Source organism: Nansenia antarctica, assembly GCF_963989245.1.
Source record: "Nansenia antarctica genome assembly, chromosome: 6".
NCBI lineage: Eukaryota > Metazoa > Chordata > Actinopteri > Argentiniformes > Microstomatidae > Nansenia > Nansenia antarctica.
This window is the reverse complement of record NC_137676.1, coordinates 44,351,839-44,423,927: the sequence shown is the minus strand read 5'-3', so window position 1 is coordinate 44,423,927 and position 72,089 is coordinate 44,351,839. Positions and strand designations below refer to the sequence as shown.

The window sequence follows — 72,089 nt, the reverse complement described above, 5'->3', positions numbered from 1 at the left end:
AGCCCCCCCCCCCTCTCTCTCACAAGCTCCCTCTTCTTCACTCTCTCCCTCCTTCCCCCTCTGTCCTCCTCTTCGTCTCTCTGGTGAACAGGGTAGAAAGCAGACCTTGTGTGGTGCCTGGATATGGAGATGCTGCTGCTGAGCCGACGCCCACCCACTCTCATAGAATGATGGGATAGCTCAGCGGGGGTAGAAATAGGTCACTGCCAGCTTTTGGATGAGCCAGTCCACCACGTGACACTGTCATATTTTTGTGCCGTATAAGGGTCGACAATATGTGTGTGCTTTGGTGTGCACATAACACACTGAGGGATGCAAAAGCACAGGTACTCCCCCTAATGGACATCATGGGAAGTGCCGCTCTCTTTGTTCTTGTTCCCATGTTGAAAGGTAACACAATGGAAGACAAATTTAGTAGGTTTTTCTGAGTATTCCAATAGAAGATTGGTATTACACCAGCCAATATGAAATATTGATGACTTTTTAAAGTAATTAAGCCGTTATCACATGTTTGTAGGGAATTGTATCAAATGGTTGACAATTTATGAGTCTTTATTTTCTAAATCGTATCATAAGTTATTTGTAGAAGTAACATTGAAAATTAAGCCTCTTTCTATATATTTAGACCTGACATTTACTGTCAGGTCTAAATACCTAATTATGATAATTAATGTAGCCAATAGGATTTGTAAATGTCCAACTCCTTGCAGTATTTAAATTAATTGACAGTCTCCCTTCTTCCTCCTCTATCAATCTACATTAGTGGCTTCACTATTTACATTTACCATTTACATTATCCGTTGTCCACATCTTTTAAATAAAACAATTACCATCAGAACAAAGAGCCCTGACCTAATGAATGGGCCTATATATCTTTTGAGTGCCAAAAATATTAAATACTCTATCCAACAGTCAGCAGCATGGTTTGATGGTGAGGGATTACGGTGTGCATCTGAATTATCTCCACTAGATGGCACTCCAAAACATATGCCAATGTCTATCTATCGTATCAATGTCTATCGTGTTTGCGCCACTACAAGCAATCATGTGCTAGATCCCACGAAATGTTTAGCTTTTCGTCTTTGGTAAGTCACAAACCATTTCAAAATGTGGTAAAAAAAAAAAAAAAATGCATTCTGAGAATGAGCCCCGTTCTGTTCATGCGCTAGTATTACTTGCATACCTATCGCACTGACAAAGGCGACTTATGAGTACCAAGCTCAATTCTGACGAACATCTTAGCTTTTATATGGGCACGCACAAGTCGTATATCTGCACTACGCAGTGCACTTTCTGCCATGTGTCCGGGGACTTTCCCCTAGGCGGATTCGAGAAACAGCATTCTCCGTTAGTAGCCTAGTGTACAAGCCTTCTGAATGCCCGGATGTATACGACGGGGGGAGTGTATATTAAGGGTAGGGAAGTAATAATGATTTCATTCACGGTGTGACACAAAAAACATTTGGGTGGGCCACGTAACTTTCCGAAAATACTATTATACTATTATTATAAGACTTTCTATTTAACCCGATTTTGAACCACCTGACCTTCTAAATAATAGGATTTCTTCGCAAAACCACGGCAAAAATGTTAAGGGTGATTATGGGAAAATTTAAAGAAACAGCGTCAATTTCTTAAGATGGTTGCGGTCGATGCATAATGGTATGGTAGTGTGTAAGCATTTTCTTTCGGTGTCATCCAAAATATTTTAAATGGGCACAGAACTGCAGCAACTGCATAATGTTGCTGTGCTCAGTCCGTTCCCAATGGGTTACCTATATTGATTATTATATATTGATGAATACCTATTGATTCTTGTTAAGGCATACAATTCATTTATATTCATATTATCTTCATTGATGATTAAGTGAATATGATTGATGATTACATATAATACTGATTCCAATTAGACATCAACTTAGAGGTAAATTTGCTTCTCTTTATTCCATCCTATTCTACCACAGGGCCGTCCAGGCCCTGAACACAGCAAAGACCTAAGTTCTGGGCCCTGGACAGTCTGGACGGATTGTATGGCAGCTGCTGGACTGAAAAAATCAGGTGTAGTGCTGAGGCACAAACATGTACATTTCAAGCCTGCAAACTGTGACACTTTAAATAACGTGAAACAATACTATTGTGCAATATGACAACCCTAGTCGTCTATCTGTACAGTATAGTACAGTGGATTGTGTACATAGCCTTTATTTATGTAAACCAGCTCATTCCCTTCTTGTGATTTTTTTTTTAAAGTTTTTTTTTTTTTTCCTTTCCTAACACCAGGGGAGCCACCCCTCCTAAATTTCGTTGTTTGGTACCTGTGAGCAATGACAATAAAGTCCATTCATTCATTCATTCCTGCCCTTATGCCCTAGCATTGGCGCGGCTATATGACGTCATCAGTGGTCAACAAAGCTCAGATCCACATTGATGATTAAGTGAATATGATTGATGATTATAATACTGATTCCAATTAGACATCAACTTAGAGGTAAATTTGCTTCTCTTTATTCCATCCTATTCCTGCCCTTATGCCCTAGTATTGGCGCGGCTATATGACGTCATCAGTGGTCAACAAAGCTCAGATCCACAGGCTATCCACATCATAGCAGGAGATTTCAATCATGTCGACCTGAAGGCAGTACTAACCAAGTTCTATCAGCATGTGAAATGTGCAACAAGAGGAGAAAAAACACTGGACAAGGTATACACCAACATCAAACGTGCTTACAAGGCTAGTCCGCTAGCTCATCTAGGCATGTCTGACCATGTGTCAATCCTCCTGATCCCTGCATACACTACCATGGGGAAAAGTGCTCCCATCACCACTAAGACTGTCAGAACCTGGCCAGAAGGGTCCGCTTCACTGCAGATCTGCCTAAATGACACCCCATGGCAGGAATATGAGCATGAGGACCTGGAACAGTACACGTCGTCGGTTCTGAACCACATAGTGAACTGCACCAACTCAGTCACCGTGGACAAACGGGTCCGGGTCTACCCCAACACGAAGCCATGGATGACTGGGAAGGTCCAAAAACTGATCAACGAGAGGGACAACGCCTTCTTCGCAGGGAAGAGCACACCGCTGTACAGCACCACCAGGGCTAACCTAAAGCGCGGAATCAAAGCGGCCAAGGCAGACCACAGAGAGAAGATTGAGGAATGCCTCCTGAGCAACGACTCCAGGCGGATGTGGCAGGGGGTTCAGCAGATGACAAACTTCAGAGCCAACAGGCTCACAGCCGCAGAGGACGACCCCCTGCTGGCGGGAAAGCTGAACACCTTCTACGCCCGGTTCGACGAGGGACGAACGGAGGTAACCACAACACAAACACCACTCTCTCCAGCTCTCAGCAGCCTCACCCTCACAGAGCATGAAGTGAGACGCGTACTGAAGGCGGTGGACCCCAGGAAAGCCTCGGGGCCGGATGGCGTCCTGGGACGGGTGCTGAGGGACTGCGCCGACCAGCTGGCCGGGGTTTTCACCAACATCTTCAACCAGTCCCTGTCCCAGGCCACCATCCCACCCTGCCTGAAAACCTCAACTATCATCCCAGTCCCGAAGAAAAGCACGGTGAGCTGCCTAAACGACTACCGCCCGGTGGCACTCACACCAAACATCATGAAGTGCTTCGAGAAACTAGTCCGGGCCCACATACTCACACGCCTCCCGCCCAACCTGGATCCATACCAGTTCGCCTACAGAGCCCACAGGTCCACAGAGGACGCCATCGCGACGACTCTCCACGCCACTCTATCCCACCTGGAGAGGGGAAACAGCTACTTCAGCTCCGCCTTCAACACCATCCTTCCAGACAGGCTAGTGACCAAACTACTAGACCTGGGTCTACCACACTCTATATGTGCGTGGATCAAGGACTTCCTGACCGACCGCCCCCAGAGGGTGCGGGTGGGCCCCCACACCTCCACAGCCCTCAGACTCAGCACTGGGTCCCCCCAGGGCTGCGTGCTAAGCCCCATCCTCTACAACCTCTACACCTACGACTTCACCCCCGTCCACCCCAGCAACTCCATCGTCAAGTTTGCAGACGACACCACCGTGGTGGGATGCATCTCGGGGGGGGACGAAGCGGCGTACAGGGATGAGGTAGAGCAACTGAGCAAGCTGTGCAAGGTTAACAACCTGCTGCTGAACAAGTCAAAGACCCAGGAAATCATCGTAGACTTCAGGAGGAAAAAGTCCGAGATCCAGCCCCTGCTCATCGACGGAGAGAGCGTGGAGAGAGTCTCGACCCTCCGATTCCTGGGGATGCACATGCGGGATGACCTGACCTGGAAGGACAACACAAAAGACACCATCAAGAGGGCACAACAGCGGCTATACACCCTGAGAGTCCTCAGGAAGGAACACAGCAAGCAGGAGATACTGGTGACCTTCTACCGCGGCGCAGTGGAGAGCATCCTCACCTACGGCATCTGCAACTGGTTCTCCAGCTGCACAACAGCGGAGATAAATGCGCTACAGAGAGTCGTGAGAACAGCACAGAAGATCACCGGCGCCCCCCTCCCCTCTCTGGAAGAGCTGTACAACACACGCTGTCTCAGGAAGGCCTCCAAGATCTCCAGGGACCCGACCCACCCTGGGTACGAACACTTTACCAGGCTGCCCTCGAAAAGGCGGTTCAGGACCCTGGCCGCAAGGACAAACAGACTGAAGAACAGCTTCTACCACAGGGCCGTCCAGGCCCTGAACACAGCAAAGACCTAAGTTCTGGGCCCTGGACAGTCTGGACGGATTGATGGCAGCTGCTGGACTGAAAAAAAAAAAAAACAGGTGTAGTGCTGAGGCACAAACATGTACATTTCAAGCCTGCAAACTGCGACACTTTAAATAAATGTGGAATAATACTATTGTGCAATATGACAACCCTAGTCGTCTGTCTGTACAGTATAGTGGATAGTGTACATAGCCTTTATTTATGTAAACCAGCTCCTTCCCTTCTTGTGATTTTTTTTCTAAAAGTGTTTTTTTCCCCCTTTCCTAACACCAGGGGAGCCACCCCTCCTAAATTTCGTTGTTTGGTACCTGTACTGTAGCAATGACAATAAAGTCCATTCATTCATCATTCATTCATTCTTTGTCTCCTCCATCTCCATTCCATAGTCATCTCTCTTTTCCCTCTTCTCATTCTCCTCATCCATCTTCTGTTTCTCTAAATCTTCATCTCCTATCCTCCTTTCTCAATTGGTTTGACCCCGCTACCTCTTGTTACCTCTGTCTCTGCACCCTGTTCTTTTTAACTCTCCTTTTCCTTCACTTCTTCTATCTCCCCTTTCTACCTCTCTCAGTCTCATCCCTTGCATCCCTGCAATCCTCATCTCTTTCAGATTTCTCTCATTCAGCTCATTCCTCTCATTCTTTCTTCCCAATGCATCACATTTGTCTTTCTCTTTCCCTTGTCCTTCTACCTGGATGCATTACTGTGTATTTTTATTACTGTGTTTTTATTCTCTCCTTCATCCCCATTGTCATTGTTTGTGTCTTTTCCTCCTCCATGTCTTTCTCTCACTCCTTCCACTCCGTTTTTTTGGCTCTTTTCACCCAACTCTTGCATGACTTCTTTCACTATCTTTCTATTTTTCCACACTGTCACTTCCTCTTTCGCCCCTTTTTTCACCACCCAATAGTTCTGTTCCTTTTCTCATCCTCTGTCTCTAACTTCTCCATCCATCTGTTTCTTTTTGTCTTGGTCTGTCTTTCTCATTTTGTCCCTCTTCTCTCAATCTCTGCTTCTTCACCTGCACCTCCACTTGCCTCCTCTCCTCCTCCATTAGATTGTCTTCTTGTCTTTCTTCTCTCCTCTTCTGCTGTTCTCTGTAAGTCACAAACCATTTCAAAATGTGGTAAAAAAAAAAATGCATTCTGAGAATGAGCCCCGTTCTGTTCATGCGCTAGTATTACTTGCATACCTATCGCACTGACAAAGGCGACTTATGAGTACCAAGCTCAATTCTGACGAACATCTTAGCTTTTATATGGGCACGCACAAGTCGTATATCTGCACTACGCAGTGCACTTTCTGCCATGTGTCCGGGGACTTTCCCCTAGGCGGATTCGAGAAACAGCGTTCTCCGTTAGTAGCCTAGTGTACAAGCCTTCTGAATGCCCGGATGTATACGACGGGGGAAGTGTATATTAAGGGTAGGGAAGTAATAATGATTTCAGTCACGGTGTGACACAAAAAACATTTGTGTGGGCCACGTAACTTTCCGAAAATACTATTATACTATTATTATAAGACTTTCTATTTAACCCGATTTTGAACCACCTGACCTTCTAAATAATAGGATTTCTTCGCAAAACCACGGCAAAAATGTTAAGGGTGATTATGGGAAAATTTAAAGAAACAGCGTCAATTTCTTAAGATGGTTGCGGTCGTTGCATAATGGTATGGTAGTGTGTAAGCATTTTCTTTCGGTGTCATCCAAAATATTTTAAATGGGCACAGAACTGCAGCAACTGCATAATGTTGCTGTGCTCAGTCCGTTCCCAATGGGTTACCTATATTGATTATTATATATTGATGAATATATTCAAGCCTGCAAACTGCGACACTTTAAATGAATGTGCAATAACACTATGTGCAATATGACAACCTTAGTCGTCTTATCTGTACAGTATAGTATAGTGGATAGTGTACATAGCCTTTATTTATGTAAACCAGCTCCTTTCCCTTCTTTTTTTTCTTCTTTTTTTTTCTTCTTTCCTAGCACCAGGGGAGCCACCCCTCCCAAATGTCGTTGTTTGGTACCTGTACTATAGCAATGACATTCATTCATTCATTCATACCTATTGATTCTTGTTAAGGCATACAATTCATTTATATTCATATTATCTTCATTGATGATTAAGTGAATATGATTGATGATTACATATAATACTGATTCCAATTAGACATCAACTTAGAGGTAAATTTGCTTCTCTTTATTCCATCCTATTCCTGCCCTTCTTTGTCTCCTCCATCTCCATTCCATAGTCATCTCTCTTTTCCCTCTTCTCATTCTCCTCATCCATCTTCTGTTTCTCTAAATCTTCATCTCCTATCCTCCTTTCTCAATTGGTTTGACCCCGCTACCTCTTGTTACCTCTGTCTCTGCATCCTGCTCTTTCTTACTCTCCTTTTCCTTCACTTCTTCTATCTCCCCTTTCTACCTCTCTCAGTCTCATCCTTTGCATCCCTGCAATCCTCATCCTTTCAGATTTCTCTCATTCAGCTCATTCCCTCTCATTCTTTCTTCCCAATGCATCACATTTGTGATGACCTGACCTGGAAGGACAACACAGCAGCCACCATCAAGAAGGCACAACAGCGGCTCTACTTCCTGAGAGTCCTCAGGAAGGAACACAACAAGCAGGAGATACTGGTGACCTTCTACCGCGGCGCAGTGGAGAGCATCCTCACCTACTGCATCTGCAACTGGTTCTCCAGCTGCACAGCCGCAGAGAGGAATGCGCTACAGAGAGTCGTGAGAACAGCCCAGAAGATCACCGGCGCCCCCCTCCCCTTTCTGGAAGAGTTGTACAACACACGCTGCCTCAGGAAGGCCTCCAAGATCTCCAGAGACCCAACCCACCCTGGGTACGAACACTTTGCCCGGCTGCCCTCGAAAAGGCGGTACAGGACCATGGCCGCAAGGACAAACAGACTGAAGCTCAGCTTCTACCCCAGGGCCATCCAGGCCCTGAACACAGCATAGAACTAGGTTCTGGGCCCTGGACAGTCTGGACGGATTGATGGCAGCTGCTGGATTGAAAAAATCAGGTGTAGTGCTGAGGCACAAATGTGTACATTTCAAGCCTGCAAACTGCGACACTTTAAATGAATGTGCAATAACACTATGTGCAATATGACAACCCTAGTCGTTTTATCTGTACAGTACAGTATAGTATAGTGGATAGTGTACGGTACATAGCCTTTATTTATGTAAACCAGCTCCTTTCCCTTCTTTTTTTTTTTTTTTTTTTTTTTTTTCTTTCCTAGCACCAGGGGAGCCACCTCCCAAATGTCGTTGTTTGGTACCTGTACTATAGCAATGACAATAAAGACAATAAAGACCATTCATTCATTCATTCATTCATTCATTCATTCATTCATTCATTCATTCATTCATTCATTCATTCATTCATTCATTCATTCATACTTCTCCATCCATCTGTTTCTTTTTGTCTTGGTCTGTCTTTCTCATTTTGTCCCTCTTCTCTCAATCTCTGCTCCTTCACCTGTGTAGCCGTACAGGATATACTAGGACCCTTGAGTACACAACAAGAGGAGGCGATATACAGTATATTGCAACCATAAGTTTATTATCAATTCATAAAAAACACCTGCACCAGGATCAGGACGAGTAATATTAAAAGAATAAAATCAATCTCTACGGCAGAGTGGTCAGGCGGCACCAGTCACAGCCACTATGCTTTGGGACAACGATACAGTTGGGCCCAGTTTGGCTCCCCCTGATGGAGAGTCTGAGTAATGCTGCTCTAAAATAACACTGCACACAGTAAACCACAACAAAACCGTATCACTGCAAATACACTGCAAAACGTATCACTGCAAATACACTGTTAAATAACGTATGGGGTAGGCTGTACCCAATAAGGCATGCGAAACACTGCACACTGCAGCTGACTACACTGGTCCTACCTGAACTATACTGTTACCTCCAAGCGGGCAGCCGAGACTAGGCTTCTAACCGGAACTCTGCTAAAAAAATACTAGTATACCTAAAACTACTAAACCTGATGGTGAGGATAGTTCGAATGGATAGCGCCGCCCACTCAAAGCCCAACCCACAGTCTCGTCTAATCGGGAGAGGGGTGAGGGGGAATCCCAGCACTTCAGTGTCAGTGATGTCGCTCAGTCTTGCGACTCTCGGTGGAAGTCCAGGGAGCGGGTCGTTCGCGATAGGCGCCCGTGGATAGGTGTTGATCGTTCCCGCAATCCTCACTCGTCGCCCGGCGTTCGGCGCTGGTCCGGTCCGGTGCGCGACACAGGCAAGGGTAGTACGACTTCCCTTTACTGTGATGAATTGAGGGCGTTGTATAAAGTCTCTCGTGTGGCGTGGAATCGTAGGTCCGTTCCCGTCGTTCGAGCCCTCGATTTCGCCGGTGCGTGGAAGGAAGGTCGGGGCTCTCGTAGAACGGAAGCACCGGCCTTTATACTCACAATCATGGGAGTGATTGTGATTTGGAACACCTGTGGAGAAGCAGATGACGTACACACAAACACTCATTCGCACCACTACACCCTGACACGCCCACTCATTCATACCTGTCATTCCACCCCGCTTCATTCGCCCCCCCTTTACACGTGGTCGTCCCGAGCACGACTCTAGTCAGTCTGTTTCGACCCTTAAGGTGAAAACCGTGATGGAGGGTTGCCACGATTGGGGCGGAGTGAATACCGCCGTGAATCGCCTTGGTCTGCCCCGAGTTGGTGCTCTGGGGCCTCCTGAGGCTGGGCAATTGGGGCAGTCGGAGCCGGTGCCATTGCTGGAGGGAAGGGTGGTCCTTGGATTGGACTTGGTGGTCCAGATGTACGGCCGTGTCGAGGCGGAGCGGGTGGCTGTGGCTGGACCATCCACCTGCATGGCCAAACGGGCTGCGGTTGTCCATGTTGAGCACGATCTGGATTGCTTGCTGGAAGATTCATACCCTGGTCGTCCCTCATCGCCGAGTCTCCTGGGCATGGCCTCAAGTTGTTGCGGTGGATGGTTCGGATGGGGCCGTCTTTCCCTTCTGGTCGTATGGCGAAGACTGGCTGATCCGATAGCTGGGAAACCACCACAAAAGGTGTTGGGAGCCACCGGGGGGCTAGCTTCCCTTGTGCTTGGCGGCGAAAGTTCCTCATCAACACCCTCTCTCCTGGTAGCAGTGGTAAGCTCCGTGCGTTCCGGTTGTAGTTCTCCTCGTTCCAGTTGTTGCGCCGCTCTACGTTGTTGCGAACCGTGACATAGGCTTGCAGAAGGGCTTGATGATGTCTTTTGACCCACCCGTCCAGGTCGCCTCTCTGTTGGGGCGGTGCGACTTCATGGAGCATGTCCACTGGAAGCCTGGCGTGGCGGCCGAAGACGACGTAGTGGGGCGTCATGCCTGTGCTTGCATGGGTGGTGTTGTTGAAGGCTTGTAGAAGTGCAGGGAGCTGGGCTGGCCACTGGGCTTGGTGCTTGGCTTCAATCGTACTCAGTAGCGAGAGGAGTGTGCGGTTGAGCCTTTCGCAGGCCCCGTTGCCTTGTGGATGGTAGGGGGTTGTTCTCACCTTCTGGCAGCCATACATTGCACAGAGTTGCTGCATCAGGGCCGACTCAAATGCTCCCCCTCGGTCCGTAAGAATGCGTTCTGGACAGCCGAAGGGAAGGATGAGCGCAGTCCAGAGGGCTTTCACTGTAGTAGCAGCCGTCTGGTCCTTGGTGGGGACTGCCAGCGCATAGCGAGAGAACAGATCTGTGATGACAAGAATGTATTGGTAAGTGTCAGCAGGCCGTCCGAGGGTCAAATAATCTATGGCTACAGTCTCGAAGGGATAGCTGGATAGAATGGAACACAGAGGTGCCTTTGGCTGTGCACCCGCTTTTCCTACCACACAAGTGATGCACTCTGCTGACCAAGCCCGGGCATTTCTGCTCATACCCGTCCAGTAGAATCTCCTCCTTAGCAATGACATCATTCGGTCACCGTTTGGATGTCCTGCCGCCTTGTGGTAATCCTCCCACAGGGCACGAGCTTGGGATTCCGGGACAACGATCTGTTTCACTGGAGCGCCCGTGTCTGGCTCAGTCACATGTCTCACCAGGATCCCCTCACAGAGCTCTAGGTGCGCCCATTCGCGGAGCAGGCAGCGGAGCTGGGGGGACAAAACTGAACGATCAATAGATGCAGGGGGCTCACCTTTGGTTATCCAGGCCTGGAGCAGTCGAAAGTCGGGGTCTCCCATCTGTCGTTCCCTCCATAGCTCCAGCTCGGAGGATTGGCTCGTAGCCCCGGGTGAGGTGGATATGGTGGCCCCTACGATGGCGCCCGTCGCCTCCCCGGGTAGTCGTGACAAGATGTCAGCGTTCTGATTCTTCGCCCCAGGTCGGTACCGGATCTCATACGAGTAGTTGGCAAGTTGGGCTGCCCATCGCTGCTCAGTTGCTCCAAGCCTCGCCGTTTCGAGATGGACCAACGGGTTGTTGTCGGTGAATATGGTGACCTGCGCGCCCCACAGGTAATCCTTGAATTTTTCCGTGACGGCCCACTTCAGTGCCAACAGCTCTAACTTAAAGGAGCTGTAGTTCTGGTCGTTGCGTTCGGCGGGGTGGAGACTACGACTTGCATATGCAATGACCCTCTCTTTCCCCTCTTGGACCTGGGACAGGACAGCCCCGAGACCATCCAGGCTAGCGTCTGTGTACAGTCGGAATGGGAGATGGAAGTCTGCGTAGGCCAGGATGGGGGCGCTGAGGAGGGCCTGCTTCAACTTGTCGAAGGCCACCTGACAAGCGGTCGTCCATTGGATGGGGGCTGCGGGCCTATTGGCTTGGCCTTGGAGGAGCTGGTGGAGTGGGGCTGCTATCTTGGAGAACCCCTGGATGAATCGCCGGTAGTAGCCTGCAAAGCCAAGAAAGGACCGCACCTGCTTGACTGTAATAGGTGGTGCCCAGTCGCGGACAACAGCGGCCTTGTCGGGATCTGTCGCCACCCCCTGGCCACTGACTATATGTCCAAGGTAAGTCACCTTCTTCTGGAACAAGTGGCACTTGCGTGGCTGAAGCTTTAAGCCGTGGTCGTTGAGACGAGCGAATACTTGTTCTAAGTGTTGCAGGTGGGCAGTGAAGTTGGGGGAGTAGACGATTACGTCATCGAGGTAGATGAGAAGATGGTCGTAGACCTGGGCCCCCAAGCAGCGCTGCATGAGCCTCTGAAACGTGGCCGGGGCATTGCAGAGGCCGAAGGGCATCCTGTCAAATTGGTAGAGGCCGAAGGGCGTGGTGAAGGCCGTTTTCTCCTGATCTTCTGTCGCCACCTCCACCTGCCAATATCCGCTAGCCAAATCGAGGGTTGAATACCATTCTGACTTGGACAGGCTTGTGAGTGACTCTTCGATTCGTGGCAGTGGGAAGGAGTCTTTGTGGGTCACTGCGTTTAATTTGCGGTAATCCACACAGAATCTCCAAGACCCATCCTTCTTCTTGACGAGGACCACTGGGGCAGCCCAAGGGCTCGAGCTCTCCCTCACGACTCCACTGTCCAGCATACCCTGCAGCAGTGACCGGAGCTCTGGGTAGAGATTTGGGGGGACGGGGCGGTAGCGTTCCCGTATCGGGGGAGCTGTGCCAGTCGGAATCTGGTGAGTGATGATGGCTGTCCTCCCAAAATCTTCGTTGTGTGTGGCAAATACGTGCGACCACTTCCGTAGCAGGACTTCCAGTTGGGCTTGTTGATCCCTATCCAGGCTGTCGCCCTTTAGAGCCAGGGCTGGGTGGTCCTCACTTGCAGTCTGTGCAGTGTGCTGGACGTCCACCTCAATCGCCTGGGGGCCAGCGCTGCGCAGCGTCAGGGTCGTCTTCCCCCTAATCTCGTGCTGGTCGACTTGGGTAACGGTGGCTAGGGGGCACCGTTGGGGCAGTTCAAGGGGGAAAGGGTTCGGGTTGCAGATGCGTAGGGGGACTCTCCCCCCTCGGGTCCAGGCCAGCGACCTAGCCACCCGCCATTTCCGACCGTAGCCGTCCAGATCCTCCAGCAGGACAGGGCAATCTGCCAGGCCAGCAGCTTGTGGTACCTGGGCCCAGATAATTGTCTCTGTTGAGGGAGGCAGCACCACGGGGGGCTGTCGCTGTAGTCTGGCCACCCCCTGTAGTTCCACTCGAGTGGTTGAGGCCTCAGCCCTCTGGCAGGCCGCAAAGGCCACGTCCCACAACTTCTCTGCAGAGGGGGAGAAGACCGATTTAAAGGCTGCAGCCCCAGGGTGCCCACCCTGAACAATACTGGCCCAGCAATCCGTTACTACATTCATTCCTAGCAACCCATACTCAGTATTGATACAGTCGTCACGAACAATAACCACCCCCTTTTTCTTCACCTCTATACCCCCAATGTTGAAATCGAGTACGGCGTAACCCACGTAAGGGATGTTAAGTCCATTGGCTGCTTTCAAGGCCAGCCATGATATGCGGTCGGGGTCACTTATGCATTCCTCTCCGAAGTGCCGCTGAAATAATGTTTGGCTCATGAGTGTGACTTGTGAACCAGTGTCAAGGATGCATGGAATGGTCTTACCCTGGACAGTCACTTCAATTTCTGGGCACCTTCCTACCATGGCGGGCCTTTGTGGGGGCGTAGTTGGGGGCCCCTCCCGGTTCACTTGCCCTGTTGTGACCGGGGTTGCCGAAAATCCTGTTGTGGCTGTCGGCGAGGGCAGAACCGTTGGATGTGTCCGGCGTCCCCGCAGTCACGGCAGATTGCACGGCCTTGGCCGTCCCACTGGTAGTGTGATAGCCCCGGAGGCGCCGACTCCAGGCGCTGACGTTGGGGGTTGTTCGGTTGCGGGCGCCAGAGTGGTTGAGAGGCTGCAGCAGCTGTTGGGGGTGTGGCAATTTGTGCTGTGCTCAGGCGTTCCTGCAGCTCGTCTACCACAGACTTACTCAGGAGGGCCAGCTGTTCTTTAAGCTCTTGGCGCAGCTCCTGGCGCAGCTCTGTCCGCAAGTCTTCTTTGATCTGCTGCCAATCAGGAGTTGTTGGTGGGGCTCTCCTAGATGCAGGGACAAACACAGGGTAGGCTTGAGCTTCTTCAGACCCTGCTAACTCTCGTTCCAGTGCTCGTGCCTCCCGACAAGTTTCTGTGAAGGTGGTCGTCGAGTTCCTCCTGAGCTGCCGCTGTAGCTCTTGTTTCATGGGTACGGGTCTCAGACCCATGACGAATTGAGTCCGTAGTAGCTCGTCGTCCGACCCCTCGTGGGGGTCTTGAGTTCTCCAACTGTGGTGCAGTTCCCGCAGTCGGAGGGTGAATGCCTTCACTTCTTCTCCAGGTTCTTGTTTGCAGTTAAAGAACTTTACTCGCAGCTGTGCTACTGACTTCTGTCCCCCATATAGTTTCTCTAGCTCCTCTAAGATCTTAGCGTCAGTGTTACGCTCCCCTGCAACTAACAGCGCCACTTCTCTTTTGGCATCTCCATCTAATGCGCTCAGCACAAAATCGACCCTTTGCTGTGCATTTAACCCCTGGGCTCGAATACATGCCGAAATCTGAGTTTTCCACTCTGAAAACTTTGATGACTCTCCTCCATCGAACCGGGGCACCCCAGGCCCACCCATAAACCAAGGCATAACTACTGCTCCCTGTGGCTGCCCGCCAGCATCGTCAACGTCAACCATCTTGCTATGTAGGTCAAGGATCCTGCCGACAACGCCAAAATTGTAGCCGTACAGGATATACTAGGACCCTTGAGTACACAACAAGAGGAGGCGATATACAGTATATTGCAACCATAAGTTTATTATCAATTCATAAAAAACACCTGCACCAGGATCAGGACGAGTAATATTAAAAGTATAAAATCAATCTCTACGGCAGAGTGGTCAGGCGGCACCAGTCACAGCCACTATGCTTTGGGACAACGATACAGTTGGGCCCAGTTTGGCTCCCCCTGATGGAGAGTCTGAGTAATGCTGCTCTAAAATAACACTGCACACAGTAAACCACAACAAAACCGTATCACTGCAAATACACTGCAAAACGTATCACTGCAAATACACTGTTAAATAACGTATGGGGTAGGCTGTACCCAATAAGGCATGCGAAACACTGCACACTGCAGCTGACTACACTGGTCCTACCTGAACTATACTGTTACCTCCAAGCGGGCAGCCGAGACTAGGCTTCTAACCGGAACTCTGCTAAAAAAATACTAGTATACCTAAAACTACTAAACCTGATGGTGAGGATAGTTCGAATGGATAGCGCCGCCCACTCAAAGCCCAACCCACAGTCTCGTCTAATCGGGAGAGGGGTGAGGGGGAATCCCAGCACTTCAGTGTCAGTGATGTCGCTCAGTCTTGCGACTCTCGGTGGAAGTCCAGGGAGCGGGTCGTTCGCGATAGGCGCCCGTGGATAGGTGTTGATCGTTCCCGCAATCCTCACTCGTCGCCCGGCGTTCGGCGCTGGTCCGGTCCGGTGCGCGACACAGGCAAGGGTAGTACGACTTCCCTTTACTGTGATGAATTGAGGGCGTTGTATAAAGTCTCTCGTGTGGCGTGGAATCGTAGGTCCGTTCCCGTCGTTCGAGCCCTCGATTTCGCCGGTGCGTGGAAGGAAGGTCGGGGCTCTCGTAGAACGGAAGCACCGGCCTTTATACTCACAATCATGGGAGTGATTGTGATTTGGAACACCTGTGGAGAAGCAGATGACGTACACACAAACACTCATTCGCACCACTACACCCTGACACGCCCACTCATTCATACCTGTCATTCCACCCCGCTTCACCTGCACCTCCACTTGCCTCCTCTCCTCCTCCATTAGATTGTCTTCTTGTCTTTCTTCTCTCCTCTTCTGCTGTTCTCTGTCGGTAAAGGGAACATTGAATGACAACTTGCTAATAAAGAACGCATTTCCTTTCCAAATGTACTTCAAAAAGTATTCAAACCATTCAAAATATTTTGTTATCTTTACCAATTACCATATCAGTACATAGACATGAGACACTTTTTTTCCAAATAAATATCTTAGCACTTACCCCAGAACATTTAATAAACATTTGAATTACATTCAGACCACTAAACCAATAACTAATTGGATGCGTCATTAGTTGCTGAAAAAAGGTTTGCTATTGTTCACTGATTACAATAGAAATCAAATGCTCTTCTTTCTCCATTGTACACCTATGTTTTGTAGATTTTCTTAGGCTTTATCTTTCATTTCTTTGGCTGTCGTTTTCTTCTTCCTCCTCTCCTTCCAGTCTTTCTCAGCCTCTCTCTTCAACTCAAGTACTGTCCTATACAAGGCATTCATTTTCTCCAGCACATCCCTTCATTTGTCGATCTGTTTTTCTTTCCTATCCACCTCCCTCATCTTTCTATTGCCCTCTTCTCCATTATTCTCTGCTTTACAGGACTTCTCAGTACCTCTCTAATTATTTTTCTTTGCTTCCCTCTCACTACTCCAAATTATGTGTCTTCTTCAAAGACTTTCTTCCTCCAGCTCAATATTTGGGCTTCCTGACAGAGAGAGAGAGAGAGAGAGAGAGAGAGAGAGAGAGAGAGAGAGAGAGAGAGAGAGAGAGAGAGAGAGAGAGAGAGAGAGAGAGAGAGAGAATTTTGTTAAGTTTGGTAGCATTATTTGAATTTGCTAAACATAAACATAAGTTACTACTTTTACTGAGTATTGCTTACCTGTAGTACGCTGTATCTCTAATCTCTCCTACTTTCCCCTCAAGTAGTCAATGTGTTACTAGCAGTACAGCCTACCCCCTTAGATATAACTATCATTGCAGTCATCAACAAGACATTTTGTATGTGGCCCAAAAATGTATGTTTGTTTCTTATGAAGCCTATTTGATAAGGAGGATCAAAGTCTTCCTAATGCATGATACATGTTTCCGTTAGCTGTTAACAATCCTCCCTTCTCTTGATCAACTGTCATTTAGCTGGCCTTATTATTCTGTACTACATGTGGGCTCCCTTACATTTCTTTTGCCTGACAGATCTTTCTGATGTATCCCAGCCCTTGGCTGTTTTGGGACTCACCCAATAGGAAATCAGTTCCTCTCTGGCAAGCTTACTTCAGCATGGATGCCTCCCTCTCTGTCTCTGTTTCTCCATTTTTCTGGCTGTTTTTCTCTCTGTTTACCTCTCTGGTGTTAAAGTCTTGCATTCACCACCTCTGCATCTCATAAAGTGTGCATCCTATCCAGGACCGAAATATATTATTATGACATGGATTGTAGATTCTATTTCAATGTATTCCAGATGCATGTTAGAATAGTCTGGAAGCAGTAGTCTGTGGATGAAGGCCATAGCTGTTAAAAATGCCACAATTATTCCTCTGCATATTGATTGGCCTGTCAATATGCCCTGAATCAGTGTCCATTAGTCCGTTGAGGAAATGGACTATTAACAAAGCAATTTCCTCAGAGAATAGAATAGAGAATACTCAATCATCAATGATGTAAATACTTTTCCCTCAGTTGAAAATGGCAGATGGGTTTCTTAGAATGACATGAAACTGATCTGACGCTAGTTACATAATGCAGCCCATGAATAGCCCAAGTAGCTTGCTATTTGTGTGTTCCGAGCATCAGCTCAGAAAACTGTCAGAGGACAGAAAATAGCAGATACAGATGAATACACAATACAGATGAATGAGTATTTTATAATGCTTTGGCGAAATCTAACAGTCATAGAGTCATAATTGTCATAATTGGTTATGACAATTGGTTATGAAAATTATTAGTCATAATTGGTCATTGTTTCATAGGTGTATAATACTGTAAACAAACATACACAATTATTACAAGGAAAAAACATGATAGAGAATCGTTACATTCTACTCTCATGGTAAATGATAGAAAGAGAGAGATAGGGAGAGAGGGGGAGAGAGGGAGAGAGAAACAAAGACAGACCACATGATCTGTTAATGTACTGTAAACAACACCTGGGACCTCTGACCAGTGACCTCTGACCAGGACAAGAAGAGAGAGAGAACCTATCCTCTGTCTTCTGTCTTTATACCAGGACACTAAGAAGAGAAAGAGCCTATCCTCTGTCTTCTGTCTTTATACCCGGCGTCCAACCACAGTACTTAAACTAAAAGTTGTTTGCAAGGAGAACCAATGAGACCTCATCCTATCAATTCTATTCATATGACACCACCACCTCAACACATTCCCGAGAGGGCTTGTAAAACAGAGAGATCACAGTCATCTGGCCCGTCAGGGGAAGGGATCTCAAGAAAGTGGTTTAAAATGGATGTCTCACTCTTCATAGGATTAATAATTCTAATGTACATGGTGTAATATCACAGTCAACAAGCATATGAAGGTCCAATAGAGATGATCTTATACACTGCTATGGGACATCCACTAACCCACACTAACCTGCCTTGGAGCTTTTGACTATGACCCCTTGAGTGTGTATATGTTACCACCTTAATGACCAAGGTCAGATCTGGATTGAACTGGCTTTGGACTTTGCTTCAAATCCAGCAGCTTGGAAAAGATGCTGCTAATTGCCCTACATTCAACTTGGAGCTCTTGAAGTCATTTTGCTGCTCTCTGCTCAGCCTTTTCAAAGGCGGCAGCTGCTCATATCATAAGCCTATTATTAATATATTTTTCGAAGCATTTCAAAGGCTCAACCAATTTAGCTGGAGAGAAAGCAATATTTCCTGACGCTTTTGACTGTTTTCTTTTTCTTTCTGTAAAATAGGATTCTGTCACAGCTTAAGACAAAGCTCCATTTTTTTGTTACTGTAAATACTGAACCAATTTAATGGTTGTTGAGAATAATAATATGAACATGATGTTGTCTTAGCTTGTAATGCATACCTTGTTGACATAGGTTCATCGTACCATATAGTTAGAATTATTATTATATATGAGTGTTATGATGTAATTTTTGACAGCCCAGGTAGCATCAATGAGTGAAATGAAATGTAACCTAATGTAGCCTATTTACATCATTTTTTAATTTAAGTCACATACACTATATGGACAAAAGTATTGGGACACCCAAACATCACACCCATATGTGCTTGTTGAACTTCTCATTCCAAAACCATGGGCATTAATTTGGAGTTGGTCCCACCTTTGCTGCTATAACAGCTTCCACTCTTCTGGGAAGACTTTCTACTAGATTTTAGAATATGGTTGTGGGGATTTGCTCCCATTCAGCCAGAAGAGCATGAATGAGGTAGGGCACTGATGTTGGGTGAGAAGGACTGGCTCGCAGTCGGCGTTCCAATTCATCCCAAAGGTGTTCGATGGGGTTGAGGTCAGAGCTCTGTGTGCAGGCCAGTCAAGTTCTCCCAGACCAAACTCAGCAAACCATGTCATTATGTACCTCACTTTGTATATGGGGGCCTTGTCATGCGGAAACTGTAAAGGGCCTTCCCTAAACTGTTGCCACAAAGTTGGAAGCATACAATTCTCTAGAATCGCATTGTATGCTGTAGCATTAAGATTTCCCTTCACTGGAACTATGGGGCCTATCCCAAACCATGAAAACAGTCCCAGACGATAATTGTGTCCACATACTTTTGTCCATATAGTGTATGTCCATCGTATGCATCCTGTACCCCAAACCTACAGAACGTATAGCCTACCTGTACACTTCACAGCATACAACAATACATCAATCAGGAATGACGCCAAAGGATCAAGTAATTAACTTTATTCCATGCCAAAAATAAACATCAACATCAATATTGATTTGAAAAAGAATTTGAATGACAGTTGAACAGCTACAGAGGAGATTGATTGGACACATTCATTCATCCCCATTATATGTCATCAACACGCAGAATCTGTTAATACATCACATTATCTACTGGTGTTCAATAACAATTGCCATAATTTCCATTACCTAAACATTCTTACCATAGACATTTATAAGTTATTACTCAAGAAAATGTTGATTTTGTTCTGTTCTGTACACAAAATATAATGTTTGCAACATTTGCTCTTACCACAAAAACATTTCTGTCCTATGAAAAAATTGTAAGTGCTGGTTAATGTTAATGGCTTTAGATGTTTTGTCGTAGCTGAGGTTCAATACTTCATCTGCGTTGATATGTCTTCTCAAGTTCTGTTTAGGCAGATTACACATTGGTGATAACTTCTAACTTAAATATATTTTGCTATTCACTCACTCAGCATTATTTTATTATGTATTGATCATCTTGGAATAAATGTCCCATTATTTCATTTGAACTAGGAGGTCCACAAAAAACTAAAGTGCAAGAGTGACATAAGGATGATAAAAGTCTGATTCATCCAAGTGGGTTAGGTTTAAAGCAACCAATCTGTGACTACATTCTTTTGAAGAACCATCTTTTAAAATTCACAATATGTGTAAGTATACCTTTTCTATGTTCGAACTAGGGGTCAACATTGCACAAAACAACAGGTATGGTGAAATCCTGGTCACTTTACCTTTCTAGCTAATAATATGTTTTTATTTTTTGTTGTATATTGAATTATGAAGACTGTTCAACACTGATATTTACCTGGGTTGATTGATGCTTGATTGAGTTTGCCTGGTGTAATGGAACCAATGGAAACCAAAAACACAAACCCATCTGACACTCCAGGCAGGCTCAAACAAACACTCATATTTGAATGATTTCAAATACTATTTGACCCAGGTTTGCTGCATATTAGAGGTAACTCATATGGTACATATCGAGATGTGAAAGCATGTCTCACAGGTGCCATCTATTACAATACTATACAATGACGTTTTGAAGAAAAAAAAACTAACATTGTGACTCAAATTCATGCAAATGTTTTTTTGGGTCTATTTACACATCTAAAACCAGACAAGATATGTAAATGTATCTAAAGAACACACTGGAAAAAATGCTTAGAGGATAATGTTCTAATAATGGATTCCAACAACAACAATTATTGTGATATTCCCAAACTCTATCTCTCTCTAAAGGACAATGTTAGTTTAGTTTACAGATTTAACTAGGCAGTCATTGTTAAGTCGTGCATAAGTTCATTTTTAGTTTTCAAATAATAATACAGTAAAACACAGCATATTGTCTAGGAAATAGTCCTGGGTATTCAATAATAAATAAAGCATACCAGTATAAACAGTAAAATTAGGCAAAAAATCTTCTCCTTTTTCTCCTCACCTTACTAGAATCTTTGAATATCATCGTTTTGAGGAAATGTTACTTGTGTCAGTTATTGTTCATAATCCACCAGGAGGCTGTAAAAAGTAAGGCATCATTCAATATCAATCATCTTATATACAGGATGCAGCTAGATCTAGCACAAATACAGTATAGCTGTATTCCTTTTTACTGCACCCACCTGGGAGGAGCATGGTGGAGACCATCTCAGGGTCCTCCAGTACGTCGATGATGCAGCGCTGGAACGTCTTACTAATGGACGACTGCAAGTAGCTGAGGGAGGAAGAGGGCGGGACAGAGCAGTCAGTGTGCGGTCTACAAGGCTGTATTATATAAGACCTTGTATCACTGCAACATCCAATAGCATTGCAATATGCCCACAAATGTCCCTACAATGTCAAGCCTTTTGGCTATAAAACTGCATGTTATCAAAATTAAAGACTGAGAAAATTAATTTCTGAGAATTCTGAATGACTATACCAAATCATCAAATTCTGCGGATAGTTTAATTGCTTTAATGACTTCCATGACCATTACAATGTATCTCTTGAAAAGGAAAACACACATCTTGCCTTTTATAAGGGTTCAAAATGGGGGGCTACATCACCCCAAAAAAGCCTACCTCATCCAGGAGAGACGGTCCTGCCAGAACTCGTACATAATGAAGCAGGATCTCTCTTGAAGCGTCTGGACGGACACACTGTGGGATGATTTCTTATGAATACTTTGCTAGCTCAAGTAGAGTCTGCATCACATGTTTACACACTCAGCACTCACTCATAAACAACAGCACATTTTTCAATTGACCCCTGGTTGTCTTTAGTTGATTTAGCTTGGTTAGCGTGGTTTAGCTGGATCAGATATGAGACTAGTGACTCACTGCAAATTGTTGGTCTGGCTGGTTGTGGCATCCGTGTAGATCTTCAGAGCCTGCTGGAACTCCTCCACATCTCTCTCCTTCACGGACATCTGTCTCTGGACCAGCAGAATGTTCTGGTGGGGAGTTGAAGAATGCATGTTTCAGACCAGTGGTTATAATAATTTCTGGATTGCCTCCTTGCCACTCAATCAGCAATTAATCTAAGGTTTCTCAAACGTTTTGTCGCAATAAAATCTTTTCCAGTCAATATTTGGTGATTTAGGTAAAGACAACCTTAGTGCAACAAAGTTTGAGAGAAACTCACGTCTTCATATTTTCAGGAAATCTTTAGTCATTTTGATACCATGGACCATGAAGATCCGATCATTGCCCTTGACTGGTTAATTAAGAATTTGGGACTAGGGACTAATATTCGAAGCAGTAGCCTGTAAGGCTACTGGTGTGGTCAATTGGTTTGTCATTATAGTCTTAAAAACTTTACGATAATTTAAGTTAGGTATTTCCTTTTGCAGTAACTGAAATGCACTTACACAGTGATATCATTCAACCTTAATCCTTTCTCAATTAAAAAAAGATGGCAAATGATGATGACCACAGACTGTGCTTTTCAGGTTGAACTTACTGAATTATAGGTGCCTGCTAACGTGTCCTCTTTGAGAGGTTCAAGATGTGGACTCTGCAAATGGAAGCGTAAATATTTCAGTTAGTCATGAGCAGAACAAGCTTCAGCAGGGAAACAGGACAAACCAAACCTAGCACAAGTATTGCCTAGTTACAGTACAGTACGTCACAAAGCATTGCTCTCCATATCAAAAGGATGGCTATCTTCCTGATATTAAGACCGATTTAATGTAGCCTCGAGAAAAGTTGTGTGCAGTGTGTTCCAGCTTCTGCTCAAGTAAGATAAGTGTTGACATTTCAGTTAATGGTTCTTGTATTTCCACTCTGTGTCTCATATCACTGGAAGAGTGGCTTAGTTGTCATTTAAAATGAGTATCCCCTGAGGACCAATGAATCAGTCAATAATATGGAATACTGTACCTGTACATTGGCACCCGTCTACATGCTAATACAACCCCTACTGTGCTGAGTAGGTGGCTACACCATATAACGTGAAAAAATACTTTTGTGCAATATGACAACCCTAGTTGACTATCTGTGCAGTATAGTACAGTGGATTGTGTACATAGCCTTTATTTATGTAAACCAGCTCCTTACCTTCTTGTGATTTTATTCTTTTTCTAAATGTGTTTTTTTTCCCTTTCCTAACACCAGGGGAGCCACCCCTCCTAAATTTCGTTGTTTGGTACCTGTACTGTAGCAATGACAATAAAGTCCATTCATTCATTCATTCATTCATTCATTCATTCATTCATTCATAACAACCAGTGAACATCATACTGTACCTCATGTTCCAGCTAACAACCAGTGAACCTTGTACTCTACCTCATATTCCAACTTGTCTAAAAGTTGCTGCAGACGGTTGATCTGAGAACTCCAGTGGTTGTCTGGCTCCACACTGACCCCTGACCAAAGAAACAGAATGAGAGTTCATATACAGTACAGTATATCATCTAGAACACACACACTGCCACAAAACAAAAATGTGACACTGACACTGGGAATAAAGGCCAAACAATGGTCAGAGTTTAGACCTGTAGTGAGCATGCCAGAGTAGGGATCTGTGGGAGATAGACACATGTTCTTCTGGATCCGGCGGCCTGGGCGTTTGGTCGTCCTCTGGATGGAGAGATCCTCTGGCTTCTTCATAATCTTACTGCAGAAGACACAGGAATATAACCCTATTATCAACATTGCTGTTGTTGTTGTTGTCGTCATCATCATCATCATTATCATCATCATCATCATTATCATCATCATCATCATTATCATCCTCAGTATCATCGTCATCAATAACAATAGCATTGCTAAAGGCTATCATCACTATCTTCACCCTCATCTTCCTCCTCCTCATCATCATCATCATCATCATCCTCATGAGCTTCCATTGCCTGATTGACTGGGATTGGGATAAAGGGGTCAACATATCGCACAGAGAGAAGAGCCCAGTCATGTCATCATGGCATGGCTGCAGTACCTGCCAGTGCTGCTCTGCTCGTCCACTGCCTCCATAGCACAGTCTAGTGATGACTGCAGGGAGTGCAGCTGAGTGGAGGTCTCCCGCAGCAGGAAACGTGTCACAAACTGACCCAACACAGATGAGCTTTGGTACTCCTGTAGGGGTGGGGGGATATGTGTTATTTATGAAGCATTAAACAGAGACAACATTTAGCTGAAATGAACATCATCAGTGTTTTCACTGAATGTTAAGACTCAATTAGACACATAATAGTATGTAAGGTACTATGTACTAAGGTAATGGTGTGGGATTATTGTTGGTATTGTTTATGATACTGTAGGCTAATGCCTGTATCTCTCACTGCACTTATCCTTTTCTCTTTCAGTGTCTGTAAAATACTTTTAGAGCTATCATATGGAGTTTAATTAATTAAAGTTTTAAGTAATTATTATAATTTTATTGAACTTGTGAAATTGGTTTATTGATGTTTTTTTTTCTCTAATCCATCACAGCATATTATATATTGCATTATGAGTAATTAATACTATTCTCTTTTTGATTTTCTTTCCCTTTCTCTTCTTGACAGAATATCTAAAACTCCAGAGAATAATTGATTTATTATTTTTTAGGGGAGATAGGGAGGAATGGTGGAAGAGACAGATACTGTACTGAACATTATATAGCGAGAGACAAGATAAACAACTGTGTTGCTCTGGTGCAGTTCTACCATAGAGGACGTCTGACGTCATACAGTTCAAGTGCTGGAGGGTTCATGTCAGCAGTGGTTATTGTCAGGTCACCCCTCCACACACAGACACAGACAACAATCTCTATCTGGAGATAGACACACACCACACACACACACACACACACACACACACACACACACACACACACACACACACACACACACACACACACACACACAATCATCACAACAATACACAAATAGTGGAGGTAAAAAAAAAGAAAAGAGGGAATGGAAAGAGAGGCAGCATATCATATCATGGAACAATCATTCTTGTTCCCTCTGCATCCTTCTCCAGTTCTCTAAACCCTTTCACAGTCCACTTACAAGTTTGTTATCATGTCAAAGTGAAATATGTAGATAATTTGCCTAAGCCTGTCACGAAAGGATAGGTGAGATCGATGACGTATAAGCAGTGGTATTGATTGTTTTAGCGGTGGTTCTTTGATGTTGAGCTGAACGTGGTGCTCAAAGCAATCTCCCTTAGAGCCACCCGGAGCTTCAGTCAGCCTCTGTATATTATGTGCTGCATTAATCCTTGATATAGACCTCACCAAATTAACACTGCTCTGCTGTGTGTGTCAAACATTCCCAGTGCTCTTGTTTCATAACAGTGTATGATTCTTTGAAGTGTTGTGTGGATTTGGAAGGGAAAGTTCTGATTATGAACAGAGTTCTGTAGCTTTTATGTCCTGTCACTCATTGATTCAACCCTGATACTGTAAATTAAACCTATTCAGATTAACTGTTAGTTCCACGACAGAGGTCAAACAGCCTTAAAAGACCTGGCTCAATATCATTGAGAGGGAGCTTGTTAACATGGGAGGTGAGACTTTAAAAGATAGTGCTGTCAAGAGGGTTCAAAGCAGGTTAATAGATGTGACAGAACATAATCAGCAGAAGAGAGACCACTGAATCTCCCTCTGGGGTATACTCCAAAGGTGAGTTGTTTTTTTGTTTTTTTTCAATGGTCTTGTCTGTACACAAAGAAATAGTCAAACCAAATGAAAAATGGAAATGTTGAGTTACAACATACTATATGTTACTATATATACTATACATTATCTATATATTATCTGGAGGACTCACCCCTTTAAATACTTATTTGACAGTATCAACCCAACAGATGATATTGTGTGCTCTAACAAGAAGAGCAGGAGGACCTAGCTGAGCACATCCATTCTGTCATAGCACCGTCATAGCTGAGAGATCGCTAAAGGCTTCAAAGGGGATTTGGAACTGACAGACGCGCCACAAACAGAAGCCTACTCAAAATCCTGGTGGGAAAAAGTGGCATTCGGGAAGATTTGGGGATATAAAATAAACCTCTTTGGTTTTGTCCATGGCCTTCAAGATGGCGACGTTCAGTTTCTCCAGAGCAGACAGGACATTCAGATATTCACCCAGGTGTGGAGAGAAGTATTCTGGAGGATACAAAGTTCTGTCACATATACGTTTAATATCTACATATATCTACAAATTTGTGTTTCTGATTGTAGGTGTTTTTCATATCAGGCTGTAATACCTTGAGAGAGGAACTATTAGAGCAAAATTGCAGCAGTAGCCACACCTGTCAAAGTGGCCAATTACACTGAATTGCTGAATCATTCGAGTCTGCGAGGCATGCACAAGCCAGGATGAATTTGGTACATTGCTATGGCCTATGGATATTTCAAATCCAAGTTCAAGACAGAGTAAAGGCCTTGAGAGACAGGTTGACGACACAGTATCTGAGAGTAGGGAGAGAATTACCTGAGAGTTTGTCTGTGTCTAGGTTGCTGAGAGAAAGTGGTGAAGAAGAAGAGGACAAAAAAATGGTTAATGGAATCTGCGAGGATTAGGGGTCTGAAATGTTCTTATCAAAGCTCTCTAAAGGTCAGCCATTTCTGTGAGGGAGGCTGCCATGTTAGAAGCAGTTGCGAATCAGAACCATATATATATATACAGTATTACCAATACACCAATTTAGTAATTATGTAGGTACTGTATAGTATACTGTAGATTTCACCCTGTGTGCATGCACAGTACACCTTCTGGTAATTGCCCTAGTTAGATTAGGGCTTGCTCTAGACTCTAGGTCCTTGATTAAATATTGACAGATCCTCCTTTGAAGTGCAGACACATCCCTGTGTGGCAGGAGGAGCTACAGATGGCGACTGAGGGAGAGATGTCTCAAAAGTAAAGGCACTTACTCTCTCTGCTGCCTGTCGATGGAGTAGTACAGCTCCTGCATCTGCTCCGCAGTGAGGATCCCGTCTGCAAAGTACGACTGGAACTCCTCCAGGGAGAGCTTGCCGTCGTCTAAGAGGGGAAAAGGGGAACACATGAGAACTACCTGGCCAACTACAATAGTTTTTCATACTGTCACGCAGTCTTTTGAGTGAGTATGGCATGGTAAAGGGTCAGCCTTGTTCAGAATCAGAATCAGAAGACTTTATTGCCATGACATGTAAACATGTTAGGAATTTGGTTTGGGACAGTGGAGCACGGTTTACAGCAGGACAGGTGCAAGACAGGACAAGACAGTGCAAACCAACATCATAGTGCAAGAGTCATAATTAATATAAATATAAAGTGCAGAGATCAAGTGTCACCTTTCACATACAGCTAATTGCAGTTAGCACCCTGTAGGACATCTGGTCAGTTCCCATTTAAAGAGCCAAGCAATACTGCAGAGTTCAATGTGACCAGAACATATCTGAGCCAGCATACGGCTCAGAACAGCGTGACAATGTGAAAATCATAAAAGTGGATCGTAAAAGGAGCGTTCACAAGGCTTGCACATGTGTGCAACGCTCAGATTAATAGAACCAAATGACTCTTGATTGTCGTATTCCAATTATTTGATGTAAATACAGTAGCTTTAATAATGGAAGTGTCTCTAATTTCAAGTAGGAAACCATGATAGGAAAAATAGTTGTTATGCTGTTTTAAGCCTCACACATGCATTGTTCCTTGGTCTCTGTGTACGTTTCAGACGCTAATTCGCTCAAAGAGGCATTATTGAAGTGTCTTCCAACAGCTTGGCAACGCTGAATACAAGTAGGAAACCATGCACCATGATGGGAAAGTCAGTAGAATAATAGAGTCATTTTGTAGTGTTGATTTAAGATATCTGAGTGCATGACATTCAAAGCAATCACATTTACGTAGATTCAAATAACTATAGTCCAGTCTTTCACCTCTGAAAAGTGTTCATGAAAACACTATGTCATGTCTTTATATATATATATATATTATCATTGAACATGTTTATACATCACTGTAGACAATATTGGGATATATTTAGGAGTCAATGCGCATTCTAAGAAAATGAATATGCAGCCATGCATGTGTTAAAAGCATTTCTAAATTTCTACAAGGGGAAGTTAAGATCAGTATGCCTATGATAGAACATGCTTGTGGCTCAGTGCTGAACCTATGGGGCCCCAGGGGGACTGGGAGTGTGTGATGGTTAGAGCAGTCACAGCTCACTGGCAGCCTGACTGTGGATTAATGAGATCTATCCCAGTCTCTGCTGAAGACAAGCCCTGAGTACCTCCGAGATTGAGCTCTGAGAGAGATAGTCAATAATGACTGATCTGTTAGTAGTGAAGGTTGAGATTGAGAAACATAACTTTTTTCATAACTGTAATTTTTTGATTCGAGACAGCTTTGAGTCATTGCATATCCGTAACATCATCCATGTGTCCCTTATTCAACGAAAAGAGAAGATGATGTTTTCGTCTGCATTTGAGGCACAGAGATTCTATTGCTACTCTGACTGCCGTAAAAGGTTTAACCAAAGTCATATTGTGAGATAAATAAACAACAGCAAGTACAAACTGTTCTGCTTTCAGCTTATTCCCATATGCAAGTTTCACTCCCATATGCATTGCATTGTGCTAGTTCCACATCCAATCACATACATGAATGTTGAGGCACATCATGGTCCAAATTGCAAGCAATATTCCCAATCCAGATACTATAGGGTTATAGTGATGGTATGATTAGGCTGGAAACTATTGAAAGCATCTCATAGCAAGTTGAACATGGTACATTGCATGTCTTCTGTCTACTACTGTACTTCCCATTGAATCCCCTTGAAAATAATGTTTTGAAAGGTAAACCCACCATACATGTCAAGGTGTCATCTAACCAAGGTGTTTTTTCTTGACTGTCTTTATCATATCCTAATTCAACTGCCCAGAGAAAGTGGCCCTTGTGTGTTAAACACTTTTAAAGACACACATTCAAATAGACCAAGCGGAGGAGATGCAATATTGTTAAGCTCTTTAAGATAGTACATTATTTATTACAATAGCTTAGAGAGATGGACTCTGCTATGGCAAATGGCCAGTTCTCTTTATGTGTTAAATCTGCAGTGCTCAAAGAGTATCAAGGCAGCCCACTCAGTACTTCTTGGAGGGAGTCGTTTTCCTCCAGGGTGCACGACTCAAGCAAGTTAGATGAAAATCATGGAGGACTATGCTGCAAATTGAAGATAACTACAGCAAAATCACACATATAGGCCTAGACTTGAGTTTTCTTTATAGTGTGTAAAAAAAAAAGAAAACGTTGATGTTTTTAGAAAGCTAAAATAAATTAAGATTGAGAAGCTTGGAGCTAAAACATGTATTCTACAAAAAAAAAATAGGTGGTATGATCATCAATGTATCCCACCCGCAACCTCTTTTACAAGTCACAATTCAATCCCACCTTCTGACTTTGTATTTTTTTCACAGAACTGAAATGGTCACTGACAGAAGGGACAAATCTTTTAGGAACAAGTTAATCTTTTCTCCTGGAGGTCAGTTTATATCCTGTATCTCCTACACAACAGCTCATGTTCAACACTGGCAAAATAAGGTTGCATGTCTTTGATGAGGCATAGACCACTGGGGGTTTGCATCCATGTGAGAGCTGAAGGTGGCCTTGGGCGACCTCTGCTCATGTGGGCATGCATTGTTGCATCATTAACACGCTCATATAAAACTGCGTTCAAGAGGAAGCTATCTAGAGCTCTTACATGCATTAATCACGGTCCTTATTACATTTCACATTCCATTTCACTCGGATGCAATGCATGAATAAAACATTGACAGGAAACACAAATGCCTATTTGTCACTGTAATTTCCAAAAGCTAAATGCTCAAACATGTTTCCCTAGGAGTTTAGCAAGGACGCTGAATAAAGTCTGTTTGTAACTCAGATAAACTAATTAATTAGAAACTGACCTGAATTAGACCGTTTTTAGGAGGGACTAGATGTGGTTATGGTTGGCTTGTGCTGTGTTTCACCCAGTGGGTTTGTCATGTGTATTTGTAGGGTTTTGCCTGTTAGAGCTGACAGGAGGATAAGCCACATATCAAATGAGGAGATGAACATTCTATACACTAACAAGTCAGAGAAAATATCCCTCAAACTGGGATGTTGTGGTTGTTCAGTTCTCCAACCAAAATATGAAAGGAAGATCATCCGACAGTGAGAAAAGATGATACACTCAATCCATCTCTATACTGTATGCTAGCCCTGTCCTTCTTAATGTTACAGACATGATTCTGTTGGCATAGCCCTTGGCCAATGCTGCAAGGTTTCATTCATGAGTCTAGGAGAGCTCAGAGCCAAACTGATTAGATAAGGCCCAGTTGCTTTGTGTCTGATTAACAAGGCCTGTGTGCATTCCCTTAGGCATTGGATTGCAATCAAGCCAGTCTCTCAAAGTGAAGCCATCACAGTCTCTAATTTTCCTGCTTTAAAACCAGCGTCACTTGCTTTCACACACAATTACTTCCTTGATTATGGCAAGGAAATCCCCAATCAATTAATTATGAATTTGAATCGTTATTAAATTAGATTAAGAAGATGTACTGCGCAGTTTAAACATTGTTTATTTTAACTTTTTCAATGGTCAACCATGTTTAAATGTTTTTCAATCATATGTTCTATTTTTGCTAGAAATAAGATGACAAGAGACAGATTAACACTTTAACGGCTTGTTGCATACTGGGTCACACACAGTTCATGCAAGACAGCCATTTGAAACGTCATGATCTCATAATAATATTATAGTCTATTGCCAGTTTATTACTGTTTAGTAGCATTTTTCTACTCACCATTTTTGTCTGCACGGCGAAATATCTAGAAAGAAAAAATAAAACAAATTCACTTGAACAATTCATGCAATTACATAAAGCTTTGAATATTCATATAGTGAGCCAAGCACGAAACATGTCACTAAAATTAAAATAAATTGGTTGTGTACCGTATCAAGGTGGGAGATTGGACAAGCATGCCAGGCAGTAATGCTCTATTTGTGAAGCAGGGAACATGCATAATAAACCACCGTATCTAATAAATGTTTTGGCATTCTGCTGCTTATTTGTGCACAAGAGAACATTTAAAAAGGGCTGAAATATCTGCAAGCATTTTAATATCTGAGAGAGATGTTATCTCAGGAAATGAAGTGGTGACATTTAAGTTTGACACTTATGCAGCTCAGGGGGAAGTTGGTCATTGGTTATACAGTTTTTTTTTTATGTTTTATCTTTCTTTCTAAAATGTCTAAGTTGGCCCAAAACTACGATCACAATGTTCCATGACTTCATGGGGGTTAGTGGTGGTCTAGTGGATAGTGAGTTGGACTTGTGATCGGAAGGTTGTGAGTTCAAATCACGCCTGAAACCACACCACTACTAGTGTGCCATTGAGTAAGGCCCTTAGCCCTCAGTTACTCCAGGGGGAATGTCCCTGTAATTCGTAATTGTACATCGCTTTGGATTAAAAGCGTCTGCTAAATGGCAAAAAAAAAAAAATGCATTTATAGACTTCATTCCCTTTAAAATTCTCATTTGACTGTGACCTAACTGTAGTATTCATCGTCATCATGATCTAACATTAAAACATTCAGGTACAATTAGGATCTTTCACACAATAAAGTGTTAAGTGCTATGTAAGTAACAGTTGCTATGACCACCATCATATAAATCTTCTCACGGTCCTACAGTCCAAAGGTTGGCTAAGACCCTGTGTTGCCAGAACGGAGCTTTGAAATGAGATCCATAACAGCCACCTATCAACACACTGTGGTGTATACAGACATGCACTGCTGCCAGTCCATTATTAAAACAGCATCACACCTTGTGAGTGAGATATACAGTACCCAATAGTACATCACTACCTCAGAAAAGATCTCACAAACCCAGGATTGCTCCACAAGTACTGAAGCCCTTTGTGTGGGCCACAACGTATAATGGCCCTAGCTGTTTAACAGTGTTCATTATTTCTAAACGATAGAAATTATAGAAATGCCAATGTAAGCATCCCGCATAACTGTTTCAGAAACCTACTGGAAGCTTGCACATTGGAGGAATAAATCCAGGATGTTAGATACCGGCTGTGAACAGGCTTGAATGTTGAACCCCTGAGGAGGGGATTCACCTGTACCTGTCACCATAATACAACTGATGATGATATAATCGTGGTAATGATAGTATGAGACACTCAAATTTGGCCTGATAATAATGAAGATGAGGATGAGAATGAAGAGGATGCTGAGTCGCCTTGCTCAAGTCATTTAGACTATTTTTTAAATAGTGAAAATACCACCGCTCAGCCGTTATCAGTCTTTGCTGAGGTGCTGGAACTGAAGAGTATCAATAGAGTAAAAAATAACAGCATCCGCACACTCAAACACTGTGCAAAAAACATAGTTTATTGCAAGCTTTCAGTCATAGACCTTCTTCAGGCATTTTCTTTCTTTTTTAAAATATGTTTTTAGAGCATTTCTGCTTTTATTGGGATAGAGTAGAGACAAGAAGGATGGGTGAGAGAGGGGAGGGATGACATGCAAGATATGTCGATGGCCGTAATCAAACCAGGGACATTGCAATGACATGGTTTGCACATTAGTGTGCTATGCCACTATGCGCCCAAGTCATTAGACTCCATCTTGAGGGGTCTATGGCATAACAGGGTGATTTATACCAACTCAGAGAGAATTCCGCAGGAAGGACGACTATCAGCCTGTCGCGCTGAGCCCTTTCCTGGCTAACAGAACTCCAGCAGGTACACTGAATGAACTAAAGGTATCTCTTATTATAGGTTTAGTATTTCATCACATAACATGTGAGCCCTTCTACCCAGCAGCTTAAAAGTAAAACCCCATCCCTTAAAAGAAAAAAAACATGGTGAAAAGCCTTGAAGTTGGTACATATTTACATTAACACTCATCTCTGAAAATCCATTGAACCAACCAATAAACAATCAGTATACAACCCCCTTTATTACATAAAGAGAGAACAGGTTGGGGGGGGGTTTGAGTGGGAAAAAACTGGTTACACAATGTGGCTGACAGAGTTTCACAAAGCTCTAATGAGTCCGTTGAGAAGGAGGTTGCATAAATAAAGGCTGTTTCACTGCAATACATGAAAATGAATGGAAAGACTGCACCACTGTTCCCTCATTGAATCAGAAAGAATGGAGAGACAGAAAACAATCATTGCAACCAAGCATTAGGAGCTCTAGAGTGACGGTGTTGATTAAGCAATGACAACATGTGCCATTCAACTCAACTGACTGGCTGACTTTTCTTTGTATGCAAACTACCTATTGTGCATGATGCATTCTGTAAAGATTAACTCCCACTTACCATAGGAATAGGTTGAAATGTTTACTATTTTTTTTTATTATGCAGCATGCTGTGATGGACTCAGTGGATGGGGGTTAATTGCATTTCATGTTTTAATGTGCACTCACTGCACTTGTGCTCCCTTTACTGGCCAATTACCTTACTATTCAATTTGTAAATTCAATTTCTATCTGGTTGGTAGGACATCTTAAACTGATCTGTAAGAGGATTGTTGGTTACTTACAGTATTAACTTGCTTACTATGTTTATCATTATTTAACAAAGAAATAGCAAAAGAACATACATCCAAATAAATGTATGCACCAATTATCATGGTAACCTATGTAAAACCCTCAATCACCTATTTTATTAAAGTGATATTTCAAACTGCATCCATTGTCAGCCTACCCTCAACACTGTACAGTCTCCTGAGTGCTCTAAAGTGTGTGGGGTAGATTAATTGGTTGCATGTGGAACAGGGATTTGGATGTTAATGGTGTACAGTGTTATGCAAATTATTAATGGCAAATATGTCTAACTAAATCTGCAAAAATACCTCTTGCTACTGTATTGTTTGCTGTAGTGTTTGAACATCAGTAGTCAGCATTATTAGACTGCTATTGAGTAACGTATCCAATTCCAAATGTGGAGGGAATTAGGTAGGGTGCCCCTAACCAACCTTGGAGCAGGTTAGGAAAAGATAATGGAGCAACATCCTCACACGATATGCATACAATGTTTATTTATTCATGCAATGCATAGGCTAATAAAACAAACAGGAACAATATTACAAAAATGTCAACATACAAACACTCATGTGGAAAAACCTGAGCCTGACATTAATGATATCCCTATGTCTCATCCTTTCTCCAACCAATGTCATGACCCTTATAATAAACATGAGAATTAGACCCGACATTAATATTATTCGTTGTTTAACAGAATTTAACAATAACATTAATCAAAGTAATGTGTTGACAGAATGCTGTGTGAAAGCGTTGTACAGTTAACAACTGATTATTTCACGCTCTAAATGGGCACACTCACCTCTCGTCAGTATCACCGGCAATTAAACCGTTAACACGTATAAATAGTCTCTCTCTCTCTCTCTCTCTCTCTCTCTCTCTCTCTCTCTCTCTCTCTCTCTCTCTCTCTCTCTCTCTCTCTCTCTCTCTCTCTCTCTCTCTCCTTCTCTCACTACATAGTAGTGCTCAAAGATATATATATTTAGGCTATAGGACGTTTTGGTTCGACCAATGAATCACAATTAGAATAGACTACTCTTTGAAGATCGATCTCAGCATCTTTAAACGTTTGGCATAATTTCACACTGCATGCATACTAGCCTGCCATTGACAAAATCACCCAGAGGAATATAAGTGGCATGCACCATGTAAAAACGTCTCCATTCATTTGGAATGTTGGCATACTACTTACATCTTGGAAAATAGAGATTCCTTGATTTTGGTTCTTCTGCTGGAGCTCCTGTTGTTGCCTTATGTGGTCATGCTTAGCAGACTGAAGACACATGGTAATAATTTCTGTACAGGCCATCATTTTGAAACGAAATCTATTTGGATGGAATTTATACCTATTTAAAATGACTGTCCTAGATCCTGTAATATATTGACTGACTGTGGTCTTCGTTTCCAATTGCTCTCATCTGATGCTGCTCCTCTGTATACTGCGCTTCCCGTACGAGACTGCCAGTGTATTGTGAATTAGACCATTTTGATTCGACAACAGAAGAAACTCCGCCTTGCCACCGTCACGAGCGAGCAGCTATTCATAAAAATCTGTGAAATGCACCATCTGCTGGCGAGCACAGTGCTGAATATTTTGTGGCACATTTCTCTGACGTTGATCACACCCTGTAGTATAGCAAATTAATGGTGCCATTGAATAGGCTAAACTAAAGGGTACAACTGAATGATAATGATGATGAGGATGATGATGATGACGATGATGATGTAATTATCTTTTCATCAGAAAATATGTGTACGGTTAAATACAGTCTGGTTCCTCCAAATACCTAGAGGGGAGAGGAGAGAGCAACACAGAATAATCAATTGGAACATCACTTCTTGACATCTTCTTGACTACTCCCATTTCCCTTCACTGGCCCCTCATGTACAACTATTGACGCGTCCTCAAGGGTGTGTGAACTGAGAATCATTTTTCGCAGAAGATTGCGTAGTGCTGTCAACGTCACTGGATGCGTTAACTTTTGATAGTGGGGTGAGCACTTTGCCTATTGCTGTTTTGAAGTTCGTCCTCAGTGCAGGTCAACAGGTGAGATCTTCTAAATTATATATTTTTGTTTAAAATATCTATTTAAATTCATATTATTTAGCCTATAGCGTAATACAAAGTAGGCTATTCTAAGATGTTATGGCTGTTTTGAGAGCTGAGGAAAGGAAAAAGTATACAGTTTTGCTCACCATCACTTGCAGACCTATTATTATTATTATTATTATTATTATTATTATCATTATTATTATTATGTTTTTATGGTTTCCAGAGCTGTCAGACATGTACCTCCCAAATTTCGTTGTTTGGTACCTGTACTATATCAATGACAATAAAGACCATTCATTCATCTTGATAGACAACCTTGAAGATAACCTCAAACCACAAGAATAAACCACAGATCCGGAGAATTGTCTTATCTTCTGACCGCAAACTATGTCAGAAGGCTTTTGTTTAGCTTTTAAAGGACATTATGTATTCAAACCATTATAATGACTATCACTATTTAATATCCTGAGTAGACTTTGGGACTATTGGGAAATGTGTATAACTGTTCACTATCTTATGTTTTAGAAATAAGAGTACAAACTTCTGCTTCTTGGGCAAAGGGTATCGGCCTACTGTATGGTGTCAAAAATGTGCGATCTATGTAGTTTTTTAGTTTTTCATGAAAAAGTTAAAGACAAGTTGTCTGCTGTGTTGGATTTTTAATACGACTTCACTGCTCTCATTAATAATCGGCCACAGTCCCTGAGCAATAGTGTCGGAATCTTGCTTCAGCACCTCGGACAGCACGTGCCTGCAGTGGCGAGATAAGTTGGTGAATCAGCCGCACCCAATGGGAAGACACATCTACTCTACTCTGTATCAAACTTCAGTAATGGACTACAGTGTTCCAACATAGGCATTTCAAGTTTAAGTTGCCCAGTTTGGTTGATTTGTTTAACCTGCATGTTGCATTTCTATAGTGGATACGATACCTCGGCTAGTAGTGTTATTTGTAATGGTTTCTGATGATCTTACACATTCTTTCTCTCATTTGTTTGTCAAGAGTCAAAAACTGCTTGAAGAGCTATGTCTGCCTTCCTGCACCACTGCCCATTTCTCAAGTCAGCCCCCAGGCCTGCTTTGTGGAGAACAAGGGCTGCCCTTCTCACTCTGGCTGATCGATGCCCCATCATCGCTCGCCAGATCACAGTCTGTGCATCGCCCTTGCAGGAGACCAGGACAAACATTCTTTCTACCAAATCAACAGGCCTCCTGCCTCTGACGGTGGAATCTAAACACCATTTTGCCCAATCAGCCACTCAGGTGGCTGTCTCCATGTCCAAGGGATGTCCGTTTGTCTCCTCCCAGATTGGCATGGTGAGAGCAAGCCCTGAGGTCCAGGAGGATGTTCCAGCAGAGTCAAATACAGGTACAGAGACACATTATGAGAAAGGTGTAGACAAAACATCACTGCAACCATACACAAACAACAGACACAACACCCCCACTTTATTAGACTACATAAACATTTTTTAAATCAAAGATACTTTCCCCATGACATTGTTAAAACAAGTAAAACTCAAGATGAAACAAACAGCCTGTGAAGTAAAACATAGACTGTGGATGAGCTAAGCAGAAATTAAAAACACTCACAGAGAAATATACATTCACACTGGAGAAGCTGGATATCAAATGACACACTATTCTCCATTTAGAGTAGTCCACAACTTTAGAGTAGAACCACAGACTGCCCCTCCCTTTCTGTCACAGGTATGATGACTTCTCTTTTGAAGAGTTTCAAGGACTCCATCTTGCCGAAAGTACAAACCACTACTGTGTCCCACCTCCTCAAAGACAACATGGGTGAGTTTACAAAGCTAGTTTACAACTCCTCTAGTCAAGTGTAACCCTACATTTAGTCAAATCAATATGCTGTCTCATGTCCTGCATTCCTATTTTGGCTCCCAGAGAAATCATATTTATACAAAGTATGTCATCAGTAACATGGTGATATTACTAACAGTAACATACTAACTCATAATAATTAGCGAGCTATTCAAATGCAGAGTCAGTAGACTCAGGAGACTGTCAGTTTTGTCTTTGGTCATTTCAAGTATCTAAGTTGGTTATAATTCTAACACTCTTTCAATTCTCCAGTAGGCCCCAGTTTCGACTATGATGTGTTCTTTGATGAGAAGATCTTTGAGAAGAAGAGAGACCACACCTACCGCGTCTTTAAGACTGTAAATCGGAATGCTAATGATTACCCCTTTGCCGAGGATTACTCCATCGCTGAGAGGGGGGGCTCGCAGGTGTCTGTTTGGTGCAGCAATGACTACCTCGGCATGAGTCGACACCCCCGCGTCCTCCATGGGATTAGGTAAGAAGTCAAATAGACAAAGGGCTATAAAAAAATAAAAAAATAAAAAACGACGACTGCCAGTGGCCCCTGGCCTGAGCTAGATTACTCTTCCTGCTAAAACTGGTGAATTGATGATTCACTTCCTTAGTCAAATGTATTGATTGTAAGTCGCTTTGGAATAAGGCGTCTGCTAAATGCCAAACATTTAAATGTAAATGGGCTGAATTCAGTCAATTCAGTTATTGCAACCCAGGAAGTTAGTTTGAGGTATCGTGCTTATTAGAACTCACTCTGTATTATGTTCTTGCTCGATAGCCAGAAAAAACCTGCTTTACTTGTCTAAAACCAATCATGGACAAACAACTGAGTATTGAAAAAAGTAATTTGATGGTTCCTGGGTTGGGTTGGTAAATCTTTGGATGAAAGTGAGAGGTGACTGTTTTTGTGTATCCCCTCAGGGATGCCCTGGATAGACATGGAGCAGGAGCAGGGGGCACCAGGAACATTTCTGGGACCAGTAACATCCACGTGGCGCTGGAGCAGGAACTGGCTCAGCTGCACCAGAAAGACGGAGCACTGGTCTTCTCCTCCTGTTTTGTGGCAAACGACTCTACCCTCTTCACCCTGGCCAAAATGATCCCAGGTAAGACCTTGGTCTCCAAGCCAAAGTTCACAGAGAAGTAGATACTCATACTGTATTTGTTCAACAATATTCAATGTATACACACTGATTCTTAAGTGATTGATAAGTATCTTCTAAATTATGTTCATTGTACTAAATCAATTTGTGTACTCGTATTTTGTAATGAGTGCAGAGTAGGACTTGAGTATGTCTGCATACATGTAAATAAAGTTGTAGAGGGAGGCTATGCGTGCTGATGATGTGACAGAAGTTCTTTTTCGGGCCTTGTGGCCTATTTGCTATGACATGCAGGGTGTGAGATCTACTCTGACATGGGGAACCACGCTTCAATGATTCAGGGCATCAGGAACAGCGGTGCCAAGCGTTACATTTTCCGCCATAATGACAGCAAACACCTGGAGGAACTGTTGAGTCGCTCTGACCCTAAAACGCCCAAAATCGTAGCCTTCGAGACTGTGCATTCTATGGATGGTAAGTGTCATGAATCTCACGGGATATGGGTTGGTGGAATTAATTCTTTCTTCAAATGTATCAGCTTTTAAATTCTTGCAGTCTGAATACAGAGAAAATAATCAGTTCTAGAGTGCTAATGATATGGATTTAATAAAAAATCGTCTAATAAAATATCATAATTTTACATTACATCCCCAAGCTACATTTATATCTTTAAAGGGCCATCTGGGATTGGTACAGCCATGACTTTTAAATTAATGATATACAGTATAGTCATTCACTCTTGAAGAATACTGTATAACTTATGAATGCCTCATGAGCTTAGTTCAGCTGTTTTACCCCAACAGAACCCAAAATACAGTATCTTGTTCTACTCCATTGTTTGTAAACAATATAATTGTAAACAAATACTGTATAGTGTAGCTTCAAAAAATTATTTTATATATCTGTTTACATACATTTACAATTTTGATCTAATGGATGGTCAGTCTTGCATCCATAGCTAGAGTGGTTACATTTCTCAAGCCCCAACCCTCGAGTGTTTACCCCCAAAAATGCGGGCTGACCGCTTTGTTGTTGTTTTTCATTCCAGATTGCCGATTTAAATGTAAAAATAATTAATAATAATACAGATTTTTTTTCCAGCCACGTGTTGATAAGAGCTCAAATATTATAGTTTTCAGTGCCTCGTAAATTATATTCACCCTGTATTGATACAGTATTTAAAGTAAAGGCTATAATTGGGCTTTCAGGTGCAATATGTCCTCTGGAGGAGCTGTGTGATGTTTCCCATCGTTATGGGGCTCTGACATTTGTTGACGAGGTGCATGCCGTTGGCCTGTATGGAGCCCATGGAGCCGGAGTCGGTGAGAGGGACAATGTCATGCACAAGCTTGACATTGTCTCTGGAACCTTAGGTAAGGAATTTGAAGATGTTGTGCTAATATAAATAAACAACACATTTCCTAACTCAATCAGGTGACAGAACAGCTGGTTCATACACTAACACTATCATGTTCAAGGGACAGAGGCTTAAAAAGAGTTTACACTCCAGACATAACTTTATCATCAACAGTCGTGGCATGGCTATGAGAGTAAGTTTTGTGTGGTCATCCCACCCACCACCCCCAGCCTCCACCCACTTGGTTGCTCTGTATGTAGCCTATCTATGGGGGGGTTGGTAAGTTTGGGCTCACTGCCATATTTTATTACTTGTAGCCTATGTGTGGTTGTTTAACTCCAGGCAGTCCAATTACGCCAAGCTTACATTTATTACCATTTTCATGCAATAAATGGTTAATGGTTAATAATAGTTTCTGACTGAACTCATTCTCATTGATCAAACAAATCAACAACAAAGATGGTCCCCACTGTTGCATATCATTACTGTCTGTCCGATGTTTGAGCTCAGGACTAGAGAAACGCCTTCAAACAGAAATAGATTAGGTTGAGCCAAGGGAGTCTCCTTGACATTGAGCATTCACCCTGCCCAGGTCAGATGTTGGTTAACTAAGGACTCAACAGAAGCTAGCCTTTATCAGAGGAAGCAGATTTATCAGCTGTGAAGATGCTCTCACACATCCAGTCTGGTTATATAGATAGGAGTCTTTACTGTGTAGGCCTACAGTATAGCTCTAGGACCTGGTAGTTGCCTCTAAATACAGATCTAGGATCAGTTTGCCATCCTTTTAATCCTTTTGAATTATACCTGATACTAGTGGTTATCTCATGTTAATCTACTCATGTTAATCTAGCACATACTCAAAATAGAATCTAATTTGCTGAAGGAGATCAGGCCATTAGGACGAGGTGTACATTTGTGCTAGATGTACATGTAGTGCAGTACCTACAGTATATCAGCTCTGTTCACTCATCTATATACATACATATGGGGTATATAGATCAGTGGTTCTATTTGATAGCTCTAAAGGCCAATGCACACGGCGTGCGATTTTGTCGCACGACAACATTCGATTCTCCTCAGCCTGCCTGGTCCGACTTTGGTGGTGTGAATTGAGAATCGAATGCTGTCGTGCGACAATATCGCATCGCACGCCGTGTGCATTGTCTCATTCAAAACAATGGAATTGAATTCGCGGTGCGACAAAATCGCACGCTGTGTGCATTGGACTTAAGTCTTCTTTTCTATTGGTGCAGGTAAAGCCTTTGGCTGTGTGGGGGGCTACATTGCCAGTAGCGCCGCCCTGGTGGACACGGTGCGCTCCTTCGCAGCAGGCTTCATCTTCACCACCTCCCTCCCTCCTATGGCCCTGGCGGGGGCCCTGGAGTCAGTGAGGGTCCTCAGGAGCCCTGAGGGCCAGGTCCTACGCAGGGCACACCAAAGGAACGTCAAACACATGAGGCAGCTGCTCCTGGACAAAGGACTGCCTGTGGTCAACTGCCCCAGCCACATCATTCCTATACGGGTAAGAGATGCTACATACTCTAATTACTGCTTTTACCACAACAGTACATCTACATCATTATCATCATCATCATCCATATACAAAGATGATAACTACTACTAGCCTACTACTACTACTACTACTACTACTACTACTACTACTACTACTACTACTACTACTACTACTACTACTACTGCTGCTGCTGCTGCTACTACTACTACTACTACTACTACTACTACTACTATTACTACTACTACTACTACTACTATTACTATTACTATTACTACTACTACTACAACTACTACTACTACTACTACTACTACTACTACTACTATTACTACTACTACTACTACTATTACTATTACTATTACTATTACTACTATTACTACTACTACTAATAATAATAATAATAATAATAATAATAAATCATCCCTATGACTGCTACATCATCCATATACAGTCCAGTACTGTAGAACTACCTATCCCACATGAATCCTTACTTTAGCCTATTAGTGAGAGTGACTACAGAATGCGGTTACCAGTACTTTATCATATAAGTAACATTAAACTGTATGACAACAGTTAAATTGAAAAATATGAGTGGGACTAAAAAATAACGTGGCCCATAATTAAATGCTTCGACTACTCAAGTTCTAACATTATGTACATAACAAACAGTGACATTTTAAGGACATACTTTTAACATGTTCATGTGTAAATATGTGTGTTTATTTATTAGGTGGGTAACGCAGAGTTGAGTTCAAAGGTATGCGACATCCTGCTGGAGAAACACAACATTTACGTCCAGGCCATCAACTATCCCACCGTGGCTCGTGGTGAGGAGCTGCTGCGTCTGGCTCCCTCCCCTCACCACAACCCTGCTATGATGGAATACTTTGTGGGTGAGTAACCAAAGAACCCTGCTGCTTTTAAATACTTTCTCAGGGCCTCTCGTCACCCGACTGTTACAGGAGACGACTAGGAAAATATTGGGGGCACTTGGTAGCACTAAGGCATCAGCCATGTAATTGCAGGGTCCGCGGTTCAATGTCCTGCAAGTCATCCCTCCTCTCTCTCACCCATCCTTCCTGTCAGTCTCTACTGTCTCTATTCCATTAAAGCAGAAATATCCTAAAAGCATTATTATTGCTGGCCATCCTGTGTTTGACCATTGTCCATCTCTTATTGACAGAGAGACTGGTGGAGGTGTGGGTGGAGGCAGGACTCCTGCTGAATGGTTCAGCGACTGCTTCCTGTACCTTCTGTGATCGCCCGCTGCACTTTGACCTCATGAGTGAGTGGGAGAAATCCTACTTCGGCAATATGGAGCCCCAATACATCACTGTGTCCACATAATACAATTGCAGAGGCATTCTCATGAACATACACATCCCTATATGTTTGAATATACATTTCATTTATTAATTTTACATTATTAGGATTAAATCATCACATTCCCTTTATACCACCACCTAGTCAAACGAAAGTACATGTACACTCAAACCTTGTGACTGTCCTGTTAATGCCAATGATTGTATTTTTAGTTTCTCGTATGTAGTTGCTAAAGTTACTTGCTTTCCCCATAATTGTATTTATACCATTATATAATTCTTTGGAGAACTAAAATGTGTGCCCCTTTCCTATATACATAGTGCCATAATAAAACCTGCACATGGGCACTTTCTAAAATAAATCTCATGGGCCCAGTATTTGAAATATTTTAATCTAGATCAGAATTATCCACATTCTTTTTGCTATCCAGGATCAGATCTATCTGTCAGATTTTGAGCAGTATACAGGAAATAGGCCAATATGATCTGATCCTGGATAGCAGAAAATAATCATAATTCTGATCCAGATTAAAAGTTTTGAATTCTGATTATCTGGTGATATTTTGAATTGTATTGATTTTTATGATATAGTTATTTTCGTGCTATGGGTCTGATCTTACATTACAGTAAAACATACCAATCATGTTTGTCACTGAATGTCTACTATAATGTCAGGAATAATAATAATACATACACACTACTTACTTACTGTATAAAAACTAGCCTAACTAGAAAGGCAAATAATTAGACTTTGTTTACAGGACAACAATCTTTCACAAAGAAGATATTAACCGGTCTTATTGTGTTGGAAAAGTATCATTAGTTAATGCCAGCAAGTAGTTATTTCTAGGCCTCCCCTGAGACAGATATGAAATAATGACTTTTGGTACCAATCACCTGTTTTATAGCAATAAGAAACAGAAATTGCCCTTAACATAGCCAAAAGTAATTTAAATGACATAGAAATACCTATACAAGTTGACCAGTAATACTTTAGATGGCTTTCCTGTAATGGAATTCAATCTGAAAGATCATACTGTAGGCACTAACAAAGGCACTCTAGTGGACTATGCAGGGGCTGGAGACCTCACGCTTGACCCTAGCCCTGAGCCTGCGCAGCTCTGCATGCTCGCTGTCCACCATTAGACCACTCTCCGTCAGGCTCCAGGCTTTACTGAGCTGCTGCTCCCCATAGTGTTGCAGGGCCACTCGTAGGAAACACTCAGCCAGAAGAAGTCTCCCCAGCCCGGTTTCCACACACTGCAGGGCCTGGTCCCGGTGCAGCTCCAGAGCCCGGGTGAAGTCCTCCAGGGCAGGCCCTTCGCGGGAGCATAGCATCAGGCTTCGGCCTCGCCGGCACAGGTCTTCAGCCCACACCTGGGGCTCCTCGGACCCGCCACCATGGCTCTGGATGACCCGGTCCAGGTCGGCCACAGCCCGCTCGTGCAGGGCCAGCTGGGCGAGGCAGGCTGCCCGCTGGCGCAGGTACTGTAATCTTGGCTCACCTGAAGCTTGTACAGCCACCGTCAGAAGGGCCAAGGCCTGTTTCCAATGGCTGCTGCTTGAGACACTGCCTGCCTCCCGGGCCGCCGACTAGAGTAAAAGAGATTACATATGAAATACTGTATATCCCCCATATGCCAGATCATTTGCGCGCTTTGTACGCAACATATTTGTGAGCAAAAAATAGAGGTAAGTGTTCTGTTAATATGGAATATAGATAGTCTTTCAGATGGGTATTCATTGGGAAAGTTCAAACTAACAAACAATTTGTCTCAAAAGTAGCTGAAATGTCATCCTTCTCTGATCTCACTTGTGCCATTCGTTTCTTGTGAATCGAGGGAATCAGGGTGAGAAGGAAGTCCAGAGTAGAAGCTTCTTTCTCAGCTAGTCTGCTCAGCCTGCGGGCCGCCCCACAGTAGTTCTGCTGCCACGCCTCCACCACGCCCACTCTGGCCTGGGCCAAACCCTCCCGAGGCTCCTGACCAAACACCTGGGTCAGGTGTGATCCTGCCGCCTTCACCTCCCCTATATGACACAAATCCAAACACAGCTACTGTACTACTGACCTAAACCTGGCAGATGTGGTTATACTTGTGTTTTTCAACAATTGTGTCCCTTCAGGTCTCACAGGGTCCCAATCATCACACAAAAACAAAATTAAAAGCAACTACAGAAAAAAATATTTCAACTAAAAATGTCAAATGTGAATTTGAACAACAAAGCAGAACTGAGAAAAAGTGGAAGAGAATTGAAGGGGCATATACTGGTGTTCTTCTCACCTTTGGCCAGTAGTATATCTACATAAAGTAGATGCCACCTGGGGTCTCTGCAGTCAGTCCTCATCAGAGCTCCTCCAATCAGAAAGGCCTCTCTGAGCTGCTCTTCCTGGCAGGGGACAGCTTTTGCCACCAGGATCTCAGACAGATTGGTCCGGCAGTATTGCTGCAGCCAATCACAGACAAGCTTCCTTGCTGTATCCTTGAGTGACAGGATGTCTTTCGTGACCACATCAGTGCTGATTTGAAGTGCAGCCAATATATCCCGGGTACATTGCTAGATAAATAGAGAGTTTCTTACAATAATGTTAAGCTGTACAGTGTTCATTACCTCACCTCTTCCAAAAAGTGGTAAATATGCATGTTTAACAGTGGAGGCTTTATTTTGCTAAAATGCTGATTAATAGGTAGAATCAGCTCTCACTTATCTCCTATTTAAATTGAGATATCCTTGTACCTTCTGCTGGTTAAGCATGAGATAGGTGAAGCCTCTTCCACAAAGAGCCTTTACATGATCAGGGTGCTCTCTGAGGATGGCACTGAAATCAAAGATGGCCGTCTTGCTTTGGCCCAAAAGGGCATAGCACCTGGCCCTTTCCAGCAGAGAGTCTGTGGCCTCACCACCTACAAGAAGAAGACATTACATTAGCTCTATTTACTTATCTTAACCATTCATCTGAATGGAGCTCTGGGACATATTGTAGATGTCAGTAGCTGACAAAACAAACAAAATTAGTTTTGGATGGAACTCACAATAGGAGTCTAACTGATAGAACGACCCAATTCTACGTCAAATGACAAAGGACAATCACCAGAGGCCATGATGGCGATGGACAGGTATGCCACAGCTTCCCTGAGGGTGCTCTCGTCTCGGTGTCCCTCCAGGATGCGTTTGGAGGCTGAGTGGCAGTGCCCTTGCAGCAGTGCCCGGTCCTTCAGAGAAGACACAGCCAGCAGGGGGCACAAGCAGCTTGTATCACCACACTGGATGAGCTTCTTCAGCAGCTAGGAAGAGGAGAACAGAGCCAGGGTACATGAGGTTGATAGAAGTCACATGCTTGCCACTGTACATTTTGAAGTAGTCCATTAATCAGAATGTTAAACTTAATGTAATCTCATCCACTATTGATAACTGTACAACACTTGTGAGGCTTGAAGTGAAAAAGTCTTATTTCTAACATAACTTTTGAGCATCTTTTGTTACGCATTGTGTGCCTTATCAACCTTGCCAATCAATCAATCAAAAATCAATCAAATTATAACAAGCGACATATCAGTATAAAGAAATATATTGGTCATATGTGCTAATTATCACAAAAGCATCCGTTTTTAGTAAAGAAAAAAAAGCTTTCATTCAGCAAATTGTTGTACGGTGAACCACATCAAACAACATAAACATCTTTGCCCTTTTGAAATTGAACAATGTAACATATTGTATGTAATGTACCTGGTTGGCATCATAGAGGAAGCCCCGGTGCAGCTGGAGCAGGGCAAGGCGGGCGAGGATGGGGGCTCGGGGTGTAGTGGGCCTGATGGCCAGCAGGAGGCGATAGGCCTCCTCAACTCTGCCCAGCTGGTACAGGGCATCTGCCACCAAGATCTGCGGACCGTCGGCACTGGGCTGCAACTCCATCAGTAGCACAGCCAGAGAGTGAACTCCAACCGGTGTCCTACTGCAAAGAGACATATATCACTTTCCATTCAAGATAACTAAGATTACATGATGAAAACTCCACATGAAAATAAAGGGAAATGTAATGAGAGTTATCAAGACAGATTCAGAATTGTGTTTCTTTTCAAAGAAAACCAGGATATAATTCATGATGTGTGGGTAATGTACCAAATATGAAACTAAAAGAACAAAGTGCACTACCCTTCTTTGTAGCTGTCTTTTCTCTGTACAGTCTGTGGCTGATCACCCTGTTGGTCCTCTTGGTGTTTTATGGGGCTGGAGCTGGAAGTGCTGTGTTCTCCGAATCCCTCCAGCATGGCCCTGCCCTGCTCCAACAGCACGGTAAATAGCAGTCCTCTGCAGTTCCATGGCACCAGGCAACGCACGGTCAGTGCTGTGTCCTGAGGCTGCAGCCGGCTCGCCGTCACATAGTCCAGTGCGGTGAGGTAGTGCTGGCCCCCCATCATACGTAAGAGGCCTCTGCCACACAGAGCCCGCACACAGCTGGATGGGTGGGGGGTACTGTGCTCTATCACAGCCTGGAAGTCCTCCATTGCACCCTTGCGATCATTGGAGAGAAGACGTGCATAGCCGCGAAGGACTTGCACCGTGTTCTGGTAGCTCTGCTGAGCTGGGATGGGGGCAGCTAGTTGGCTGCAGATGGAGAGGGCTTCTCGGAACTCCCCACGAAAGAGGAGGCAGTCGGCCAGCCGCACACGCAGCTCTCTGCCACCCCCGTCGGACTCCAGGTGGCACAGTGCCCGCAGCTGGGCGATCACAGGGTCTAGTAGTTCCACACCCTCTGAGGAGCGCAGGTCAGGGCGAACCAGGACTGTATCCCTGTACCCTGAGAGGCCCCTCTCTGCCTGCTGCCGCAGCTGGACACGGGCGGCTGCACCTATGCCCTGGTCCGCGAAGAGCCTTTGGAAGTGCAGTCGGGCCGTGGCGGGATGGACCTCGAACGCCTCCCCCAGGTCCCTGCATGCCTCTGTGGCTCGGCCCCCTGCCGAGAAATGGGCGGCTGATCTACTGGTCAAGAGACTGGCTGTCCTCTCTGGTGGCATCCCCTGAGCTGCCTTACCCGTGCCTGGACCAGGACCTGACTTTGGTTGTGAATTACCATCCTGCAGGGCAATAGAATACACTTCTGCACTCTCTTCAAATCTGCCCACTGAAAACAAGTGAGCTGCTTGCAGCTCTTGTACTTCTGTGTCTGCTGGCGAAACAGCTAATAAGAACTCAAGGAATTCAGAGGCAGCCACTGGCTCAAACACCCCAATCTCACACACTCCCTTCCCAGATCTCTTCTGAACAGTGATTGAGGAATGATTTTGAGACAACTGCTCAGAGTAGGCCTTCACTATTTTGGGAAAGTGCTGAGCTTGTCTTTTCTTGATGAGCCTGACAGCCTCAGATTTGTTCTCTTGGAAAGCCTTGAGATAAAGTTTAAGGCCTTTGGAACTGTGAGGGTCTGAGAGCAAGCTGGCGAGGGCCATTGTTAGCTCCAAAATCACCCGAGTGGAACCTTCCAGGTGACGGTTTTCCTTCCCTTCAAGGAGAGCCGAGCAGCGTAGGAAAATGTCCTCGCAGCCCTGACCAGCACTCTGAAGGACAGATTCCATTTTGAATAGTGAGGCAGACAAGTTATTAGGACTCAGTGTTGATAGAAACACAGCTGCCAGGCCTTTGTTGAGGCCTTCCATGGAGGCCTGGGTTTCCTCTTGACCATCGAGACAGGCCTCGAGAGTTGAGATCACCCCAGCTAACTTGGACCTTCCCATGGCTCGCATGTGAGACACAGTAGCTCCAGCATGACTCCTGAAGGCAGAACTGTACAGTGCAGTGGCTCTCCCCAACTCTCCAGTCTCCAGGAGCGTGTCTGCTTCTATACACAAGTCTGTAACTCCAGCCTCAGACCGTAGGGCTGTCATGATCATGGCCCCTCCTCTCTCCAGCTGTTCACACTGTCAGTGAGCAGATATTAAGCCACAATTGATGTATCTGGTTATCATAGAAATGTTAGTGTAGATTTGTCTAAAACATGTGTTAGAGATCACACTACTGCCACCTCATTGATTAAATTTCACCACGGATGAGACATCATCTGAAGAGGGCAAACAACATGTTATATGGTGATCCATCTTCTGTATATCACAGAACCATCAACAAAGATGCCCCTCAATAAAGATAGCCCTGCAGAGGCCATCTCTAAAAAAATAAAGTGAAAAAGTTACCATTAATTACAAATGAATACAGTGAAATCTCCTCAGCAGTATGACACATTTAGTCATAATGTGAATTTCGCTTACCTTTTAGTAGATAATATATGTCCTTTTGTGAATTTTATCAGGAGAGAAATATATGAGTGAGTAGTCATTTGTTCCCTGTTTCTGTTAGAACTCATGATAGGACTCTCATTCTCAAGAACACAATACACTGGCTCCATTTGTGTAATTCAATACAGCCAGCGAAGTATCAGCCATCAAGTCAGCAAGCATAGCTGTAGCTCTAACTTTATTCTGAGAAACTCTGGTTTAGTTCTAGCAACATGTTTAAAATGTTACGCGACCAATTTGAATGCAGTAGCAACATAGTAGGCCCCCTATCCTATTCTGTTGTTCCTTTGAGCGCGTGTGTCATGGTTACTATGGAAACCACTAAAGCTCGCGTATCTGTGTTCTCGGAACTCCGCCCACCTACTTCCAGTCGGTGCAAATGAGTAAATGAAGGTTTCTTTTATATTATAATATAAATATTGTAAGTCTTAATGAAGCTAAATGGAGCTAGTTGGAGTTCAGAGAACACAGATCGCTCGCGTCCTCATACTTTTTAGAATGTTGTCAAGGTCTGCAATGGATTTTATTAAATGGAAATGAAATTGTTGTCTAGTACAGCTACACCTATGCATGCAGTTGCTGTCTGTGAAACCAATATCAAATATGTCGACTTCAAAGGGTTATGAGACCGCTTGTGGACCCGCCAGTTTGACGTCATGACCGAGGAACAAAAAACGAACAACAATTCAGAATGAATGAATGAACGGTCACAATTGTGTTTCAGACTGGGCCTGGCCTGCTATGCAGATATCGGCAAATACTCCCATTGTGGCTACAATCATTGAATCATGACACAGTGGTGGTGTATTTTCAAGATTCCACCTGTTATTAACTGTATGTATCAATGTTTAATACAAAACGGTGACATAAATGGGTATATAATTGCATGCAGTCTATCTCTCTGATAGTGATCAGTGATTATCGTCAACAAACACATTTCTAAGTTTGAGATACTTCTGTAACACATTACCCTCAGTTGTGATGATAGCTGAAAGTGGCAGGTGGTTAGGTGCCAAGTTATATCTGTATATCTATCATTTTTGCGGGGTTGCATTCCTTTTTTGTCAACAGAAGTGCAGTACACTAATATATTAAGCATGCAGATCCTTTTCCAAGTTTCACTACAATCTTCCTCAAGGAAACAATTCCAAAACATACATAATAGTAAAAAAAAAAAAAAAAAAAACATTGCAAGAGAATTTGGTATGTTGTAGTTATGCAAGTGTATTAGATGCTGCTGTGATGTGATTATGATGTTCATGGCTGGTGGTGTGATGATGTCATATTTACAGAAAGGCCTATTATAGTCCTAGGGTCATACATAACAGAGCAAGGCCACATAACAGTATGATGCTGGGCTGATGTTGAAGCTCGATTGAAGTTTGCTACAGAACATTTGGAGAAGCCTGTAGATTAGTGGAAGAATGTCAAATTATTGAAGGGAAGATTAATGGAGCCATGTACCGAAAGATTCTTGAGAAGAATCTGTTGCCATCCACCAGGATGATGAGGATGAGACGCGGGTGGATCTTCAAGGAGGACAACGATCCAAAATATATACTGTAAAGGAGACTCTCAATTGGTTCAAGAGGAAGAAAATAAAGGTGTTGGACTGGCCTAGTCCAAGATTCACCTTTAGACTGTCTGTGTTGAAGAATGGGCCAAAATCCCACCTGATCGCTGTGAGAAATTAGTTTTTTCGGATAGGAAGCGTCTTGAAGCTGTCATTGGAAACAGGTTTTAAATAAATTTCAGTTAGCGTGTTCCATATGTCTTTCCTGTGTCATTTTGCTTTATTACACACAACTTTTTTTTATGGATTGAAGTGTTACAATTTCTTTAGCTGTGTAGTTTTATTGAGTTAATACCAATGTCTGGTCAACATTTCATGTGAATAGCTGCAAAGGATTTTTTTATTTTTTTATTTTTTATGTGTTGAATACTTATTTCCCCCACTGTACCAGATCTATGAAGTCAGCCTCTAGTCTGTACACTTATGATGCTTGGGTCATGATGTCACACACACAGTTAGGCATGTGAGGGCCCAGCCTCCATGGTCCTATGATGGTGTTGCGGTGATGTCACTTCCTGTGTGAAGACGACCACACCTGTCCTATTGGCCTGGCGCAGATGCTCCAAGCTGTCCTGTAGCTTGTGTGCACAGCCATCCAGGTCCATGTAGTGCAGGGCCGAATAGACGTCCTCCAGGTCTGCAGCAGGTCCCTGGCTCCACAGCCTCAGCATCTGGTACTGCTTCTCTTGCCAGCTCAGCCCGGCCTCCAGATCCACCTGCTCTAGCTGGCGGTCTGGCACCGAGAGTAGGCGTAGGAACTCCTTCCAGCGCCGCAGAGGTACCTCCTTGATGATGGTATACAGGACGGTTGCGGACCAGCGCTCCAACCGAGCCTCCGGCCGAGGGACTGAGGAAGATGGGAGGAATTCAGAATGTGAGGAGTAGGAAGTCAAAGCTGTTTTTACATTTCAAACAATGTTGGAAATCCCAGAAAGTTTGACCTATCAAAAGAAAAACACAAACGAGCAGTTGAGGATCACCACAGAGTGGCATGTCAAATCCCCCCTAACCACAGGGAAATTTACAGTTGGCCATTGTGGGCAACCTTTATTTCAACTCCATGTGAGAATCAGAGGGTTTGTAACATTAGAGGTTATAGGGCGAAGAGGTGGATGTACAAATTATGATAAACCTGCACTTTAATCATAGACAGTACTTAATCATAGAAAAGGAATATTAGCATCCCCTTATCAGGTGTTGATGTGTCTGTGCGCAAGAAGGATGCAACAACACCCTCCAAAGTAGAAATTTAGATTTTTAGCTGATTCATATCACTGAGGGCCTCCAGTTTCCCAGTTTCCACCTCCACACACGCACCCACATGGCTGACTATAGATAAGAGGCAAGCTTTGCTGACAATGCAGAGAGGAAAGGCTACTGCTCAGATTCTTAGTGAGCACACCACATCACACATTCTAACCGTACACCAACCTGTCAGCCAAGCAAGGCTGTACAACACGCTATCCTGCATGGGATATGTATCTACTTCTCTCAAGACTAAGAGTACAGTGAATATTACTATTACACCTTTTTAAACTCTAGACACAATGATATAGCGTTGTTATAAAAGTGAATCAAGCCATGAACACCAGCTTATATAGGCCTACTGTATACTGTATATTACATAGATGCATGGTATAAATCAGGGGAGGCTAGTGAAGGCAGAAAACGGAGGATGGGCTAATTGTAATGCATGGAATAGAATGAGGAATGGTATCAAACATTTTGACCTCCCCCAGTATCCCCTGCTATAAATGCAATGTTGCCATGCTGTTGCCATACAGTACTTACTTCTAGGTTCTCTGTCTGCCAGAAGTGGGGCGACAATGGTTCCATACTCTGCAGCACTGTGAGATAGTTCAGTCATGAGAATCCCCTCAGATACAGTCAGAGTCTTGGAGGACAGGACAAAGAAGAGAAGAACAAACAAGCATCATCATCTGTTTGACAAGAAATTCTGAAAAGCCTCCATAATCACAGACTATGGAAGGTAACATCACAAAACACTGTACCACTAACTTTGTCTTTTACATTTTACAAATAATAATAATAATAATAATAATAATAATAATAATAAAAAGCTATCTGTTTTATTTGTTTAGTTATATTACCTCTTATAATATCTCTTAATATTGTTAAAATTAAGATCAAATCTCCATATGATGAAATATGTTGAAAAAGACAACGGTTTTCATGGGGTGTCCCATCTTTTTCACATGACTGTGCATCAATATGACTACTTAGAGGGAAAAAACACAACTTTAAGATTAGTTATGTTGTACATTCCAAATAAAATGTCAAATGATAATGTTTTGCCTCTGCTTGTAAGTGTTGACCTATACATGATGGTGAATTCATTATCATGTATTTGTTATCTCTCATAACCTTTCTTCTTACCATCCGGCTCCTATCATCCAACCAAAACAAAATGAGAAAGGACAAACAAGAAACTTGAGTACAAACCACTGAAGCTGGGTTGCTTGGTTGATGACATATCTGACCTAGAATTAAACGCACAGATGTTATCCTGTTTCCTGCTCTGTCTGTTACAGTTGAGAGATCATTTTGAATTCGCAAGTTGACTATATTTGTAAAGGCTGAGGTATTCTTCAGTTAACTGAAGTTGAGGTTAGAGAACAAATTACCCATCTTTGAATGTACAAGTGATAATGATGGTAGATCGTAAAACAACAACAACAACAACTGAAATATCTAAGCTGAGGCTACAAACCCTTTAGCCCAATGGCTGTAGAGTTTTGTTTACAAGCAAGATGTCAAATGTATCCCTCTGTAACTACACTTTACTGTATCAAATGGGTACTACTATAGATGGCTAGTTTACCATTAGCATTGGGGGAGGAATCACTTGAAGGTAATTTGAGGTGCTTTCCAGGGGTGCAAACTTGGGTCAGGCCCAGGAGACCGGCTACAAGCAGAATGGTCACCAGGACAACTAGAAGGACCAGGAGTTGGGAGGAGATGTGATCTGCTGTTGGAAATAAACTACTCGTCATACCAAGAACTGGCTGTACAATGCCATCCTATTTCAGAGACCACATAATACAAGATGGATGCATGATTTAACATAAGCGAAGTGTTGACATTGGTTGGGTAAAGCAAATTGGGAGGTATTCTACCTATTTTAACAAGACACAGTTGTCATTTTGATTAACCAGTGCTGTAATAAGACAACATGTTACAGTAGATTATCATTCGTTATATTTTGTGGTGGCTTACACATATGAAAATTAACAGGAAATTGCTTTTAATTTGAAAAATAAATATTTTAAAATTTAGATAAATGTCTGATAAAAACAAAGTAAGGCCTGTGTTATAAGGGTTATGTATGTTAGCCGCAAGTTGCTTTGACATATGACAGTTGTTATGACAACATTATGTATGTTTTGTAATCTATCGCTAGAGGCATGCAAATTGGAGGAACTAACAATGTGTTGGGACTGGATGCCTTTTTGTTATTGAGGTGGATAAGTTACCTTTTGAGGTTGGGGTCAAAGTAAGCGTTGTAGCAGGAATTTTGGTTGTGATTGTAGACGTGGAACAGGGAGGACATTCTGTTTTTTTCCGACATTCTACCCTGAAACATAAAGACAAGATCATTAAGATAAATCCCAGAGGGGACTTCCCAGATGACACCACCAAATGTACGATCATGAACATTACATTTCATATGACACAACTGACATTTATGGGTGGATGTTTACAGAATGGACAAAGTTAATGTAATAGATGGATAGCGGAGCGGGTTCCGAGTAACCATTCAAATGGCTTTGCAAACAGATGGTATGTTTTGCTTGAGTTATGTTATGTATCTGATACAGTCTAGAAATATTCAACATATCCCTTCAATCACAGTTTAACTGTTGTGACGCCCAGATGTTACGGTTATAAGGGCTAAATAATTAGCAATGTGTGGGTGTACTTTGAGTGCATCGATTACCAGAAATGGTTACTCAGAACTTGTTCCGCTTTGAAAGGAAGTCCTCAACCCACTAACCTGAATGCATATAACATATGCTATAACATACAGTATAACTCTACATCCTTAGTATAGTTTAAAGGCTAATGGTCAAACTTTAAAAAAAAAGTCAATTATATTATAAAAGGTTAATAAAGCCTTCATGAATAAACTTTAAGGCCCACATAGATTCTTCACAATTCAGTTATGAGAAAAATAAATACTATTCATAAGCCGACCCTTTCAACTGGTGCTATGCCAAATGCAGCATGACCCTTTTACCATCCTTTATATAGCATGGTACTTGTGTGTAAATGAATGTGTAGCATCTATTTAGGCTCTATATATGTTTCTGTGACTACCTTCACTCTAGTTGATACACAAGCCTGGAATGAAAGCGGATGGGGTCCAATTTGTGGACACAATAGAACCCTATCACCATTATACTGGAAAATGTGTCTTTGTGTATTGACTGATGTGGAGGCATGTGGTTAATCACTGAAATATGAATATTACTGACTAACAGACATTAGTTGTGGGCTTTTGCTGGGCTTATGAAATGTCTAAACATTGTAGGGGTTAGGCTCTCATCTGGTAAGTGCATTCTTGTAGCTTACATTTCGCATGACTGGCATATCTTCCTCTCGTCTAGGTAATAACCTGATTTACATCCACACTTTTTACACGTGGGACCTGTAGGAAAAGCACAGGGAAAATACAGATATTTAGAGACACAACATGTACATGGCGTTTTGTATATTTCAATACCAACCAATAGGGGGGTTCCTTCCTTTAAGGGTGCAAATGACATGATATGACATTTTACAAAACCTTACACAAACTTCAGATTAATGAGAGAGAGAGAGAGAGAGAGAGAGAGAGAGAGAGAGAGAGAGAGAGAGAGAGAGAGAGAGAGAGAGAGAGAGAGAGAGAGAGATTATACTTACAGGTTTTACAGTCAGTGCACAAAGAGCAATTCCGGCAATTCAACCTAAGGTTAGGAATAGTGTGAATCTCAAACTGGTAGGTTTCCACTATGCACCCACATACAGTGTCCTTATTGTAGACACAATGCTTCACAATCTCTTGATAATCTAGGAAACAAACAATGTTTCTCGATCACAAAAACACAAACTTCCAAGGGAAACAACATAGGCCTAGAATTCTTACATACCCAATGCAAACCCATACGCTACATCTGCACTTGCACACAAACATGTGCAAAAACAAAATCCATACACATGCAGTATGCCCTCTCACAAACACCCACATTGCAGCATGTACACTGTACTTTGCTTTCCAGGAAGAAAAAAAAAAGAATAACAATGTAGTAAGTATCTTTACCTCCAGAACATACTTTACAAGGAAGACATTTGTCTTTAGAATTTGATATAGCAAGGAATCCTTTGCGATCTTCACATCTTTTGCATTTGTAGGTATTCGTATTGCAACCTGTGGTAGTCTTGTCTATGTGGTAGCCTGAAAGACATTGATCAACAACAAATTTTGAGATGCCCTAAGAATGTGTTAAAGGCAATACAACTCAACTGAACCAAAGCACAGGGTTACAATTCAGACTGATGCGAATGCTTTAAAGTTATGTCATAGCTGAAGCAGGACTTAAATGATTAGGACTTGGGGTCTCACTCGCCCCACTTCAATTCAAGCTTGTGTTTGTATGTGTTACTTTTGTGTATTACCTGCTGGGCATTCACTGCAGCATGTACTTGAGTTCTTTTTAAGACCCTCCTCCTTGCATTCTGCCTCCTTTGCAGAGGATAGAGAGAATAGCATGAATGGGCACACCTGACAGACAGAGGAAACACAGAGCTTTAAGCAAATGTCTAACCCTAACCCAATCCTGCTTGAGGACTGAATGAACAAGGCTACATTTTACAACACACAAGCCCAATCTCAATACTGTCAATGCTAATACAGTCATAGTGTTGGGTATTGGCTAGTACCACAGCACCACCACCATTTCCTTAGAGCAGAACTCATACAGTAACTGTAACCTTTAAATCTGTTTATCTGGATGTTATTGCTCAAATGTGCCATCAATCCAGAAGATGGGACAAACATTTTAATTGAAAAAAGGAAAAAAAGAAGAAGAAGCAATTCATCATTCGAAAGTAAATGTATAGACTGGAAGTCTGGAAGAAAGGACAGACAGTCTGTGAAATCAAAACAGGGGTTTTAAACATATTTTGAAGCTATAGTGATGTTTAAGTCTCTGTTGTTTGTGAACATTGGAGTAAAACAGGCATATTTGGAGTTATGATGGTGTAAGACAATTATATTAAGCTCATCAATTGAGGAATGTACTGTACTGTACAGTAGATAAGCATGGACTTTTTCAAGTTAATGCCACCAGATCCAAATCCAAATAATACCTCTTCCCTGCTTAGTTTTAGCAATTTTTTTGGTATTTCATCACCTTAACCAAGCATAATAATACATTATACATTTCAGTCATGATATGAACAATCTGCCATATTATAACAGGCATCCAGTACATTTATTATGATGTTATGTCCATTATTACAGGTATATCACAAATAATGGGAAAAAACTACTTAGGTTACCAGAAATGAAAAAGTATTATTCAACACAACTAGAATATGCATTGAAAACAAAACATGATGATAAACAATGTAATGATACTGTACTTACCAGCACAAAGACCCAAAATGTAACAATCATAGTTCAAATGACTAAGTCCTTGACAGGTGTTTGTTTCTCTCATTTAAAATGTAATGAATCAACTTATCAAAATAATAATAAAACATCACTTGGAATTAATATGAGAGAGACAGTAACATAAAAAGAATACAGAACTACAAAATGTTTGCTGCATTGTTGCATCAAGCCCTCCTTCAATGTGTACGTTGAACTTCTATATTTTTTTTTAATCAAAATAGGTCAAGAGGAATTCAGTAGTAGTGTTGGGGCGTTCAAATCTTCAGAGAAATTATGAGAGCAGGAACAGGAAACACTGTCAGATGAAATAGCCCACTTACTGCTCTATTGATGGTTAACCCTAACGTAAGAAGGGAGATTCTTGTTAAATTGAGTACAATTCTGTCCATACTGTACTTTCCACTTTCCTACACTGATAAACTGAGATACATTGATTATGGTTAGATAATATTATATTTAGCAACTGTGTAGGCTACTGACAACATGAACACACCTTAAAAGTTGATGATTGTCAAGTTCCATATTGAGTAATTGTGCATTAGGCAAATTGTCATTGATAACAAACCACCTCAGGGGAGATATGGAAATGACAACTTGTAGTGTAAGGCATTGGATTTCATTCTGAAGCACAAAGGTCAAGAAGTCATGTATTGAAAGAAGACACTTTCATTGACATCTGAACTGATCGTATGGAACTGATGCTGACTTCTGGAGACTGAAGTGGACCCTGCAGTGTGCAGAGTAGGCAACACGCAGGCGCGCTACTTGGACTCAGAAAAACATTATGGAGGCCTAACTTGAGGCATATTTAAGCACTTAGGTTGAGGAATATTGTCGATGTTAGATTCCAAATAATCATGAAATCTAAAATCCCCAGTCAGCGGCTGCCTGCAGCACCCAGAAGTGAACAAAGCGACCCGGAAGCGCTGAACCAATTGGAGGCAGGCAGAAAGAACATCAACCTTTTATAATAAAGCTATACTCGCAAGACAAAAATCTGCAATTGATATCAGGTATGTATTCAGTTCTCGGATATTCTTGAAAATGTGCATTTCTGTTATAATCGATAATCCTCCAAATATATATATGCATTGTGTGGGTTATCAAAAAAGATGGTCAAAAAGTTGTAGATGTTAAAAAATACCAAAGTGGACGCATTTTTGGAAAGAATGGCATAACGTCTTTCTGAAGATTTGACAGTGTACGGTTGTTACATCGTGACCTTTAAGCATCGCTATTGCTGTTTTATCCAAAATAATGATGTGCAAAGCTCAAGCATCTTACCTATTTCCGTGCAATTTTGCAGGGCATGGTTTGTTGTAGGAAGTGTCAGTTTTTTTAAGAGGTGGGGAGGCCGGGCTATTCAAACCTGCAATTCGGCGTAAACAATCGTTCATGCCTTTGACACAATAAACACACCTTTGTGTCAGCGTCCGTGTCTTATCAAGGGGAAGAGATGGTCCACATTTAGGAGTCTGCAGAATATGGCGTCCCGCCTTATAAAAATAAATCAGGCTGCCATTTTTGTTTCTCTTTTGTCTGAAAATGTTTTAATAAAACTGTCTGAGAATGTCGAGTCGCATTGGGATGGTCGCATCGCAAAATTGCATTAGTGAATTCCAGAGATGCTTAGGGCCAGTGGAGTTATCTGAAGTCTACCGGGGATCGAGAAAAGTTTGCTAAATTAGTTGTAACAGAAGAGTCACTCATATTTGTTAGGAAATCAATTCAGGAAAGAGAATACATTAATAATGGCAAACCGTTGAGCTGCCTGGTTGATTTTGAGAGGAGAAAAAAAACGTGTGCACCATAGTTTTCAGAGAAATGTACTAAAACCTTTTTGTTCATGGCATTTACATGAATTTCACTGATTTCGTAGAAGACTGCGGGTCAGGCCGATTTAAAATGACTCATATTATTGGCTTTGTCTTGCTGTCTGTCTGAAATGTTACTCTACTGACACAACGTAGTATAATGTTTATTCAAATAGAAATATTTTGTATGGACCAAAATTCACAGACATATTATATATATATATATATATATTTTTTTTTTTTACACCTTTCCAATAATATTATACACTACAGTGAATGTCTCATGTTGAATGTAACATTGTATCAAATTAACACAACCTTACAGTCCTAATAATATTAATATAAACCTAATTTATATAATTTAATGTTCACTTGTCCTGAACATGTGAAATATACACAAGAACCTCACTTACTGATTTATAAAGTGGGACATCCATAAATAGCCCAGGTCATTGAATATGCAGGAGATGCAGTATTTGTATAATAAATTAGTTTTGTAGTTGACAAGTTCTTTCATAATAACATCATATAACTATAGGCCTTTGTTACATACTGTCAGCTTCTCCTGTTAAACTTGTGTTTTCAGGATGGCAGAGTCTCGGTTTAACAACCCATACTTCTGGCCTCCGCCCCCCTCTATGCCTGGCCAGGTAAGCTCACCTGGTACATCTCTGTAGTTCTACACTGGATAACAGGATGAACAAAACTATGGTCTTAAACAAATATGTTTAACCTATTGTTTCTGTCTGTGTTTTAATTTGCCTGGTCTCAAACTATTGGTGAATGGTCATTAAATGAGTTCAAGTCTCAATTGGAAATATTCAACAATTTGTGAAATGTTGCCATTTTTGTGGGCATGCAAACCATTCAATCAACTTTCCTTCATTAACAATGAAAATTATTGAAATGGTATAATAGTGGTACAGTGAATGATTCAGGATCTTTTTGGGGTTTGGTGGTATTCATACATGGCAACTGTTTTCTGTTGAGCATGACCCGTTAACCCTTTCAGCTGGATAACCTGGTGCTCATTAACAAGATCAAGGAGCAGCTGATGGCTGAAAAGATCCGACCTCTACACCTCCCGCCCACCTCTGCCCCCTCCCAGCAGACACTGCTGGTGGCCTCCTCGCCCTCAGACAGCGGGCAGCATGGCATGCCCATGCCCAAGCCCCAACAGATGCCCGGGCACCATTCTCAGGGCTCTGCCCAGCCTGACATCGCCCTGCACGCCCGCCCGGCCTCCAGCTCTGTGCCAGGTACAGTGTCCATTGCCAACCTCATCACATGGGTTCACACCGTAGCCATTGTCTCACATTGGTGAGGTGCAAGGCCTATGCCATTCAACAGATGCATGCATGCCAATAAAGTTGTTTCCTCCCCACATCTCCTTCATCTGCACTGACCTGAAGGCTCCATGGTAAAAGCAATATGGTGGACCATGGACTCCAACCAGACATTTGCTTTCACCTGTACAACTCTTTCATTTCAGAGTAGATGGAGGATTCGAGACAGGGAGAGAATGCTACCTATGCAAGTGCTTTTTTTATTATGCAGCATTGTGTGATTTGAGGTTGGATGATTGAAAATTGATGCAATTCAGAGAGGTATTTTATTCTGAATCAAAATATCTATCAATATCATTACTTTTTATCTTGATGTAGACGTGAATATGGATGACAAGTCAGCTGTGAAGGCCAAAGGACTATGGGAAGACTGGCACATGCGACAGATCGTGGAGCAGCAGAACAGCAGAGTCAATCATCGGTCAGGTAGAGTAATAACACTACCTCTAGCATGGCTCTGTCGTACACATGTTTTACAGCTTTATGATTCACACACGTCATGCAAACCGTGGTGTGGTTAACTGACGTAATTAACGTAATGATAGCCTAATGTGTGTCCACAACCACAGGTTTGGCCCCCTCGTCCCGGCCTGACGGCCACAACACCTCGGAGGCTCTCACCCCAACCACCCCCACCTCCAGCATCCAGAACCGACTGGGAGGGACGCCGTCTGTCAACATCATATCTGGGCTGGCGAGTGGACCTGGCATGGAGCACATGAAGTCCGGGGGCCTGGCAGGACTCCTGGGCCCCCCGCCCAAGACGCCCCGCGGGCGGAAGAAGATCAAGGCGGAAAACCCCTCTGGTCCTCTGCTAGTAGTGCCCTACCCCATCATGGCCTCAGGCGCTGATGGGGGCTGCATCACCATCGCCCCAAAGGAGGGCAAAGTATACAGGTCTGTAAAAGGTTGTTTCAAGGATTTTAAGGAGTTTTTAAAATATAAATTGGATGTATGTTTTTCCCCCATTCATAATTCTCTGTTTCAGGGATTTTTTCCTCACTAATGACATAAACCTGACCAAGATATTGTCTTAGTTTCAAGACTGCTACTTGAGACTATTATGTAATGACTGGATAAGAGTATTTATAGGTAGAACCTAAACTATGGTTTGACCCAGTCCTATTTGGCTATGTTTGTGCCGTATCGCTCCAAACAGATGCAAGATTTGTCCACTCACCTTCTTCACCAAGTCGGAAATGCAGATCCACTCTAAGACCCACACAGAGGCTAAGCCCCACAAGTGTCCCCATTGCTCTAAGTCCTTTGCCAATGCTTCCTACCTGGCCCAGCACCTCCGCATCCACCTGGGCATCAAGCCCTATCACTGCTCCTACTGCGAGAACTCCTTCCGCCAGCTCTCCCACTTGCAGCAGCATACCAGGTCAGTTCAGCCTCATTTGAGTGTCATTTATGGTTGTTTTCATTTCCTGCAATAATTGTTAAACCATAGGTCATAGTATTTTCCTGTTAGTTATCTTTGGGCCTTGTTTCTTTCTCCTCTTCCTGTGTCTTAGAATCCACACTGGTGACAGACCCTATAAATGTGCGCACCCTGGGTGTGAAAAGGCCTTTACCCAGCTCTCTAACCTTCAGGTCAGTATAACATCACATCCATAGGGTTACCCAATCTGAGCATTTCCTAGCTCTGCATAGCCATTAGTGTGCTAACATTAGTGTTAACGTTCAATATTGTGGTGAAAGAAGAGGATGTGGAGGATTTAATTCAGGACCTCTGTGCTGAGATAACAAATGAGCGGATTAGCAGAGCATTGTGTCAAGCAACAAGCCATACAATAACAACTTGCCGTCTGTTTCCAAACACAACCTGAACTGATTAACAGCCTTTGAGCTACTGTGTTCTAAATGATGGCGATCCTTTCTGTCTCTCTCCCTCTCTAGTCTCACCAGAGGCAGCACAATAAAGACAAGCCGTACAAATGTCCCAACTGTTACCGTGCCTACTCAGATTCAGCCTCGTTACAGATCCACCTGTCAGCACATGCCATTAAAAATGCTAAAGCCTACTGTTGCAGTATGTGTGGCCGGGCATACACCTCGGTGAGTATCTCACCCATAGAGATGAAACAGAACTGTATTTTGCCCTATGATCAGCATTGTTAGGAAATACAATAGGTACAAAATACAAAAGGTCTTGCTAATTTGGAAAGCGCTATTTACTATGGAAAACACTATTTAAATGAAAGTTATTATTATCATTATTAGCTTTGTGTGAAAGCAGTTATGCTAAAATATGACAACCTCTATGTGTCTCTCTCTTTGCAGGAGACATACCTTATGAAACACATGTCCAAACACACAGTGGTGGAGCACCTTGTAAGTCACCAGTCCCCCCAGAGGACAGAGTCCCCGAGCATCCCAATACGCATCTCTCTCATCTGAGCTGTCCACCCACACAGTGTTATGTTGGATTCATTTTCTAGGTAAAGCTGTAGTTTAGGGGCCCTGCACATATGGCTGTCCACAAAAGGCCTACTTAGCATCTAATGAACCTGACATAAGGATATGTGGCGATCCAAACCCTTGATCCATTTATGAGAGACTGGAGATAGAAAGTAAGCATGGTAAATTCTTTGCGAATGTAATCATATAGTTTGTTAATTTCAACTAATGTCTGATAATGTAATTTGTCAGATATTATGAGCACTTACGTCACTGTTATGTAAGTGGTCTTTTGCGTTGGCCCCTAAATTAAAATTATAACATTTTATTCTTCCATTAAATGGGCTTCCAAAATGTGCCAGATGATATTTGCCCTTATACGGAATAGAGAAAGAAATCTTTTCTGGGTGTGTTCTTGAGACATCCAAAGATAATCTTAAAGCACTTTCAGGCCTTGTGGTTTTGGCTCAAAATGTTCAGATCTTTTCAGATGGAAAAGCAAAGGCATTGCTTGAGGCAGCTAAGAGTGACTGTGTCCGATTGAAAGTGTTGTTTGTTTGTTTTTGCTATATTTTTGCGCAAGTTAACTTTTACAGGGTGATATAAGCATAATTTCAGTGTAAAGTAATTGGAACTAAGTGGACATTTAAAACATAAGATTATACACCTGTATACATAGTAAGTATAATATTGGTGAATTAACAAGTGGATGAAACAAACTCAAGTGCATAAAATGTATTGGAATATATGTTAACTGTTTCATCAAGACCCTTGTTAATACCAAAAAAGATCATTACCGAAAGATCATTATACATAGCAATGGAATTTTCATGATCATAAGAGTCATGACTAGACACTGATATTTAAATCAACACCTACTTTTCAACTGCTTTCGTTGTAGCCAGGTAGTATATTTGGTATGAGTTTGCGAGAATATGAGGCCTGAAGCAAGCTAACGTAAGCTAGTGTGCCAGCTTTTTTGCCATGACACCACCCTCAAAGCCCAAAACAAACCTATCGTAAATGGCATGATGACATAAGGCCTGCACAAATCATGTTGATTGTTAAACATGATTCAAAATATGTTAGTAGCAATCGACCTGAACTGAAGTGACTTGTATCGTGCTAGTCACAACATACAAGCTCTTGTTTAGCTAGGGTTTTTGGCTAATGACAGAAAACAGTGCGGTGTCATGATTGTGTCGGGTCAGTTTCTACAAACTGATTCTGGATGTAGAGAGTAGTTATGACACCTGTTATGTCATTATTCTGAGAGTTTTGCAGGCCTTGACAGGGGCATCAAGCGTTTCCACTTTGTTAAATGTATGTTACTCAAGCAGATCATACATTTCAACCCTGAATATACATAGAAATATATAGTATAAGTTAACTGGAGGTAAATACGTTGTATTTGTATTGACTACTCCTTTGTTATCTCTCACATTACATTCTTCAACATCTTAGCACCAAGTCAAGGTAAAGCTATAATTCAGCCTGGAAACAGCCCTGTGCAGTTTCATTGATAGAAAGGCAATATAACAATTTAAAACCTGTCCATAAATAAGTGCACAGTTGGACCAAAAAATTACCTAATCAAGATTGGCTCATCACAGTCAGGACAAATTTCTATATACTGTAGGTCAGTTACAGGTTTACAATCTTCCCTGCAGTAGAGATTGGTTCAAACACTCATCCCAGAGTTGAGTTGATGTTGTTGCTGCAAGTTCTGTTTTTATAGTTTTCTTTTTACATGGTATACAGTATTGTTTGTTGTATTTTTACTGTACTTTTATCTTCTGGTTGCTCTGGATGGTACTACTTCTGAAAAGGTGCTAAGGCTGAACATTTATTTGAGATGGAACCGAGAATAATGTAAAATACGTACAGTATGTAAAAAAAAAAGAAAAAAGTTTATTCAAGCCACTGGCCTGGAAACAGACATTTATGCCAACAACAGACCCTGCCTCTTCAACTTACTCTCTTTTGAGTAAATGGGGAAATGTACATGTCAATAAACTGCTCATTTGTAGTACCAATTTTCATTTTTCATAAACTGTTCTTTCTATTAGGGTTTTGTACAGGAATGTTTGTATGAACTTACTGTAATTATTTTTAGTCTATCCAATATTGATCATTTGTTTTGAATATTCTTGTTTTATATCAGTTATTTACATATACGCCTTAACTATTTTATCATCAAACGACTCTATTTCCATATTCTGTATTGTGTTCTTCAGTATTCAGTCTTGTAAGCATTTTAATTTTTCCGCATGGGATATCCAAACTGTAATCTGTATATTAACTGTTAACCCATATTCTCTATGAAAAGACGATATTATGTGTAGATTTATTACACTTGTTCCTGTCTTGCATTGTGGTTTCATATAAAGTTTGGACAACTTGATATGCACAGACAAGACTGAGAAGAAAAACTAAAAATATCAATGTTTAAAAAAGCTTTGTATCTTTACCTTGTTTAATAAACAGACTGTTATAAACATACCCACATTGTCGATTTATTTAGTTAAATTAAGATTATTAACTGCACAATGCAAATAAATAATGCATATAAAAAAAGTAAAGTTAACACTATTTCCATTTATTGAAACATTTCAATATTTATCCTACATTCCTTTTGTTTAAAAAATATCATCAGCTGCACTGAAAGAAATCCAATACACATTTTAAGATTCAATTACTTATTTATGAAAATACATATTTGTCTTTACAAAATATTGCATTTACTGTACATGGGAAGCTTTGAATTATTTAAACCTATGCAAGTCTCAATTGTGTATAATTGTAAATAGTAAGCAATTATTATTCAATGGTAATTCACTCTCAGTTTAGCAGCAGGATAAAGCATTAGACTTCATCATTACAGGCACGTTGAACACAAAATGGATGATGACTTGATAGACATTGCTTGGTTCATCAATCTCTACAGGCTACAGTGATTAAAATATCAGTCCTCAGTGGTTGAAAAACAGGCGCACCATGAGATCTTAAATCCAAATGTTGTATAGTGGCAAGAAAAAGTAAGTGAACCCTTTGGAATTACCTGCATTTATGTATACATTTGTCTTAAAATGGTCTGATCTACATCTAAGTTACAATAATGACCAAACACCATCTGTTTTAACTAATAACACACAAATGATTGTATTGTTCTTGTCCATTTTGAATACATCATTCAAACATTCACAGTGTAGGTTGGAAAAAGTATGTGAACCCCTAGGCTAATGACTTCTACAAAAGCTAGTTGGAGGGTCCAAACCTGGAGTTCAATAAAGACATGAAAGATTATAATTGTTTGTGTGGTATTATGTGTTTGTCTATACTTGTGACTTGTGACTGAAGATCAGATCACATTTTATGACCAATTCATGCAGAAAACCAGGTAATTCCAAAGGGTTCACATACTTTTTCTTGCCACTATATAACATTGCAAAGTTAGTACATCCTTTTCTTGTTTTGACCACAGGTATATGCCCAAGAATAGGCTTGATAAGTCTAAATGTAGGCCTGTATACCACCACTGTTCTTTGGAATTACAGTTAGTAAGTAAGTATACAGATATGTTAGGAAAAGTTATTATATTACTACCTAATGAAAGTGAAATATGTAGACATGCACATGGTTTGGGTAATTACTTGCAAAGAATGCTATGACTGCGAAGCCTGCAGTTTCTTTCATATATTTTATCCTACACAAATTACAATATACACTGATGAGCCAAAACATTATGACCACCTGCCTAATATGCTAATATGGTGCTCCTGTGCCGCCAAAACAGCGCAAGACCCGCCCAGGCATGGGCTCTACAAGACCCCTGACGGTGTCCTGCGGTATCTGGCATCAAAACATTAGCAGCGGATCCTTCAAGTCCTGTAAGCTGCGAGGGCAAGCCGCCGTGGATCAGACTTGTCGGTCCAGCACATCCCACATATGCGCAACCATTTTTGTGGTTTGTCCCTCGTCGGACCACTGTCTGTAGGTACTCACCACTGTCTGGCCATAACAATTTGGGCCCTATTATGCACTTCTTAACTTGCCGTCTTAAGTCTTAATTAAGACGCACCGCCAGGTTAAGACCTACCGCCACCCTTATTATGCGCTTCATACGCGCTACTGCTATTATGCAGGTGTCGCTAGGCGCCCACACATAAGACGTAAGACTCCCGTGCATATATTACTCATTGTGGGAGTGTTCATATGTTAATGAAGTGCGCTAGGCGCCCCTGCTATTATGCGATCTGACTTTGCGCCTAGCGCTAAGAAGTGGTTTGAAAAGTTCTTAGGCGCTAGACTTCGTGCATGATAGGGCCCTTTGGCTCTTACCAAAGTCACTCAGGTCTTTACTCCTGCCCATTTCTCCTGCATCCATCAACTTCAAGATCTATAAGAACATCAACTGTTCACTTGCTGCCTAATATATCCCGCTCCTTGACAGGTGCCATTGCAACAAGATACTCAATGTTAATATAACTTCACCTGTCAGAGGTCATAATGTTTTGGCTTATCGATGTATAAAGTGGATCTTACGTAATCATACACTAATCCAATTCATATTGAACACATTTGTAAACTTGCAAATTAAGAATCCAAGACAATACTGTAAACATAATCCCAAAGGCAGTTTTTCATAGAAAATAATTGCCAATATTGGATTTATGTGGGCAAAGGTAAAATAGCAAGCTACCTTTTCATTGCTACATTCCTCAGTATGTAAACCAAGTCACAAAATTGCAAGAACAAGTTCTTGAAAAGAGCACATTTTCAACAGGTCTTTCGTATATTTGCCTGATGTCTATCATTTGATTCTCCCCTTTTGACATTGTTTGATCTTAGACCCATTAGTTGGGAAATTCTAATGTTAACCCAGTACCATACTACATACTGTACATTAGCTCTCTTCTTGCACTTGAATACAGTAACACACATCATTTGACTACATGCATGTTTTGCCACCAATATGCTACTTTCAAGCCTATAAGGCTCAAGTTCTGCTTTGGACATTCTTTACATTTTCTGAATACAAACTTGTAGCATCTTAATGATTTCAAGACAGACATGTACAATGGATCATACCTCAGTTTACTACATAATCTGACAGTTGTTTGTATATTTATATGCCATTTAGCTGACGTCTTTATCCAAAGTGACTTACATTGCAGTGAGTGCATATATTTTTCAGTATATATGGTCCCAGCAGGAATCGAACCCACAACCTAAACGTTGTTAGCGCCATGCTCTACCAACTGAGACACTATTGACCAATTGATCCTGCAATTGAACAGCAAAAATGTTTTGGGACACTTGCACAGGATTTCCAAGCAAATTCCTAAGCTTCACCCCATAGTGTTAACCAGGGGTGAAAGTGGTTTGAGTTTCTTACAGGAACTATAGGCTACTACCCCAACCTTCATCGTTTCATATTGTTCTCCTCCTGCCCCCAGCTTCATGCATCCCTGAACACACACATCGTGGTGTTGGTGTCGAAATTAGAAACACTTTAGGGCTGCCATGTTTCACCAAAAGTTTGGAGTGAGAGTTTTTGGTGGTGGAGCGACCCCTCTCTGTTTTGGTAGCGGCGACCCCTCTCTGTTTTGGTAGCGGCGGCCCCTCTCTCCCACACAATTATTTGTGCTAGTTTCCTGCAATTTTAAACCAGCACAAGAAATGAAAATAATTGGAACATTTGATAAAACAAGAGAAATTCAGATAATATATCTTAAGTCTTAATAAACAAATACAGTAGCCTACAGAGTCTAAAACAAAATTGGGCCTCATCAAGTGAACTCAACCCCTTGGTCAGCAGCAGAAAGACCCTTGGTCATCATCTTATATACAGTGCATAGATGGCTATCATGTTATACAGTACATACCAGGGTTTTTCCTGGGTCAGAATCAAGCCTTGGAGGTTGATGTTGTGAAGAATCAAATTTTCTTTGAGGGACCCCCAATTGTTGTATTTGTATTGTAAATTGTAATTATTATTATTAATATTAATAATAATACGATGCGATTTGAAAGTACCAGTAGGCTACCAGATACGTATGCACATATTTTGCTACCAGGGTTGCCAGATGGAATTGACAATTTCCAGCCCAACCAGTCTAAAAGCTGCCGAATCCACCCGTCCAGTGTGACCAAAAGTAGCCCAATCTGGCAACACGGCTTGCTTATGGAAGCATATAGTGGACTAAATTCAAATGTTAATGCAATTTGAGATTGCATTTGCATGTTCCACTTTTGCATGCATTCTTTCAGACAATATTCAAATTCAAATGCAATTCTAATGAGTGGATGTGTTTCCTAGAACATATAAATGCAATTGCTAATCACATTATTGCATTACAATTTGAATATTGACTCAAATAACGCAGGCAAAAGTGGCAAATGAATATGCTATTTTGGGATTGCATAGTCATTTTCACATTAGAATGAAAATTTGAATTTTGTCACCTACAAAGCGGATGTGTTTACTAGAACATGTAAATGCAATTGCGTATCACATTATTGCATTACAATTTGAATATTGACTCAAATAACGCAGGCAAAAGTGGCAAATGAATATGCTATTTTGGGATTGCATAGTAATTTTCACATTAGAATGAACTTTTGAATTTTGTCAGCTACAAAGCAGCGCATGACTTTGAAAATTAAATGTCAAATGGCTTTGCATTATCATTTTAATATTGACAGCGAATGTGCACATCAGGTACATGAAAATGCAAATCATTACAATTGCATTTGAATTTGAATATTGTCTGAAAGAATGCATGCAAAAGTGGAACATACAAATGCAATCTCAAATTGCATTAACATTTGAATAAAGTCCACTATATGCTTCCGTACGGCGCGACTGTAATCCCGGTCGGACTGTCTCAGTGCCCAGTGCTGCCCACCCAACCACGTCGCGTCGCGTCGGGTCTACTGTAAAGCGGGTTAACATGTCCTTTTCAAAGGTATTAAAATAGACGCAATGAAACATAACGTCAGCCATGTGTTTCCTTGTTGGAAATTATGGATCGTGAATCGTGATTGCTTCTGCACTCTGCAGCAATCGGATTTTGATTGACAGGCAGCTGCATCTCTTCCCCCAACGGCGTTCCGGCACAGAAAGTCTTGCCGGAACGCAGCACCGGACTGTTCCGGCCCACTTTCACCTATGGTGTTAACAAGGGAGAGAAGGCAGCATTTGTAAGCCAAATAAGGGAGTGGTATTTCACAATTATACGTCTTTGTGTGTTATTATATTGACTATTGACTTGATACGACTCTATAAATCTCTATAAATCACAACCTTGTGATATGTGAAGCAGCCTGTTGACCTTCCAGCACTTCGGAGGTGGGAGCTAGTGACCCCTCATCCCAGTCATCTCCCCTGCATACCTGGTCACTCCCCACATACCTGGTCACTCCCCACACAGACTTTTCTCTGAATCTTTAGTCTCCGAAGCAACCACAGGGGAGATAAGGTTCAGGTAGCCCAGCTCCGAGGGCTGGGAGTGGGGTGTGGAGAACGAGGCCCGAATGCCCTCTGCACGGTTGCCCACTTTCACCCGACAGATAGCGTCCAGGATGCCCAGCGGGTCACACACACCTGACGTCAGACTGCACAGGCAAAAAGTGGTTATACAGCCCTGCTAATGATGTTCCAAACTGCTGTTTTTGGCAAGCCTATGGTTTTGGCTATGTTTCAGATTTATTTTGCCTAATATTGGCTTCCTTGACTTTCATTGACACCTCTTAGGTCCTCATGTTGACAGACACCAATAGCCACAGACTCCAAAGGCAAACGCAAAGCCTAGAATCAATACTAGACATTGACAGCTCTCTTATGGACAAATGACGTGATGGAACACTAACCAGAAACCATAAAGGGACTACGTATAAAAAGTGTTTCTGGTATATCCTTAAATACAATCTCTACTTTAATCTCAGAGTAATTGTTTGATTTCAAATCCAAACTCTGGGAGTACAGAATCAAAAGAAGAAAACATGTCCAATACTTACAAAGGCACTGTAAATAACTGACAAGATCAAATGCAAGCAGTTACACAGCTCATGAGAGGATGTTTAAGCAGTCATAAATAGTCAAGACCGAACACTGCTCAATAGCAGTTGCAATAGCAATTTCAACAACGAGCATTTTTCTACAAATTGAACTATTAAGGAAGTATAGTTAACAGGAGGTGAACAGAATCAGATCAACAAGAGAGTGACAGGCAGTATCAGTAGAAAATAGTTCTATATACCTTAGGGTTGACGTATGTAGACTTTCAGAAGGAAACATTTTCTTGGCATCCTGGAGGAAAAGGGAAATTAACATATAACCTTAAGAAACATTAGGAGTTTAGTATAAGACTGTTGCCATATTGTAATACAATACTGTCAATATATCATATAAATATTGCATTGACACAATCATTGTATCAGAAAAAGATACAATGCACATTTGTCTATCCAACGAGCTCCAATTGGGCTAAACTCACAACCCAGAGTTATACTGTACATTTACAGTTGATATTGCAACATCGTTAGACTTAGAAGAGTTAGAGTTGTCTGGAGTTGTTGTTGATACATGAGCTTCAAGTTTTCAGAGTTGTGTGCATAGTTTTTTTTTTTGTAGTATAAAATGGAGAAAAATGAATGACCATGGGGTAGCTACCTCCAGGCTGTAGATTGGTTGGACGTTCCTCAGTGCACGCTCTAGTGCTCCCACTTGATTTGACAGCTTTAAGGTTCTTTCCTGAAGTTGTTGGTTCTCCACTTCAAAGAAGTTGGCCCTGAGAGAGACAAACCCTTATTCAGTATCTACAGTAAAAAAATATGTCTAACTGGTAACTCTGCAGGTACTTCCACTGTCCCACTATCTTCCCACAAAGCCATGCAACTGCACAATGGATGGACCACAATAGCCTATGCTTTTGAATGTAAGGATCATCAGTGCCTGTGCAGCTGAATATATGGTAATGTCAGTGTCTGTGCAGTTGGGCATACAGGCTAGACAGTTTCTGGGGCGGGTGACTTTTAGAGAGTTAGTACCTGTGCTGAACAGTAGAGGCAGTTCTCAGGCCATTGTTCCCCATCTCCTCGGCCTCGCTCATCCTCTTCAGAAGCTCCCTCTTCTCCACCAACAGCTTTTCATTCTCCTCCATGACAGTTCTGATCCAGTCCTTCTCCTGTGTTCATAAAAGACAGAGTCATGGTTGCTATCACTGTCACATTGTTACCTGACTGGAATCAAACCTGGGTCTCCTGCTCACCAAACACCTGCCTTATCCAAGGTCAGGTGAGGTTACTCATCATGCAAGCCTATCTTTTTATCCCTCTACTGCAGGGGTCGGCAATTAAGTTTGGCCTCGGGCCCCAAAAAAA

The 72,089-nt window shown here is 42.4% G+C and overlaps 5 protein-coding genes across 5 annotated transcripts in view; 2 read left to right on the top strand and 3 right to left on the bottom strand.

Moving 5' to 3' along the window:
* Positions 1–20,903: 20,903 nt before the first annotated feature.
* On the bottom strand, positions 20,904–34,728 carry LOC308161317 (N-terminal EF-hand calcium-binding protein 1-like; the record flags this gene model as incomplete). Its single annotated transcript, XM_080535316.1, has 13 exons — positions 20,904–20,932; positions 21,037–21,128; positions 21,478–21,555; positions 21,736–21,848; positions 22,358–22,411; positions 23,182–23,261; positions 23,391–23,512; positions 23,834–23,970; positions 25,890–25,987; positions 26,316–26,341; positions 26,756–26,864; positions 30,659–30,683; positions 34,609–34,728. The coding sequence occupies 13 exons, from the start codon at positions 34,726–34,728 to the stop codon at positions 20,904–20,906; spliced, it is 1,083 nt and encodes a 360-aa protein (XP_080391442.1).
* Positions 34,729–35,404: 676 nt separating this feature from the next.
* alas2 (aminolevulinate, delta-, synthase 2) lies at positions 35,405–43,230 on the top strand. Its single transcript, XM_080533971.1, has 10 exons — positions 35,405–35,463; positions 36,473–36,838; positions 37,180–37,272; positions 37,567–37,789; positions 38,230–38,414; positions 38,706–38,885; positions 39,620–39,784; positions 41,025–41,293; positions 42,012–42,174; positions 42,465–43,230. The coding sequence occupies exons 2-10, from the start codon at positions 36,496–36,498 to the stop codon at positions 42,626–42,628; spliced, it is 1,785 nt and encodes a 594-aa protein (XP_080390097.1). The 5' UTR covers positions 35,405–35,463; positions 36,473–36,495; the 3' UTR covers positions 42,629–43,230.
* A 7,688-nt stretch (positions 43,231–50,918) lies between these two features.
* LOC308160587 (tumor necrosis factor receptor superfamily member 25) lies at positions 50,919–54,034 on the bottom strand (the record flags this gene model as incomplete). The annotated part of the gene is made up of 4 exons (XM_080534530.1): positions 50,919–51,310; positions 52,255–52,357; positions 52,861–52,870; positions 53,958–54,034. 4 exons carry the CDS (start codon positions 54,032–54,034, stop codon positions 50,919–50,921), a joined length of 582 nt encoding a protein of 193 aa, XP_080390656.1.
* Positions 54,035–58,116: 4,082 nt separating this feature from the next.
* On the top strand, positions 58,117–63,163 carry znf362b (zinc finger protein 362b). Its single transcript, XM_080533836.1, has 9 exons — positions 58,117–58,152; positions 59,540–59,603; positions 59,966–60,212; positions 60,618–60,725; positions 60,869–61,196; positions 61,459–61,683; positions 61,817–61,895; positions 62,202–62,360; positions 62,586–63,163. The coding sequence occupies exons 2-9, from the start codon at positions 59,541–59,543 to the stop codon at positions 62,700–62,702; spliced, it is 1,326 nt and encodes a 441-aa protein (XP_080389962.1). The 5' UTR covers positions 58,117–58,152; position 59,540; the 3' UTR covers positions 62,703–63,163.
* A 4,988-nt stretch (positions 63,164–68,151) lies between these two features.
* ccdc30 (coiled-coil domain containing 30) overlaps positions 68,152–72,089 on the bottom strand; it is a 24,342-nt gene continuing 20,404 nt past the window's right edge. The window contains exons 25-29 of the mRNA XM_080534529.1: positions 71,757–71,893; positions 71,380–71,497; positions 70,967–71,016; positions 70,120–70,322; positions 68,152–68,359 (exon numbers count right to left, since the gene is read on the bottom strand). Of these exons, the coding sequence (XP_080390655.1) occupies positions 70,124–70,322; positions 70,967–71,016; positions 71,380–71,497; positions 71,757–71,893 (504 nt within the window). The 3' untranslated portion in view covers positions 68,152–68,359; positions 70,120–70,123. The remainder of the gene's footprint in view (positions 68,360–70,119; positions 70,323–70,966; positions 71,017–71,379; positions 71,498–71,756; positions 71,894–72,089) is intronic.

Coding starts and splice junctions, on each gene's coding strand:
- alas2 (XM_080533971.1), top strand. CDS start 36,496: ATGTCTGCCTTCCTGCACCACTGCCCATTTCTCAAGTCAGCCCCCAGG. Junction 38,415..38,705: donor CCTGGCCAAAATGATCCCAG/GTAAGACCTTGG, acceptor TATGACATGCAG/GGTGTGAGATCTACTCTGAC. Junction 41,294..42,011: donor GCCACATCATTCCTATACGG/GTAAGAGATGCT, acceptor TTTATTTATTAG/GTGGGTAACGCAGAGTTGAG.
- znf362b (XM_080533836.1), top strand. CDS start 59,541: ATGGCAGAGTCTCGGTTTAACAACCCATACTTCTGGCCTCCGCCCCCC. Junction 59,604..59,965: donor CCCCCTCTATGCCTGGCCAG/GTAAGCTCACCT, acceptor TAACCCTTTCAG/CTGGATAACCTGGTGCTCAT. Junction 62,361..62,585: donor GTGGCCGGGCATACACCTCG/GTGAGTATCTCA, acceptor CTCTCTTTGCAG/GAGACATACCTTATGAAACA.